General features: G+C 48.6%; 2 protein-coding genes across 4 annotated transcripts in view; one reads left to right on the top strand and one right to left on the bottom strand.

Annotated features, from left to right (window-relative positions):
- Nucleotides 1-10,086, top strand: part of MRPS5 (mitochondrial ribosomal protein S5) — a 21,111-nt gene extending 11,025 nt beyond the window's left edge. For all 3 annotated transcript variants that reach the window (XM_044261644.1, XM_044261646.1, XM_044261645.1), the window contains exons 8-12: nucleotides 2,560-2,606; nucleotides 3,065-3,122; nucleotides 3,631-3,693; nucleotides 6,867-7,003; nucleotides 9,710-10,086. In XM_044261644.1, the coding sequence (XP_044117579.1) occupies nucleotides 2,560-2,606; nucleotides 3,065-3,122; nucleotides 3,631-3,693; nucleotides 6,867-7,003; nucleotides 9,710-9,934 (530 nt within the window). In that variant the 3' untranslated portion in view covers nucleotides 9,935-10,086. The remainder of the gene's footprint in view (nucleotides 1-2,559; nucleotides 2,607-3,064; nucleotides 3,123-3,630; nucleotides 3,694-6,866; nucleotides 7,004-9,709) is intronic.
- Nucleotides 10,087-35,060: 24,974 nt separating this feature from the next.
- Nucleotides 35,061-59,555, bottom strand: MAL (mal, T cell differentiation protein). Its single transcript, XM_044262511.1, has 4 exons — nucleotides 59,463-59,555; nucleotides 41,229-41,396; nucleotides 39,682-39,807; nucleotides 35,061-35,639 (listed from the first exon to the last, which is right to left on the bottom strand). Exons 1-4 carry the CDS (start codon nucleotides 59,553-59,555, stop codon nucleotides 35,565-35,567), a joined length of 462 nt encoding a protein of 153 aa, XP_044118446.1. The 3' UTR covers nucleotides 35,061-35,564.
- Between the last annotated feature and the right edge of the window lie 11,248 nt (nucleotides 59,556-70,803).

Below are 70,803 nucleotides of genomic sequence, written 5' to 3'. Positions count from 1 at the left end.
GAGCTCTGCTCAGTGGCGAGTCTGCTTCCTCCTCTCTGTCTGCCTGCTTCTCGGCCTACTTGTAATTTCTGTCTGTCAAATAGATAAATAAATAATCTTTAAAAAAAAAAAAAAGAAAAAAGAAACTGTTGTGTTATGTATAATAGTGAAACATTAGGGGGGAAAAGCCACTAAATGTTTAACAAAAGGGCATAGTTACAAAAAGAGCATAGCCACACATTGTAATCTTCTGTAGCCATTAAAGAGTAATGGAGAATTACTTATAAAATTATGCTAAGTAAAAATAAGCAACTGAAAAAACTTCACAGAAGATTGTATAATATAATCCCCCTAAAGTTAATAATGTTTAGTCCATAGGTTTGTGCATCATTTAAACTTTCTTCTTTATACTTTTTGGTAAAATTTCCCCAGTGAATACCTGGTTTTAAAGTGTATACATGGGTATGTTAGGAAAGAAAACTGGAAAACTGTCTATTTAAACCCATACTGACAGTGTCATAACAAGTCATCTATGCAATACTATGTTGCCAAAAGAAACCACTCTTAACAGTTACTTTTATTTCTTCCAGAAGTTCTGTATTCATGTATCACCATTTACCTTTTTTAAAAAAAAATATTTATTTATTTATTTATTTGACAGATCACAAGTAGGGAGAGAGGCAGGCAGAGAGAGAGAGAAGAGGAGGCAGGCTCCCTGCTGAGCAGAGAGCCCGATGTGGGGCTCGATCCCAGGACCCTGGGATCATGACCTGAGACGAAGGCAGAGGCTTTAACCCACTGAGCCACCCAGGCGCCCCTACCTTTTTTTTTTTTTTTTTTTTAAAGATTTTATTTATTTATTTGACAGAGAGAGACACAGTGAGAGAGGAAGAAGCAGGCTTTCCGCTGGGCAAGGAGCCCAATGAGGGGCTCGGTCCCAGGACCCTGGGATCATAACCTGTGCTGAAGGCAGACGCTTAACGACTGAGCCACCCAGGGGCCCCACCATTTACCTTTTAAAACGTTTTTTTAAAATTACCTTTAAAAAACATTTACAGAGTATATCCATAATTTTGTACCTTGCTTTCCTTGCTTAATATTATACCCAGAGGTCTTCCTCTAGGAGCATAAACAGATTCCCTCTCATTCTTTGTACTGACTGCATAGTGTTCTATTGGGTGAAGAAACATAATTATTGTAACCTTTTCCCTTTTGGTGAATGTCCGTGTTATTTCCATTTTTCACCGCTTAGAAAAACCAGTGAGCTTCTTGTATATGTAATTTGTTGTACTTTTCCCAGTATATCAACAAGGGACGCTTCTTGCAGTGAAATTGCTGCCTCAAAGTTAGATGTGTTCTAAATGTTGATAAGTATTGCCGGATTGCCCTCCCAAAAGGTTGCGTAAAGCAGTATTGCTTTATATTACTTTTGTATATATAATTTAAAAATAAAATACATTCTTCAAAGTAAATAATTAATGTAATAGCAAATAATGGCAGCATTTCTGTTAAATTGTGATAAATCTCATTTTATTTTATTTTTATTTATTTATTTACTTGACAGAGATCACAAGCAAGTAGAGAAGCAGGTTGGGGGGGTAGAGGGAAGCAGGCTCCCTGCTGAGCAGAGCGCCCAATGCGGGGCTCGATCCCAGGACCCTGAGATCATGACCTGAGCTGAAGGCAGAGGCTTTAACCCACCGAGCCACCCAGGCGCTCCTAAATCTCATTTTATAGGGCTAAGCATTCACAGACTTAGAATTATTGATTTTATTTCCTGGTTAATTGAAAATCTGAATTGCATATGAAAGTTCTAGTGGGGTACCTAGATGACTCAGTCGTGAAGCACCTGCCTTCAGCTCAGGTCATGATTGCAGGATCCTGGGATCGAGTCCTGCATTGGGCTTCTTGCTCAGCAGGGAGTCTGTTTCTCCCTCTCCCTCTGCCTGCCCCTCTGCCTACTTGTGCTGTCTCTCCGACAAATAAACAAAACAACTTCTTAAAAATACACAGCTTACTTTGAAAAAAAAAAAAAGTTCCAGTGACATTGTCCTTCTACTCTATAGCCAATGTATGTTTTTCCCCAACAATTTTGGTTATTTTAATCTATTTTTAAAAATCTTCAAAGCTATCTTATTAATTTAGAGCATGGTTAGTTTTTTAAATTGTATTTAGTTTTATCTAGACATTTATAAAAGGTAGTGTTATATACCCAACCTTGGATTTTATAATTTCAAATGTGATCTTTCCAGATTGCCCCAAAACAGAAAAGCGAATCTCTGTAACTTCATGTTTTTGCTTTAAGTTTCATTTATTTAAGTAATCTCTACAATCCCAGTGTGGGGCTCGAACTCATAACCCTGAGAAGGAAGAGTCGCATGCTCTACTGACTGAGCCTGCCAGGTGCCCATCTGTAGCTTCATGTTTTATCATTTGTTTTGGATAACGGGTTTTCTGTGGACAGAAGACAAATGCAGTGGTGTGCAGTATTTTAGGTACTGACACTTGAAATGTGGTGAAAGACATTGTGTGCCAAATTTATGCCCTTTTTTATATTTTTCCTTTTTTTTTTTTATAAAGGTTTTGCTGTTGGGAAGGCCACTGAGCGGGCGGATGCTTTCAGAAAAGTATGTACATTTTTCTTTTGTTGATAGTAAAAGATCAGTGTGCTAGGCACTATTAGAACTACAAAAAAAAAAAAAAAAAGAAATTAAGAACCCTCTCCCGAGGCTTCCCGTCATCAGTTACTGGTCTCCTCAAAGGCAGCCGTGACAGCACCTGTTTTCTTTTGCATTGGTTTTGGCAGACTTGTGACTGCAAGACAGCTGAAGGTTGCAACTCCGACAGGATGTTCAATAATACTAAGGAATTACTGTTAATGTTTTTTCACGTGTGATAGTGATATTGTCACAAATTCTTAAAATTAAATCCTCAGCTTCTCGAAGTATATAATGAAATTTTTGTGTGAGCGTGAAATTTTCTGTAATAAAACATTTTCTGGAAGGTTTTTTTTTTTTTTAAATCTCTAAGGAAATGTAAATTCCATCAATAGATTTAAGAAAATGATTTTCCTTCTTCCTTTCAGGCAAAGAACAGGGCAGTTCACTATCTGCATTATATAGAACGATACGAAGACCACACGAGTGAGTGCTGATCTTCTCTCATAATACTTACAGGGTTACACTTGTTTCCTTAAGTGTGGAAGTTTAGCTCTATGGCTGTCTTTGTGTTTCTCTGCTGGTTATTGTGTCCTGGTACAAATAATTATGTAAAATACAGAAACGAGTTTTCTCCCCTGAGAAGGTTAGTAATGAGTGAAGTCAGAGTTTTGTTTTTTTTTTTTAAAGATTTTATTTATTTATTTGACAGAGATCACAAGTAGGCAGAGAGAGAGAGAGAGGAGGAAGCAGGCTCCCTGCCGAGCAGAGAGCCCGAAGCGGGACTCGATCCCAGCACTCTGAGATCTTGACCTGAGCTGAAGGCAGAGGATTAACCCACTGAGCCACCCAGGCACCCGAAATCAGAGTTTTGTCACTCATCCTTGGCCAGTGTGTGCCAGCCGCTTAGGGTAGTAGCAGTTGCCCTGTGTTATTTGTAAGGGCTTTAAAGCTGTATGCCTAATCCTTTTATGTTTATGTTTTCATCCTCCAGTATTCCACGATATTTCTTTAAGATTTAAGAGGACGCATATCAAGATGAAGAAACAACCTAGAGGTAACCAAAAACACTCTTACAGTTTGTTAGAGATAAAGCAGAGAAATGATCCCAGATCCGTCCTGTCTTCTGTTTTTGATCCCCTTTTGAAACTCCCTTTTTTTTTTTTTTAAAGATTTTATTTATTTATTTGACAGAGAGAAATCACAAGTAGTCGGAGAGGCAGGCAGAGAGAGAGAGAGGGAAGCAGGCTCCCTGCTGAGCAGAGAGCCCGATGCGGGACTCGATCCCAGGACCCTGAGACCACAACCTGAGCCAAAGGCAGCGGCTTAACCCACTGAGCCACGCAGGCGCCCCTTGAAACTCCCTTTTGAGCTCCTTTTTGAAAACACCAAAAGGAAAGGCCTACATTAGATCTAAGCAGGCCGAGGTTCTCAGGGACATAAAAGTAGTCAACCTACTCAGGCTCACATGAACACAGGCATGTTCCAGGGGAATTCTAGGTGGGAAGAGCATGTTCTGAATGGGAAAGAGCAACCGAGTGAGTCATTGGGTTTGGATGAGTTGGAACATGAGTTCCTCTTCGAGAATAATTGATGGTATTAGTTGGAGGACTCTTACATCTTCTTTGGTTCTGGTCATTTGCTCACATCATCAAGTATCGGTTGAACTGGGTGCTATGCTAAGCTCTGGGGATGCCAAGGTGGACCTTCCTGTCCTTTGGAAGGGCAGGCAGGCAGAGTTCAGGGTCACGGAGCTGGGGCAGTCATGCCCAGTGGACTCTGGGTGTAGAATTCTTGAGCACTTGGATTTGTATTTAACCTGTGGTTCTACAGTTAAAATGATACTCTAGATATATCTTAAAAAGTTTGGGTCAGAAAAAGATAAAACATCTAAATTTTTCATGTCAAAGCTTCTAGTATGTGGAAATAAATCAGGAAGAAAAAATATCACAGTACTAACTGTGCACAAGACAACTTGCCTTCTGCTTTAAAATCATAATCATTTGTTTGCCCAGTAAAAACCTTTATTTTATTATTAGAAAAAGTATTGAGTCAAACACTTTTTTTTTTTTTTTAAAGATTTTATTTATTTATTTGAGAGAGAGACAGTGAGAAAGAGCATGAGCGAGGAGAAGGTCAGAGAGTGAAGCAGACTCCCCATGGAGCTGGGAGCCTGATGTGGGACTCGATCCCGGGACTCCAGGATCACGCCCTGAGCCGAAGGCAGTTGTCCAACCAACTGCGCCACCCAGGCGTCCCGAGTCAAACACTTTGACATCAACGTTTCGACTTGCACTATTCCTGTGGTAGCTGGGACCCCAAGTGGCTGTCGAGCCCTTGAAATGTGGCTACTGGGATCTGCTGCCAAGTGTACATCAGACAGATTTTAAAGGCTCATTATGAAAAAAAAGAACGTAAAATAACTGAAAGTTACTATTGACATGTTAAAATGATAGTGTTTGGGGATGTAGGTTAATCGAAGATTTAAAAAATATATATTTTTTAAATTTATTTGACAGAGATCACAAGTAGGCAGAGAGGCAGGTGGGCAGAGAGAGGGTGGGGGGGAAGCAGGCTCCCTGCTGAGCAGAGCGCCCTATGTGGGGCTCAATCCCAGGACCCTGAGATCATGACCTGAGCCAATGGCAGAGGCTTAACCCACTGAGTCACCCAGGTGCCCCTAGGTTAATCAAAGATTTAACTAAAATTAATTTTACCTCCTTCTTTTAAATACATTGATGAGAAAATTTTAAAATTCCATAGATGGCTTGCATTTATGGCTTATGTCCTATTTCTGTTGAAGAGTGTTAGTATAGATAAATTTATATCTGAAAGATTTTTGAAGGATGGCTGAATTGATTGCTAAAGTTGTTTTTTTAAATCTTCCCTGTCTCCTGAAGCTGTGTTTTTCAGGTTTCTATATAGTTGAACCTGTTCCCTGTGCATTGGGGTTAATTTTTTTTTTTAAAGATTTTATCTATTTATTTGACAGAGACAGCAAGAGAGGGAACATGGCGGGTAGGGGGAGGAGAGGGAGAGGGAGAGGGAGAAGCAGGCTTTCCAATGAGCAGGGAGCCCTATGCAGGTTTCAGTCTCAGGACCCTGGGATCATGACCTGAGCAGAAGGCAGACGCTTAACTGACTGTGTATGTAACACCACAAAGAAGGGCAAACCACCTGTTGTTGCCTGTCTTAGCTATCCTCTGAGGTCTCTAGTTTTCACGTGATCTGGCATAGCTCTGGGATCCACATTGAACTGACTGTTGCAAGTAGAAAGCACGGTTCTGTGTTAGGTCCTTATATCCAAATAGTTTTTACATACATATATTGAATTACCATTACAAGTTGGAAATTAGAAAGCCAGGAACACAGAGTAGATCCTCTGTCTTAAAGCAGGGATGTATGTGCTGGTTTCCATGTCTTGGCTAATCAAAATGTTAGAGTCTAAACTTGGGGTATCTTTCCCTCCCTGCTACCTGCATTTGCTGGGTACTGATCTAGACTCGGGGGATACAGTAGAAATAAACACTATTTTAGTCCTCACAGAGCCCACATTCTACTGAGAGGAAACATCAGATAAGCAAGTTCCACGAAGTGCCTGAAAACAGCAATTAAGATGCTGTGTTTTGGGGGGAGGGGGAGAGGGTGTGTTACCAAAGCCAAGAGAGGCGTTTTTCCAGGAAGAGGAAGTAGATCTCAGTGCAACTGAGCAATTGAGGAGGGTGAAAACAGATGTGTTCCTCTGTTCTTAGCCAACTCAGGCATGGGGGGGGTTAAGAACTTAATGTTTATATTCTTTTTTTTTTTTTAGATTTTATTTATTTATTTGACAGACAGAGATCACAAGTAGGCAGAGAGGCAGACAGAGAGAGAGAGGAGGAAGCAGGCTCTCTGCTGAGCAGAGAGCCCGATGCGGGGCTCGATCCCAGAATCCTAGGATCATGACCTGAGCCGAAGGCAGAGGCTTTAACCCACTGAGCCACCCAGGTGCCCCTAATGTTTATATTCTTAATCTTTATAACATCCCTGGTATTTTTGCCCACGTGCTTAAGAGATTTATATATATTATTTCTTTAGTCTTTATAACATCTCATTTAAATCAGTGCCATTATGGAATTAAGTTTTCCAGAGAAGTGATGAAGCCAGAATGTGAAGCAGGGCCTCCCAAACTCAGAGCCCAAAGCTTTGTGAAAGGCATCAAGGTGACTGATGGTGTTTTTCCTTTTCTAGGCTATGGGCTCCGCTGCCATCGGGCCATCATCACCATCTGCCGGCTCATTGGCATCAAAGACATGTATGCCAAGGTCTCTGGGTCTGTCAACATGCTCAACCTCACACGGGGCCTCTTCCATGGGCTCTCCCGCCAGGTAACCCTTCCCTGGGCTCTGAAACAGAATTTCTTCTTCGTGTTTCAGTTGTGGGCATTTGGACCGTGATGTCCTGGGAACCTCTTGGAGTTGCTGTCCCATTACTGCCTGAGGGCTTGGGCATTCTTTGCTCCCTGTGGCTGCATCTGTTTAATTAATCCAATTGGAGAGTGAGTTCATGAAAATCACCCTTTTAAAAAATACCTCGTGGCTATTTTAAAGTTTGAAATGAAATATTTATAGAAGCCAGTAATTATAGTCTGTGTTTTATTGTGAAAAGAATTTGTGCTTGTTCTACAATTCTAACAGTATAGAAATGTAACGAAGAGAGAGAAAGTCTGTTTCCTGATTTAGTCCTTTCAGTTGGGACTAGAGTGAAGCCGGTCCACTCAAGAGTGCTGTCTTCCGGAGAAGCACAAGCGGTTTTCACGTTAGCTGCATGGGTCATTCAGACGGACATCTGAGTCAGAAGGAGCTATGAACTTAACATGCCAAGTTATTTCTCTGAAGAGATGAGAGCCCTGTGCTACCACCTAGCCTGCCTCCCTCAGCCTGGGCGAGGCGCACAATCGCTCTGCTCCCCATTTGGTCTCGTACCTGCTCCAGGGGATGGCCTGTCCTTTGAAGGGATGGATAGACCTTAGCAGCTGGGTGAGCAGAAAAGACAACCAGGTTCAAGAGATTCAACTTTGATAGTCTTCCTGATACTTAGGAAGTGTGATAGCTCGTTTTGAATAACGTGGTCTTTGGAATAATTATACATATCCCTGTGTAAAATAGGAAAATTAATTGGAAGAAAAGCTTTGGTTAAAAGATCCTTTTTGAACAGCTGTGTGTGTGTGTTGGTACTATCAAAAATAGGCTTCAAAAGCACTTCTAAATTCAGACTTCACATTAGAGGTTTGTTTGATATAACTAAGGTATTGGTTTTAGATAGATTATATTTATGATCAGGGACCTGCTCTTTTATGTAATTTTTTTGTTTCTTTTTAAAGACTTTATTTATTTGAGAGAGAGTGTGTGCACGAGTGGGGGGAGTGGCAGAGACAGAGGGAGAGAAAGTCTCCCTGCTGAGCAGAGAGCCCGATGTGGGGGCTCGATCCCAGAACCCGGGGTCACGACGTGAGCTGAAGGCAGATGCTTAACAGACTGAGCCACCCAGGCGCCTCTGTAATATTTTTGTTTTATGTTAGTACTTTGAATTTTCTGATACGATCACCATGTATCATCTCTTCTAAAATGCCATCAACTATAAAATGTTGCATTATTTAGGGTGCCTTGGTTGCCCAGTCAGTTAAGTGACTGAATGTTGATTTTGGCTCAGGTCAAGATCTCAGGGTCATGAGATCGAGCCCCACATTGCTCTGTGCTGAGGGTAGAGGCTGCTTGGGATCTCTCCAATCTCCCCATACGCACATGCACTCTCTCAAAAATAATAAAAATAATACATAAATAAAATGTTGCATTATTTTATGTGCCACTCAAAAAGAGAAAGAATGTCACCAGTTTAAGCAATATGCCATTGATTGTAAGACCCACTAATTTAAATTATTTTGTTTCTATGAAATAGCTCATGTTTCTAATTTCAAACTTATATAGAATTAGAACAGTATAGGATGGCCATAGAGTCTGGAAAATGAGGTTGGACATATCAGGCATTTTAATGTGCTGTCAGTAAGCCATCTACTAAATTTATTTGCCTTTTTCCGGACTTCTGTGGCTGCTGTCTGTAATGAGTCCACATGGCCTTCTCACCCAATGTCAGCAGTTAGTAGCTGTGGCCACCTTTGCTCTCGGTACCTCCCCCATTTGAACCAGGTCTCAGACATCACCTTGTAGCATTTGTAAATATTTCAGTATGTATTTCTAAAAGATAAAGATTGAGAAATACCCTACACTGCTGTTATACCTAAAACTTCACAGCATCTTCACTTACCTGGGTGGTGTTCATAGTAATGTATCCATTTGTTTAATTTTGTTAAAAAGTTTTTTGCATAATTTGTTAGTTTACAGAAAAGGTGTATACATTATGGGTTCTTGCCATGTCTTTTAGGTCACTTCTAGCCTGTACGTTTCCCTCTTTTTCTTTCCTTGCCTTTTTTTTTTTTTGGTCCTATAGGTTCCCAATCTGCTGCTAAATACTTGTGGGTTCTTTTAACACTTTTTTTTTTTTTAAAGATTTTATTTATTTATCAGAGAGAGGGAGAGAGAGCAAGCACAGGCAGACAGAATGGCAGGCAGAGGCAGAGGGAGAAGCAGGCTCCCTGCAGAGCAAGGAGCCCGATGTGGGACTCGATCCCAGGACGGTGGGATCATGACTTGAGCCGAAGGCAGCTGCTTAACCAACTGAGCCACCCAGGCGTCCCTACTTGTGGGTTCTTAATGTCGTCTCTCCCTGCGTGTCCTATAAAACAGTGGCTAGAACTAGGGTCTTGATGAGATTCAAGTTCAGTTTTGGGCATGGCACAACACATCATTGCGGGGTTTAGAAGCCAAGAGACCAGAGGCCACGGTCCTTCCTCCATTCCAGTGGGGAGTGGGGAGATGATGCCATCCACTCTAGATCCCATCGTTTAGCTGCAAGGTACATTACCCAGAATCCTCTGAAATGTCAAGTCCCCAAGTGGTCTGTGGACATTCCTGTTCTTTCAGTTATAGATACATCTCATAGACCTAACCTGGCATTCTCCATTTGGTCTTGCCCAGGAAACCCATCAACAGCTGGCCGATAAGAAGAGTCTCCACGTCGTAGAATTCCGGGAGGAGTGTGGCCCTCTGCCCATCGTGGTGGCCTCCCCACAGGGAGCCCTGAGAAAGGATCCTGAGCCGGAAGATGAGGTTCCAGACACCAAACTGGACTGGCAAGAAGTGCGGGCCACACAGGGAATGAAGCGCTCAGTGTGGTCGAATTTAAAGAGAGCCGCTACCTGAGCTTCCTTCCCTCTGGCATCGTACAGCTGCAGCAGCTGGTACTGTCCAGCACCTAGAGGAGGCTCAGCCGCTCACATTTTGGAATGTCACTTTCCTTTTAAAGGACAGGCCCACCTTCTTTATTGACAAATAATAAATAACTATAGCTTTAACTTATTGAGCATGTGATATCTACCAAGAACTGCAAAAGAACAGTACATACATAGTATCAAGGCTACTTTATTTATTTATTTTTTAAGATTGTATTTATTTGATAGAGCACAAGCAGGCACAGCGGCAGGCAGAAGGAGAGGGAGAAGCCGAATTCCTGCTGAGCTAGGAGCCCAATGTGGGGCTCAATCTCAGGACCCTGGGATCATGATTTGAGCCAAAGGCAGACTGAATCCAGTGAGTCAACCCAATGACTTGACTACAGTCACTCAGCTTGAAACTAGAGGAAAATGGGCAAACCATGTTGTTTTTGACTCTAGAAATTCTCTTTTTAAAATTACTTTGTATGCTTTTTTAGTGATTGCGCTAGGTATTACATTATGCATATGTGACTCATCACCTGTCTACTGGGCTGATATTTTACCCGTTTGAAGTATAGAAACCTTACCTCCCTTTAAGTCCCTTACCTTCCCTAGTGTCTGTGTTTCAGAATTTCCTCTACCTACATTTAGGACCCTGTTAGATATTATACTTTTTGCTTCAACCATCAAACATAATATGGAAAACTCAAGACGAAAACAGAAGCCTATTTTATTTACCCATATTTTAAAATTTTATTGATTTATTTTTTTCATTTTCATTTTTTTTTTTTTCTAAGTAGTGTCCACACTGGGCACGGATCCCTACGCAAGCCCTGAACTCACAACCCTAAGATCAGAACCTGAGCTTTCGAGAGTCAGATTCTTAACTGACTGAACCACGCAGGTACCCCTATTTATTTATTTATTTATTTATTTTAGGTAAACTCTGCCCCCAATGTGGGGCTTGAACTCAAGACCCTGAGATCAAGAGCCAGTCGGACAGCTCTACTCATATTTTTATTCTTTCAGTTCTTCTTTCCTGACCTTCCAGGAGTCTCTGTTAGCATTCTGAGTAGGGAAACACCCCGTTCTCCTGCATATCCCCTTTATTGCTGAACTCACAGCACTTGTGGGTTTTCTTCTCCCTAGGCAGTTCGCGTGTCCTGCGATCTAACACAATTCTGACACTGTTGACCTGAAGGTGGGGTCCGATCCCGCCAGTTGAAGGCTCAGTCCCACAAGACCTCCCTCACCCTATGTTAGATTCCAGTCACAGGTGGGTTGTCCCCCGTGCTTCTGAGTTCCCCCAGCACCCTCGCTGGGTTTGGTGAATTTGCTAGAGCAGCTCACAGTTTACTTCCTGTATACAAGTTTATCATAAAAGGATACGATAAAAGATCCAAAGGAACATCCAGATGGAGAAGAGCCTCGGGCAAGGTGCATGGGAAAGGATGTACCAGTCTCAGCACCTCCGTGTGTTCACCAACCCAGAAGCCCCCAGGACCCTGTAGTGCTGGGAGTTTTATGGTGGCTTTACCACACGGGCATGAGGGATCATTAACCCCATTTCCAGCCCCTCTCCCCTCTCTGGAGAATGGGAGGTAGGGCTGAAAATTCTAAGCTAATCACAGCTTGGTCTGTCTGGTGACCAGACCCCATCCAGGAGCCCATCAAGAGTCACCTCATTAGAACAAAAGACCCTGTCATCACCTAGGAAATTCCAAGGGTTCGAGGAACTGTCAGGAACTTGGGTCAAAGACCAATTATTAGAATAAAAGATTTGGTCAATGCTCTTATGACTTAAGAAATGACAGTGGTTTTAAGATCTCTGTGCCAGGAACTGGGGCCAAATATGTATTTGTATATGTATATACAGACTATGTATGTATATACATACACAGATATGTATATATAGAGAGCAATTTATTTTATTTTCTATTTTCTATATATATAATATATATATGTTTTCTATAATAAATAAATAAGCAAATAAGTAAGTAAATCGATTATCTCATACATTTCCTTCCTGCTTCAAGAACTTCCTCTAGCTAACAAATTCTCTCAGTTTTCCTCCAGTGAGAATGTCTTTATTTTTCATTCCTTAAGACTAGTTTCGCCAGCTAGAGAATACAGGTTTATTACCATACTCAAGCTTGTCCGTGTCCCCAGTGCACAGTAAGCCAATGTCTGACTGGGACACTGGTTTTGAAACAAAGAAAACTTTATTATCAGAAGGGCAGCCCAACAAGAAGGCAGGGGATCATTCCCAAAGCTGCCTTGCCTTCTTGAGTCTAGGGACAGCCTGCGTGCGGGCGAGGAGTGTAGGGGGTTTCTTAGAACCTTGAGTGGCGGGATTGGGGCCTTGAAACAGTGGAGGTGAGCATTCTTCTGGACAGTGAGGCACTCTTTGGGGCCTGGCACGTCAGCCATGTCAATAGACCAATGTTACCATCCAGTCCTCATCAGTGTGTGAACGGGATAGAGGTGGACAAGGTAAAGTGAATTAGGTAGGGAACAAAATGAGGAGCTAAGTTAATAATGCAGCTACTACAGCCATAGTTCTACTTCCGCTTTCAGAGTAGGTCCCAGAGCCAGGCGTCAGGCTCAGACTGACAGTGCCTTTCACTGCTCAACAAATAGGCCACTTCTTCTGGCCTCCTTGGTGTCTGATGACAGTTTGCTTTCCTTTGAATGGTTTCCCTTTACAGACAAGGTGCTGTTTTTCTCTCTCTGCTTTCAAGAACCTTTCTTTGTCTAGTGTTTTGTAGTCTGATTACAATATGTCTTGGGATAGATTTCTTTCCATTTATTTTGGGGGGGGGTTGCTCACCTTGAATCTATAGGTGTATCTGTCTTTTGCCAAACTTGGACATTTTTCTCCTAAAATTTCTTCTTAATTTCCTCTTAATGGTTTAGTAGTTTTTAGTTTATTCACAGAGTTGTACGACCATTACCATAATCGATTTTAAGAGCTTTTTAAGAACAAGGCACTCTGAACCCATTAGCAGTACCTTCCCAGGACCCCCTTTCTCCAGCCTGTGGTAACCACTGATCTCCTGTCTATGGATTTGCTTATTCTGGACATTTCACACATGCAATCCCACAATACATGGTCTTTTGTAACTGATGTTTTTGAATGAGTGTCATGTTTTCAAGATTCATTCATATACATCTGTCAATACTTCATTTGGTTTTATTGCCAAAAAATACTTCATTGCGTAGATAAACCACATTTTTATTTATACATTCATCAGTTGATTGAGGTGTGTTTCTACCTTTTAGCTCTTACAAATAATGCTGCTATGAACTTTTAAAAAAAGATTTTTTAAGTAGGTTCTATACCCGACATGGGGCTGGAACCTACAACCGTGAGATCAAGAGTTACACGCTCTTCTGACTGAGGCCAGCCAGGTGTCCCTGCTATGAACATTTTTGTGCCAGTTTTTGTGTAGACCAGTTTTTGATTGGGGGTATATACCTAGGAGTGGACTTGCTGGGTCATACCATGATTCTATGCTTAACTCTTTGAGGAACTGCTAACCTGTTTTCCACGGTGGCTGCACCACTTCGCATTCCCACTGGTGACGAACAAGGGTTTCTCTACATCTTTGCCAATATTTGTTCCGTCTTTTGATGATAGTTACCCTAGTAGGAATGAAGTGGCATCTTGTCGTGGTTTTTTTTTTTTTTATGTAATTCTTTTTTTTTTTTAAAGATTTTATTTATTTATTTGACAGAGAGAAAGAGATCATAAGTAGGCAGAGAGGCAGGCGGGTGGGGGGGGCAGGCTCCCCGCTGAGCAGAGAGCCTGATGTGGGCCTCGATCCTAGGACCTGAGATCATGACCTGAGCCGAAGGCAGAGGCTTAACCCACTGAACCACCCAGGTGCCCCTCATTGTGGTTTTGATTTGCATTTCCCTATTGGCTAAGGATGTTGAGCATCTTTTCGTGGCTTTTTGGCCATTGTCTATATTCTTTGGAGCAATGTCTAATCAGATCCTTTGTGCATTTAAAAAATCAGGTATTTGCGTTTTTATTGAATGGAATAGTTCTTTATAGAATCTAGATACAAGCCCTCTATCAGATATATGACTTGCAAAAGTTTTCTCCCGTTCTGTGGGTTGTATTATTATTTTCTTATTTCTTGGGCTTTTTTCCCCCCAACTTTACCCACTCACCCACATCCTACTGGGACACTGATGACAGAAGTGTGAGATCTTTTGCTGTAGCCCCACATGTCTCTCCGGCTCTGTTTAGTTTTTGTAGTCTGCTCACTCTCTGTTGTTCAGATTGGGTAATTTCTATTGTTTAAGTGTAAACCAATAATAGTAGGAGAGGGGTGAGAAGGGTGGGAGGGATGACAAAGGGGCATAAAGAAAGTTTTGGGGCTAATATATTCATTATTTTGGTTATGATGATTTCATAGCGATTTCATGTGCTTATGTCAAAGTTTTGGTAAGTTTAAACGTGTGCAGTTTGTTGTTTAAACCTGAGACTGTTAAAGACTTACACTTAAAACCAGCAGGGGGCAGGGAGCACTCCTGCAAATAGCCTCTGTTCCATTTATCCAATGCCGCAGTACCTACTACAACATAAAAATTGATGATTCTAGTAGAAATGCAACTCTACTCTCTCAAAGAAATATTTTGTAGTTAGGAATGCTTGCTTACTTCATAGATAAATCATTCCAATTTGCAGTGCTAGAGGTGGGATCCCCAAGGGACAGGGACTATAAATGTCTACTAGCATTTATAGTATATCTATTAGCAACGAGATTCAGTTTAATCTTTCAGATTTGGGCTACAAACACTGTCTTGAATGAATCACATTTGCTCTCCTTCCTCTCATGAGGATAGTCAAACTTCTTTCAGCTGCAGATCACTGCATTCAAACTAAGGTTCACAAACCCAAAGCGTAAGTCAGGGGTGGGGGGCCGCTGCAGGGAGCTTGTGGGATCTGGGGACTGTAGTGCAGAGTCCGCCAAGCTGCTGTGTGACATCAGTCACGCTGCTTAACCACTTTACGCTCCTCCAGCGCGCAGTCTCAGCTTTCTGAAAATGAGGAATGACATGAATGTTGCTTATAAAATCGACACTGCCTGCCGGGGCAGCCCAGGACCCATATCAGAGGGAGGGGAGCATGTGAGGCAGGGCCATGGAGGAGAGTGGTGGCTGATGGGCTACAAGAGACAAGTGGCAGACTTGGGAGGGGAGCCGTCTAGTTTGGGCACTCTTGGACCTGGGTAAGGTGGGCCTGGCTCCTCTCACCAGTCCAACCCCGCAGCTTCTAAGGGTTCATCTTTTTAGGAAAAAGCAACACTTGCTGGCAAATGAGACCTGGACACAGGGCAGAAGGTGCCTCACTTGGAGCATACTTGGGACCAATGACTGTCCTTCTGCCATAACCTCTACCAGGCAGGTGCACTCCTGCCTTTTTCTTAGCATGAAGTCAGCCATCCCAGACCCTCAGACATTTGTTCTGTACTTTGGTGTTGAGATCCTCATCCTTACAGAGAATACTGTTTGGCATGCGTTTATGCATTTATCGTTGGCTGTGGTCACTCCTCGGGAAGAAAGCTACATTCTGCCTCCTGGGTGTCCATGGAGGGCCCGCATCACACAGCAGAGCTGTATTATTTTTGTCTCATTCTGCCCCTGGAGATCAGCTCAATTCATGTCTAGTAAATATCAACCAGGAGATTCTCTCTTTAAGGACATTGTGATACAACTAAAAAATCAGGGTAAGATTTTCATCTTACAAATGCGGCTGCTGGTGCAAAAGTATGGATCCTAGTTCCATGGGGACTCAACATCAGTCAAAACTGATGTTAAACTCTCTTCAAAGTATGTCATCCTTAGGGCCCAGGACAGAGGACCAGCATAGATTTTCTCTGCCTCCTGAGGCCAGGCCTAGGAGGAGTCTCTTGGGGCAGATGCCAGAGGTCACATCAAGGGTAGGGGGGACTGTCACCAGCATGGCCAAGGGCATTAATCCAGGGCGAACACAAGCCAATGAGTCAGTCTCTGTGGCTCTCAGGAAATCTCTTGATAACTTTTTTTTTTTTTTTTAAGTGGTCTCGACACCCAGCATGGAGCTCAGTGAGGGGCTTGAACTCATGACTCAGAGATCAAGACCTGAGCTGAGATCCAGTCAGATGTTTAACCAACTGAGCCACCCAGGTGCCCCCATACCTCAATCTTTTAAACGGGGAGTTTAAGGGGCAGGTGGCTCAGTGGGTTAAGCCTCTGCCTTCGGCTCAGGTCATGATCTCAGGGTCCTGGGATCGAGCCCCGCATCGGGCTCTCTGCTCAGCAGGGAGCCTGCTTCCCCCCTCTCTCTTTGCTTGCCTCTCTGCCCTCTTGTGATCTCTGTCTGTTGAATAAATAAATAAAATCTTTAAAAAAGGGGGGGAGAGTTTGGCTCCACTCAGGCCCTTTGCTAATGCTAGGTTCACAGCAGTCTTTAGAGGAGACCCCACAGTTGTACTCCTTCCTATGTCCCCTTGGTAAGCACCAATCTTGCCATGTTGCAGTCTCTTCCTGTCTAGATGCTGCTCTGCCCTTTCCAGAGGCCCCACAGACATTGTGGTGGCAACACCCTTTGGGGTTCTGGCCATCTCCTGGGGAGAAAGTCTTCCCCTCCAACTGCCAACTGTCCTTACCTACTCCCCCAGGGGGACGTTATACTCCCCACATCTGTAGGCTGTAACTAGGCCTCCAGTAGTCCTTGGTCTCCACTTCCAGGGTTGATGCCTTCCCAGAGCCATCCAGGAAGCCTTCAGACTGGCAGCCCCCAGCCCAAAGCCGGTAGGTAGCCTTTAACAGGGAGAAACCACTCCCACCACTGGACCCACCCATCCAGCCCCTCTTTCCCTGTATTGAAATAAAACTTGGAGGAATTCCTGTCTCCCCCGCCCCCGCCCTTAAGGTCTTATTTATTTATTTGAGAGCACCAGTGAGCACAAGGGCAGGAGGGGCAGAGGGAGAGGGAGAAGCTGACTGCCCACTGAGCAGGGATCCTGCTGCAGGGGCTCCATCCCAGGACCCCTGAGATTATGACCTGAGCGGAAGGCAGATGCCCAACCAACTGAGCCACCCAGGCGCCCAGGAGTTCCTTATTATTACGTTGTGTGGGAGGAAGACAGCTGCTTCAAAGCACTAGACCCTGGACAGGAAAGGATTTTGCTGGGGCGGGGTGGGGGGTGGGTACAGGGTAGGGGGTATAGGCACTGAGAACAAACGGCACCGCTTCTAACAATGGAAGCAAGAGCAAAGTTCTAAGCATTCTGTCATCAAAGTTTTAGCAAAACAGGATTACAAGTTTCTCTGCTATGGGCAAGTAGAGCATTTCTATGAAACCCTCCCTGAGCCAAAGTGGCATAATTTGAAGACGCAATTACCATTAGTTTATATGAGAAAAGCTTTTGAGCATTCCCAGACCCCAAAAATAACCTCTCGGGGGCTTTTTTGATATCTTAGGACGTATCTTGCTAATGTACGCACAAAAGAAATTGAGATAAAGTACAGATTTAAAGCTCTGGCGGCTGGAGGCTGAGGCTGAGGTGTAGTTCCTGGGGAAGGCGCTGGGCGGCGCTACTCCCGCTCTGGGCCTTCGCTGCCTCTGGAATGGCTCGCTGAAAAATAAACACTGGACGGCTATTTTTGCCTTTTCTCATAAGAGCAAAATCCAACTTGGAGTTCTTACAGTTGGCAAAAATAGGTACGGAAGTAGGTTGTTCATTAAAGTGAAGTAGCCTAATGCAAACTTCCAAACAGCAGGTACACCTGGCTTGGTTGGCAAGAGTAAGAACAAAAGGACCCTTGAGAAGGTAGGATTGGTTATTTCTCAGAAACTGCATTTACTCAGGACCAATAGAATTTCCCATCTGGAGTGAACAGGGTTTGGGGAAAATGCGAGGCCGGGGGGGTTTCAAGATAATTCAGGAAAATGCAGTCTTTTACAACACACACACACACACACACACACACACACACACCCCTCAGATGTCTTGTGTGTTCTCAAGGCTGTACTATTGTCAGGGCTTTTGAGCTCTTGAGGTTCACAGGAGCAAAGTCTGGTGTCCCCTCAAGTAGGGAGTCATGGGGGAGTTTTGTGACCATCTGATTTAAGCGTGTGAGTCAGTCACCAGATTTATAGTTTTCACACCTTGAGGTTGGTTAGGAAATGAGAGCTTATACATGGTGTCTTCATGGCCCTTAGAGAAGATTTGAGACCATTAATACATCGACTTCTCCCACTCAAAGTTAGGAGGACTGAGAAATCCCACGAGGATCTAAGAATCAGCTCGAAGTGGGGGAGGAGAGGGGGCACGCGTGCCCTTGGATGGCAGCCATAGTGCCCTCCCCCCTCATCCCCAGTACAGTTCTGTCGTCAAATGACCCACTCCATCCCTGGGTCCTGAGTCTCCTTTATAACGGAGCCCTCACTGTCACAGACTGGGATGACTCAAGTCCTGGATAGCACCCGGGCAGCTGGTCACCCGAGTGGACGGGGTGGGGCGGTGTGGGGGAGTGACACTCTGCCCAGTGGACAGGGCAGCAACCTCCCAGCTGCTGTTAACTCAAAGGACGCTGCTGGCTCCAGAGGGGCTCTCCCTAGGACTTCCCAGCCTTTCTATGGATGAAGATCCCTACTTAAAATTTAAAAATCAACAGATAAAGCACAGATAGGCCCCCTACTGGAGACACGGATAATAGTAGGTGCACTTCTAAGTAACCGTAAATAATAATAAATAAATAATCATAATAAATAATAAACTGTAAAAAAATGTAAAACTTATAAAAGGCTGCTCTGAGTTCAGCAGTGTTTTTAAATGATGTTGTAGGGGCACCTGGGTGGCTCAGTGGCTTAAAGCCTCTGCCTTCTGCTCGGGTCATGATATCAGGGTCCTGGGATCGAGCCCCGCATCGGGCTCTCTGCTCAGCGGGGAGCCTGCTTCCCTTCCTCTCTCTCTCTCTCTGCCTGCCTATCTGCCTACTTGTGATCTCTGTCAAATAAATAAAATCTTTAAAATAAAATAAATGATGTTGTATTGTAGGTATCACAAACACATCGACACATACTTGAAAAGGAACTTTAAAGAGTATATAGGTGTTTGTACCACAGATAGATACTCACAATCCTCAGGATTATCAGGCCAGGGACCACAGGTTTATGAATCAGAGTCCCCCATTTCCCAGAGAGAGCTGGATTCAGCAGTATGCGTGCACGCGTACACACACACAGGCACCCACACAGGCACACACTCCTGCTTCACTTTGACTAGATCAGGCTAGAAGGTCTATGGTATCCATGTGATCTAAGACCCTACAGGAATCCCTAGATCTCAGTGGTGATGAGGCTGAGGCCGGGACCTTCCGGTATCTTCCTGGTCAGTGGTTCTCAAACCTGGCTGTCCTTAAGAACCCTCTAAACCACTTCTTTAAAAAAAAAGGCTCCTGGGGCACCTGGGTGGTGAAGTCGGTTATCCATGTGGCTCTTGGTTTTGGCTCAGGTTGTGATCTTGGTGTTATGAGATCGAGTCTCATGTCGGGCTCCATGCTCAGAGTGACTCCACTTGGGATTCTTTCCCTCTCCTTCTGCCCACCCCCATTCTCTCTTCCTTTCTCTCAAATAAATAAATAAATCATTAAAAAAAAAATACAGATGCCTGTTTCCATCCTTGGGCAACTGGATGAGAATCTCCAGGGCTTGGGGCCTGTCCTGTATTTTTTTTTTTTTAAAGATTTAATTTATTTATTTGACAGAGAGAGATCACAGTAGGTAGAGAGGTAGGCAGAGAGAGGGGAAGGGAAGCAGGTCCCTGCCGAGCAGAGAGCCCGATGCGGGGCTCGATCCCAGGACCCTGAGATCATGATCTGAGCTGAAGGCAGCGGCTTAACCCACTGAGCCACCCAGGTGCCCTGTCCTATATTTTTTTTAAAGCTCCCCAAGTTCATGCTGTGTGTGGAAAAAAAAAACTGGGTTCATCCCACACATTCATCCCCAAACCAAAATCCCCAATAAATTATGGTGCATTTAAAGAACATTACACCATTACTGTGTTGAGCCTTGATGAAACTGGCAATTAATTCCCTTTCTGGGAGACTCTTTACTTTTGATTCCTTTGATCTTAGAGAGATGAACTTTCAAGACACCAAGAGGTGGAGACTAGCAAAAATGTTGCTCACCCCCAGCCTTCTTTCTATCAAGGGTAAAATTTCTCCTAAGTCTGCATGTTCTGGACTCTGGAGGTGGTGGCTCACTTGTCCTACAGGTGGACACAGAGGGGGTTTGGCTGTCATCCATACCCAGGCACTGAGGGCATGAGCAGGTGGGTGCGGAGGTGTTCTAAATGGTTGCTTATATCCCTAAAAGCCAAAAATCACAGGTCTGGATCGTAGCCTAGCTTGACTCCATCCTCCTTCAGGACCGGAAGTGTCCAACTCTTCACTAAACAATAAGCAAACCCAATCTCCAGAGACTGATCAGACAAGGCAAGTGTGTAGACAGACCTACATGATGTTGCTACCTGAGACTATCTTCTAGTAAGGGGACTAACAGATACTAGTGAAACTTGCCTGAGAACATGGGCCCTGGTTTATTTTCTCTGTCCACTCCCCTCAGAAGGAGAAATCATTACACAGTGGGGTTAAGGTGTTGAGAAGGCTGCCAGAACAATGGCTCTGGGGTTAATTCAACAATAGTCCACTGGTGTAATTTAGTAGAATAACAGCTTAAAAGAAAAAAGCCTTGTGATGTCTCTAACAGAGACCAAAGAAAACTGATCAAAGTCATACCCACTCTTGATAATATCTCTTGGCAAACTTCAAGTAGAAGGGAACACCCTTAACGTGATAAGTGGTCCTGACCAGAGTAAACCTGGAATTTAATGGTGAAAACTCAGAAACATTCCTTCCATTCAAAGAGGGAATGTGACATGCATGCCTGTCCCTCTATCATTCGGTTCTGTCCTGGAAGCTGACCCAGCATAGCAAAACAAGAGAAAGGACAGGAAGGGACAAAGCAGTCTTCATTTACAGGGGACGTGATTGTCTACCTATATTATCCAAGAGGATCAATGGATAGACTCTTAGAGAGAATACAAGTGAGGCTCAAGGTGGCCTGATACAGGTGACCCCATAGGAAATCATCAGAAGACCAGTGCCTCAGGATGGCCAGTTAGAAAAAGTAACATCAAAGTAATTTCAAAGAGGTTCCAACCATGATAGCAACACAACTATAAAAAAAACAGGAACACACATAACAGAAAATTTGCAAGATTTTTAAGAAGCCAGCAAATCTCTACTGAAGTACATAAACGTCTTGATCAAATAGAGATGTGATGTTCATGGATGAGAAGACTTGGTGGACAGTTGTGTACATGGATCTGGAACTTGGGGGAGAGGCAGATGATAAATGGACTTGGGAGTCATTGGCGTGGATCTGAATGATTTCTCCGAGGAAGAATATGGACATGGGGGGGAAGAGAAGATGGCTCCAGTTGGAGTGTTGAAGGTCACTAAGCCAGAGAAATAGGTGGGAAACCAAAAGACCAGTGACCTCCCAGTGAGGTCTCTGAAGCCTAGGAAGGAAGAGGTGTCAAGCAGGGGAACCTAGTGATATCAAATGCTGGTGAGAAGTTGGGAAAGATAAAGGTTGGTTGAGGCTCATTGTACCTGGTAAGGTGGAGTTAATTGAGCTAGGAAGGAGCAGCTTTCTGTGGAGCGGTGGGATCAGAAACCAGATTGCAGTGGATTGAAAATAAAAATGGGTGCCTGCAAGGCTCAGTCGGTTAAGCACCCGACTCTTGGTTTTGGCTCAGGTGGTGATCTCAGGATTGTGAGATGGAGCCCTGTGTGGGGCTTCCCACTCCGCAGGGAGTCTGCTTCCTCTCTCTCTTTTGCTCTCTCTGTTCCTCTCCCCTCATGCTCTCTCTCAAATAAATAAATAAATATTTTAAAAAAGAAAATAAAATCAAGTTCTTTATGGGGTTGATATGGCAGATGAAACATGCATACCTGCTTTAGTGCTTTCTTGAAACTATACTCAAATAATAGTATAGGTTGTTTTTGAAAAGCAAAACTTATAGGACAGGACTAATGAGAGAAAAGAAAGTTTAGAAGCTGGAAACCAGATAAACTGTAATTTGCTTTTCAGACTAAACCCCGCCCCACCAAATCCTGAGGAGGCAGTAGGGAAAGCCTAGAACCAACCCAATTTGTAACACTAAATCCTCAAAAGGTTTAGAAACTGTTGATACCATGGAACTCTAGAGGCTGGACTGAAGAAGAAGTCAAATAAGAATGTTCCCTCCCTCCTCCTTTGGACTCCCACAGGGCAGGCCTCTGGCCTATCCCCTTCTAGCTGGAGAGTGGAAAAGCCTGCTCTAGGGGACTGTAACCAGGCAAGAAGACAGACTAACAGATAGTGATATTAGAGATTCCTTTACTAAATAGTCCATCCAGATCACCCTATAGTGACACTCCAGAACAGCCGACTTTTGTACGCAGAACTGCTAAGCAGCTTTTAGACCCCATTTTAAATATAAGCTGTCACTCAAATGAAACTGTAGATTAACTCAAACAAACATTTAAAGAATAAAACAATGCTAATTCTACACAAACTCAGAAAATGGGAAAGGAGGGACAATTTCCCAACTCATTCTATGGGGCCAGCATCCCCCTAATGCAAAAACCAGACAAATACATTACAAAGCAAGAAAACTAAAGACAATAACCCTTATGAACAAGGACATGAAAATATTTGGTAAAACATTACGAAGTTGAATCCAGTAACATGTATTGTTATATAAAAAAGTTAAAAATATACCATGACCATGTGGAGTTCATCCTTGGAATACAAAGTTGGTTTAACATTCAAAAACAAAGTGATGTAATCCACCATATTAACAGAATGAGGAAAACCCGTATGATTATCTCAACAGATACAGAAAAAACCTTTGACAAAATCTGGCAAAATTCAACAACTTTCATGAGAAAGCCTCTCAGAGAATTAGGAAAAGAAAGAAAGGTCTTCAAACTGCTAAAGACCATCTGTGAAAAACCCGCCACAAATGTCATATTTAATGGTGAAACACAGAATGTTCTCTCTCTCAGATTGGAAACAAAACAAAAATGCCCACTCTTACCACATCTATTCAACATTGTACTATAAGTCCTAGCTGTTGTAATGAGATAAGAAAAAGAAATAAAAGGCATCCAGATTGAAAAGGAAAAAGTAAAATTGTCTTTATTTGCAGATGATATGATTGTATATATATAAAATCCTAAGGAATCTATGAAGAACTTCTAGAACTAATAAGTGGTTAGCAGGATCATATAAGATCAATACATAAAAATAAAATATATTTTTATATATAGCACCAAATATTTTAATATTAAAACTTATATCATTTGCAATAGCATTAAAAAGGAAGAAAATGAATAACAATACATGCAAGATATGTATCTGGAAAACAAAACATCCCGGAGAGTAATTAAAGAGATTAAATCAATAGAAAGATCACACTTAGAGTAGAAGACTTGATACTGTTAAGGTGTCAGTCCTCTCCAAATTGAGCTGTAGATTCAATGAAATTCCAATTGTAGACCCATCAGTCCTTTTTGTTGAACTGGACAAAGAATTTATATGAAGATGCGAAGGGTATAGAAGAGTCAAACAATTTTGAAAAAAGAAGACAAAAGGAGGCTTACAATACCTGATTTCAAGACTTATTATGAAGGTACAAAAACTGTGGTACTGGTAAAAGGATAGACACGTAGATCAATGGCATATCAAAGAGAATCCAGAAATAGACCTACACATAGAGGGTTAACTAATTTCTGATAGAACCTCCAAGGTAATCCAATGAACAAAAGGGTAGTCTTGTCAACATGAAGCAATGGAATCCTTGGATATTCACGTGGGGAAAAAATACATCTCAACCTTACCTTAGGCTAAATACAAACATAACCTCAAAATGGATCATAAACCTAAATAATAAAGTTAGTTCAATAAAACTTCTAGAAGGTGATGTAGGAAAAAGTCTTCAAGACCTTGGATTGCGCAAAGATTGATGTATCTGAGAAACACAAAAATCACAAATCATAAAAAGAAACATTGATAAGCCAGTATTCAGGAAAATAAGATCTGCTTTTCAAAAGACAGTCCAGGAGCAAATAGTCACACTACTTCCATCTGACAAAGGTCTTGTATCCAACTTGGGTCATGTATTCCTCTGAATATTTGTAGCTGCATCTCGTTAAATGTGGATTCCATACCACAATTCATCTACTCATTAACACTTACTTGTGACCCCCAATTCAATACTTGTGGCACTTTTACAGCGACTTGTGGCAACAAAAATTTTGAGTTTCTGGATGTGCACATTCCGGCTGGGGTTGACAAGCCAATCTCTGCTTTGTGTTTCAGCCCTATAACCAAATTGTCCCTTCTGTGTTCTGTGTCATGCCATGTGTCTTGCAGTTCTGTGTGTTTTGTTAGTGATTTTGCTTTTTTAAATGGTGTCCAACCATAGTGCTGGCTGGTACAAACAAGCTGTGATGTGTCCTATGGAGAAAATACATGTTAGAGCTCTGTTTTTCTTCCCCTTCCTTCCTTCCTTCCTTCCTACTTTCCTTCCTTCCTTCCAAAGATTTTATTTATTTATTTGACAGAGAGGGAACACATGCAGGGAGAGTGGGAGAGGAAGAAGCAGGCTTCCCGCTGGGCAGGGAGCCTGATGAGGGGCTCAATCCCAGGACCTTGGGATCATGACCTGAGCTGAAGGCAAACGCGTAATCCACTGAGCCACCGAGGTGCCCACCTTTCTCCCTCCTCCTTTTCTTTTCTTCTTTCTTTCTTTCTTTCTTTCTTTCTGATTCATTTATTTATTTTAGAGAGAGAGCAAGTGTCAGAGAGCATGGCAGGAGGGGTGGTGGGGAGAGACAAGGGGAGAGGGAAAGAGAGCCTCACGCAGACTACCCTCAGGGTGTGGCCCAGCCTGGAGTTAGATCCTGAGATCACAACCTGAGCTGAAACCAAGAGTTGGATGCTTAATAGACTGTGCCATCCAGGCTCCCCTGTGTTAGATAATTTTCAGGAATAAATTAAAATGCTGTTGGCCATGAGTTCAATGTTAACGAATTGACAAAACAGGTAAAATAAGGTGCCTGAAACAGAAACACACATAAAACAAGTTTATGTATTTGTCAGATGATGAAAATGTTGTGACCAGAGACTCGTAGGACCTAATGCTGTATTTACTCCAGGAGGGTATTTGCTAGGTCAGTGTTTGTGGTGACTTTATAGCCCGTAACGACTGCAAGTGAGAATCAAGTATGTATCTGATACACATACACAGAGCCCAATAGGAAATGTGAAAAAGATTTCAACACACACGTCACAAAAGAAGATATACAATGGCCAATAGGCATGTGAAATGTTGTCTAACATCAGTAGTTATTAGGAAAATACATATTAAAATCTCACCCACCAGAATAACTAAGATTTTAAAAGACTAAGAATATCAAATATTGGTAGGAGGAAGAAGTGGGACTCATGCATTTCTGTGCGAGAGCAAAATGGTACCACCATTTTGAAAAACAAAATGGTTTTTCTATAAACCTAAATATTCACTGACCACAAGACCCAGCTATCCAACAACTAGGTTTTTACCAAGAATAAAGAAAACATGTTCACACAAAGACAAAGCTTTATTCATAATATCTCAAGCTGGACCAGCCCGAATGTCCATTGACAGATGAATGGATAAACAAATTATGACATATTCATACAATGGAATACTAGAAACAAATCACCATAAAAAAGAACAAATTGCTTAAAACTTGATAACATGGATGAGTTTCATAGATTTCATGATGAGCAAAAGAAGCTAGGTATAAAAGAGTATATTCGCTAAGATTCTATTTATATCAAACTCTAGAAATGACAAATCCATCCAGAGAGACAGAAAGCAGATGAGTGGTTGCCTGGGGCCAAGCGGTGGGAGTGGTAGGATATTGATTGAAAGGGACACAAGGGAACTTTTCTATGTGATGAAAATGTTCTATATTTTGATCAAGATAATCGTTACATAGGTGTGCATGTTGGCCAAACTTATCAAAATATATATGTAACATGGGTACATTTTATTATATCCAAATCATTCCTCAGTAAAGTTGGTGAAATAATTTCACCTGTCCTCTCCGAATGCACAAGGGGGCACCTCCTTCACCAGTCTGGCTGTGAAGCCAAGAGGAGGCTTGGTGGACAGGTTTTGTTTGGTTTGGTTTCCCTTGGACTGTTATTACTTTCTTGTATTTTAGTTTTGCTTCTTTGTTGATCTGATTTTGCTTCCTGTTGGTGTTGGCGGTGTCTGGGAAGAGGTAAGTGTGCGATCGATTGAGCTGTGGGCAGTGATGGAAACCCCAGCAGGGAGCCGAGCAGCCATGGAAGGTTAAGGGGGGGCAGTTCTGGGAGGAGGTGTGGGGTCCGGGAGTGCAAGAGAGACTGGCCTTAGCCAGGTGCAGGAGTATGGGAGTAGGTTTGTAGACTAGGAGGGATGGGGCAGGAAGAAGGAGCCCAGGAAGGAAAAGGCAATGGGGGAAGTTCCTCTGACGGTTTTCTTCTTTTTCCTCCTTTTAAATTTTTGGAATTAGATGAGGTCTTTCATGGTGCTGGGAACGAGTGATAAATCGGGGCTTGAGGAAAGATGTTTCACGTTGTTTCGGGCTATGGATGGGCCTTTGTTGCTGGTGGAGGTCCTGCTGAGGTTGGAGACAGGCACACCAGCTCAGAGAGTCACACAGAGTGTTCCCAGCACTCTGTGAGGACAGAAGACACAGAGCCATTTCTCTTTGAGCAGGGAGGAAGGCAGGCTCTCTGACACCCACCTTCTGGGCAGGTGGCAAGAGAGTGATCTGGCAGGTGACTTTGGTCCTGGTGCTGAAGTAGAGAGCTGGAGGGAACGAAGGCCGCAAAGAAATCAGAACGCGAAATCCACATCTGCCATGTGGTCACATCCATGAAAGAAAGGGATCCTTTTACTCAGCCTCATCCCGTGTGCCTCTCCCGGCCACCTGACTGCTCATGGACCCTGCCCGCTTCTACAGCTGCACGTGCTCTTTCTCACAGCTGTCCAGGAAATCACTTATCTGGGTCTCAAGAGGACCGAGCTTGCTTAGGCAAACTGGAGTCTGCTTACTGCCCTCAAGACTGGTTGGGTCGTTGTCCCACTCCAGCAGGAAGAACATTCTCATTGGTAGAAAAGATTGGGGATGTGCAAGCATGGGATTGTGTGTCCGAAACATCACCACCAAAGCCTTCCTCTCAGAATTGCAAAGGGTCTCTTGCTAAAATGCAAGTATCTTCTGGACCCCTTTGAGCTCCAAAAATGAACAGGGCCAGCTGAGAAACTGTGTCCAACCGGGCCCAGGGGTTGGGGGCCGGGGACAGTGGGTGAGACAAGCTCTGGATGGAAGCAGGGGGACATCGGGGATCTTCAGTCCATGCGACGCTTCTACAGGGCTGGCTCCCTCTCTGCCTGGGCTCCGGGTGGGGCTGCCTGGGTTCAAGGCTGGGCTAGGGCTGGGCATTCCTCAGATGGTCCTTATTCAGCATCAGAGAGCCTGCTTCTTCATTGGCATGGAGAAATGATCATAGCATCTACTTAGCAGGATTGTTGTGAGGGGACAGCAAAGAACATGTGGGGAAGTCTGAGCTTCAGTCCTACCATGCCCTCCAGCCACTGGGGACCCCACTATGTAGTTCAGGAGGGAACAGAGCTGAGTAGGAGGAAGGGCAGGCAGCCCATGATGACCACCGGGCTGCTTTCTCTGTCTCTCCATCGCTCCTCTCCCCCACCTTCCTGCCGAGTGAGACCAGAAACCCCTACCCCTTCCATGACAGTGGGGGGCTGCCCCAGAGCATGGAAGAAAGCCTGTGGCCCCCCTCCCCCCCACCCGAGAGAGTCAGCATCATTTGCCTGTTAGCAGCAGGGGCTGGCCACTGCCTGCTTCAGGGAAGTGGCGTGAAGGGCAGGGCAACCCTGTCAGAGCAGCGGGCTGTGGGGGCCTGCTCCCTGGGCATGCGGCCTTGGTGTGCATTCTAGGTATTATTTACACCAAGCAGGGCCTAGGCCAAGACTGGGAGCCCCAGCCCTGCTGTTAGATGTGAGAGGTCCGTGGAAATACACTGTCCACCTGCACGTCCCCCACCGGCTGTCACTTCCTGGCCTGGATGTGGGGCATGGAGAGTCCCGCAAGGCCAGTTCACTTCCCACTTCCTCTGCTTCTTTCCATCCTGGGGGCTTGCATAGAGGCTGTCGGTCCTTCTGGTCTCATTCTATCCTGTTGGGGGGCAGTGGGTACAGGTTTCTGCAGGGAAACCTGCCAGGTTGTCTGTCCAGGAAGTGGTGGGGGTGCTTGCCGCTTAAGGAGCAGAGGCTGAGGTGTGGAAAGTCAAGATACCCAGGAGCGGGAGCTGGCTGGATAGGGGGACAGTGCCCTGAGGGCTGTGGCATGTCAGCCAGGCAGGGCTCGGGAGGGGGGATGACATCATGGCCACCATCATCACCATTGTCACTGTCACTGACATTCACAGTACAATTCACAGGGATCTGGGTGCTTTGTGTGTGAGGTTTGGGGACAGCTGCACCCTTCTCTCAAGCCATTGCTGGATGCGTGTCCTGTGTGATGCTCTCAATATGGCCATCGGTTCTAACCCCTGAAACTGAAGGCCACAGGGTCTCCCAGTGGACCACCGAGCCCTGGTATTTATCCCCATGCTCCCAGGAATGACTCTTATCCCCACCCCCTTGCCGTGCCACCAGCACAGTCGGCTCACTGAGCTCTGCTCTGTTCACCACGGTGCAGGTGAACGAGGCAGAAAACAGTGGGGGTCTTAAAAGAGCATTCCTCGAGGAATGCCCTCGAGGTCCATCCATGTTGTCAAAAACGGCAGGACTTCCTTCTTTTTTATGGCTGAATAATATTCCTTTTTATATCACATTTTTAACCCATTTGTCCGGAGGCGGATACCTAGGTTGTTTCCATGTCTTGGCTGTTGGAAATAGTGCCGCTATGAACACGCGGGTGCCTCTATCTGTTGGGGATAGGGACTTCCTTCTACTAAGAGAAATGAGTCAGAGAAAGACAAATACTGTGGGATGTCACTGTGTGTGAACTCTGAAACAACCCACAACAAGCGCATAGAAACAGATGAGATTAGTTGGTTGTAAGACATGGGGCGTAGGGGGCGGGAGAATTGGGTGATGGGGGTCAAAAAGCAAAAACTTGCAGTTACAGCGTGAATAACTTCGGGGACGTGATGTATAACATGATGACGGCAGCTAACGAAGTTCTGTATATTTAAAAGTGGCTTACAGAATAAGCCTTAAAAGACGTCAGCACAAGGAAAAAAATTTTGTAACAGCATGAGATAATGGATATTAGTTAACTTTCTGTGGTAAGCATTTCACAATATGTATGTGTGTTAAATCCTCATGCTGCACACTTCAGACTTGTACAATGTTATATGATGATTATCTTTTTTAAAAGAAGATTTTTATTGATTTGACAGAGAAAGAACAAACAGGGGAGCAGCAGAGGGAGAAGCAGGCTCCCCACTGAGCAGGGAGCCCATGTGGGACTTGATCCCAGGACCCCGGGACCACAACCTGAGTTGAAGGCAGATGCCCAACCAACTGAGCCACCCAGGTGCCCCTATGACAATCACATCTTAATAAAACCAGGGGAAAGAGGAGGGCAGAAGGGGCAGGAAGACAAGGGGGTGGTTAGCACAGGCGGGGACCTGGGGGCCTGAGGCTGAGTGCCAGCTCCAGCGCTAACTTGCTGGGTGCTGGCTGGGTCTGTTGGCCTTTTGGGTCTCCTGTTCTTCATCTGCACCTTCTGTGATCCCTCCCAGCACTGCTGTCCCGCTTGTCCCCAGGGGATGGGGGCTTCAGGCTGCTCACACCTGGCTACTCAAGCCCAGGAAACTGAGAGGAGCCAAGGGTCTGGTTGGATGACTCTGACCCTCTCTGGCTCTCATGGTGCATTTCACGTAGTGGTCAGAAGGGCTCTGGAGGAAATGGCCGCCTTCCAAGGGACTGAAGTTTGGTTTGCTAAATGGGGCTTTTTTTTTTTTTTTTTTTTTCGGAGAGAGAGAGAGAGAGAGCGAGTGGGTGAGCATGGGTTGGGGGAAGGTCAGAGGGAGAGAATCCCAAGCAGTCTCCACCCTCATCGTGGAACCCTGTGTGGGATCGATCTCACAACCCTGAAATCACGACCTGAGCCGAAATCAAGATTTGGACACTTAACCGACTGAGCCCCTCGGGCTATTTTAAATGGGATTATTTTAAACTATATCATAGCCAATTCAACATTCAGTTCTGTGGGGAAGAGCAAAATATCCAAGTTTCTGGTGTCAGGAATTTAATGAATAAAGACAAAGCCAATGACCATCATCTGCCCAGGTTATCGGCACCATGCTCTAACCAACTGAGCTAACCGGCCAGCAGCTCTCTGTCCAGGTTAGAAACTTCGGGATCATTCTAGACCTTTCACTTCATTCCCGTAATGGCAAGAGCAGCTGGCACTTCCTCAGGCAAGGGAGCTGAGGTTGAGAGAGAGGCCATACACTTGGGCGAGCTCAGGGATCCATGCCCTTGGCCACTCCCTTCTACTGGCTCTTGGTCCACCACAGTCTGGTCAAGTCCATCCCACCTGTCCCCAGCCCAGCCCCACCCACCGCTGCTGTCCAGACCCACAGCCATCTCTCACCTGGACAGCTGCCACCGTCCAACAGGTGTTCTGTCCCCGGTGCTCCTTGAGTAAAAGCCAAGCTGTAGCCTCACCTTCAGGGGCACCTCAGACCCTCATTACCTCCTGAGACCTCTCCTTCCCCACTCTCTCCGGGTTCGATCCCCACCCTGGCTCTGCCCAGGAAGGCCCTCCCAGCCATCTTTGCCCAACAAAGTCCCCCCTCATCTCAGACATTCCTTCCAGGCGGGCTGGGCTTCTGGCCAAGTTTTGCCCACACTCCTTGTGTGTGGGTTGGAACCTTCTTATCTCATCTGTCCGTGTTGTGGGTGTGAAGAATGTGCTTGGCATGTCTGTGCTCCCTGCTCCCAGAGTGACAGAGACTCTATCATGGTGAGGTGTGCCATATGACGGGTATCTTTGGGGCTTTGAAGCTAGACGCCCTGGAACTGGAATCACATTGACCTGCTGTGTGACCGTGGGTAAGTTGCTTCCCCTCTCTGTGCCTCAGATTCCTCCTCTAAATGGCATCCATCTCATAGGGTTGTCATGGGGATTATGTGAAGAGGTCAGCATGTCATGAAGCACTGGTGTCATTGGCGAGTCTTCTCCCCCTTCCTGTCCCCAGGTGTCTGTCCTAGGGAGCTTTCGTGGACCATGCATGGGCCAAGAGAAGGCCTGGAAGCTGAACACGCTAGTGTATCAAATCCCCAAGCCTGGCACAGTGACTGTCCCCGGGGTACCTGAGAGGGAGCCCTGGCGTCCTCCTCCAGCACCGCACCATGGTTGCTGTGGCCGAGCGTGAGAGAGACAGAACAAAGGCCTTGAATCACGAATCATGCGAAGACTGGGCAACATCACTTTAAATCTGTTTTTCCAAATCCTGTTATTTTAAATGCCCCAGGCAGATGCCCATGTGTGCAGGGACTCTGAGCCGGGCCAGAGGCTCTTTGTCCCTTGAAAGGCCCCATTGTGACCCGTGAACCGGCCCTGAGTGATTCCCAGGACAACAGGCCCTTGTGTGGGCCCCGAAGGCCGCTTGCTCGCTCAGGCCCTCGGCTGGCAGCACGAGCCCTTTGCCGTCTCTGTAAGGTCAGCCTAGGGAGGCCTGCCATCCCCCATGCGGCGGCTGCCAGGGTTCTGATACGAAGCGCTTTGTAGAGTTTGCTTCTTAATGTTAACAAACCCCAACTCCCACCAGCTGTCCTCTCTGGGAGAAGGGCAGATCCAGTGGGGACCACTGGGAACAGAATGGGGTTCAGGGATTGGTTCACAGAGGAGGACCATCTGCGGGTAAGGCCGCAGTCAGACCACCCTGCCCCGCACGGGGAAGGCCGTCAGGGGAAGGCCCCCAGAGCCCCGACAAAGCAAGGGGGCCACGGCCACTGCAGTCACAGGCAGGAGTCTCCCTAAGGTAAAGCCGTTGGATTTACGCCGCGGCTGTCTGTCGCCCCGTGCCCTCCCTCGATGCAGGCACTCACCATGTGTTTATGGTGATTGTGGTTTGTTCTGTCCTGCAAGCTTTGGCTCTTGGTCCCATCCCAGGTTCCAGCTTCTTAATCCTCTCTCAGATCCGTTCAGGGATTCTGCTCTTTGTTCCATGACCTTAAAACCATCCAGTTATTCGCCTTCTTAGCAAAGGATCTGCTGGACTGGGTGGGCCTTTGTCTCTCTCGAGGCTGCAAAGCGGACCTTGGTACCTGCCTGGGCGGGCACTATCGTGGCTTTGCAGCTTAGAGCCGCCAGCCCCTTTTAGTACAGCCCCACTTGGCCCCTACAGACCCTTCCAGCAATCTGGGCTGTCCCAAATGCTGGCCTCACCCCCTCAGAAGACCCCTGCCTGCTGGTATCTGGGATACTACAAGGGCTTGTCTCACTATTGCTTCCTGAGAGGCAGGGGGACAGACTGGCATGAAGACAGGTCTGGGCAGCCTCGGCCTGGAAGCATGAGGAGCCAGCCAGAAAACCAGCCCCAGTTCTTGCCAGCTGAGTGAGCCTGATTCCCCCTCTGCAAAAAAAGAGAGTATTCACTATCTCCTGTGTCCACTGCAGGGATGACAGGAGGCTACACATGTGCATGGAAGGGGCTTACCCAGTGCCAGGCCCAAGGCAAGAGCTCCAAAAATGGAAGGCAAATGGCCGCACAGGTACACAGGTGGGTCCTCTGGGGGGTCATACTGGGGTGTTGGTGCTACCTAACCCTTGGTCCATCAGGGACACGAAGCAAGCAATATCTAAGGAACATAGATTCCCTTGGGCTGGAACCAAGATAGGCCCCAGAGAAGAACCCCTCCTGTTCAAGACCCAGAGGCAAAGGGGTGAGGCATGCCAGCCACAAGAATCTTTGGGGGGCAGATAGCATCCCACACCATCAACGGTCCCAGCAGAGCAGGTGTTCAGTCAATGTCCATTCTGTGGGGTCTGAGGACAACTTGGCTCTTGCCCAGTAGTGCTCCCTACCCAGGCATTGCGGGTTCCCAGAGGGTCAGTGCCCTTAGCAGGAAGGCCTGCCCAAGAGTCAGCCTTTACCCTACAAACATGTCCTAAACATCAGGGTGTAGAAGAGTTGAGCAATGACATGCCCGAGCAAGGGCACTAGACTAGGTTCGGGCGCGAGCGGCGGGCGGCAGGGAGGACGGTCTGGGCAAATGGGAAAAGCAAGACCAGAGACCAAGAGAGGGTGTTTTTCGGAGGCTGGCATTCCATTAGCATCCAATGAGAAGAGATGCAAGTCAAATGCCAGATGAAATTGCAAATTAAAAAAAAAAAAAAGAACTCAGTGTAGGAGGAATGAGGAAGTCCTCTCAGAGAGTCACCTGCAAAGAAAGCCTTGGCTGAATAGGGATTTTATGCATTTTATCATTAGACCAGTTTGCAAATGAAAATGAGAAAAGAGAAAGCGTCAATCAAGATTCCTTTAAAGAGAATATTAAAATTCTTAAACACTGAGGAACCTTTGGGAAATTCAAGCAAGCCTTTGGTTTCTCTTTTTTGTTGGGGGCCAGAAATGCTCCTTCATCGGCACCCTGTTTCTGGGTCGCCAGCAGGCAAGCAGGCAGTTTTGTTGGGGGGTGAAAATGCCACTTGTCTCAATCAACTCTTGATTGCAAATTTTGTTAAACACATGACAAACTTCCTATCATTTCTTCATGATTTTTAATGTGTACTTTTTCAGGATAAAGCCTCAATCAAACTTTTTGCTCCCAATTTACTATGAAATTTTTACTTCAATTTTATTTTAAGTGGATTCACTGAAAGTGGCCTTTTTTTCCAGTACAATGACCCTGGGATCACAGGGATAACCTGAAAATACCACAGAGACCCCATTTAGTCAAGGCATCCCTAAGTTGGAAGGGGAGTAAAATGTCCACTTGCTAAACCTCTGCCTGAGGCTTGAATCTTCATTCTATGTGGCTGCTAGCAAGAGGCTGTCCAGCCTCCGCCTGTAGACCTCCATAGCTGGGGGTGCAACTGGTTTTTTGAGACACCAGGTTTGTGCCCAGCTGTGGGATATCATTAAATTCTCTGAGCAAAGGGACAAAGCAGCATTTTAAAATGGAAGCCAGGCTTTTGGGATTCCTAACTAAGTGCCCTCCTTCCTAACTGCCCCCTCTCCTTTCAATCCAGACATCCCGCACCTGAAACACGGCACTCACCACTTGTCCTCTTACTTCCTTTCCCTCAGTAGTCTCATCCGCTTGCTCTCCTTGGGAGTGGCCCAAGGAAATTCTAGAAAACATTTTATTACCCTCATCCCTTTTGGCAACAGCGCACAAAGCACACTGCCCAGAGAATTTCTGATCAGCTTCATGAGGAGTGAGAAGGAACTTTTTGCACCCTGTTCTCTTTTGGCTTAAGGACTTGTGGTTTGTTTGTTTTAAGTAGACACCACACCCAGCATTGAGCCCAGTGTGGGGCTTGAACTCATGACCCTGAGATCAAGACCTGAGCAGTGATCAAAAGTGGGATGCTCAACTGACTGAGCCACCCAGGTGTCCCCTGGCTTCAGGACTTTCTAGTGGAGCACAGACCCCTTTGTCTTAGGGGGTCTGTGTTCCACCAGAAAGAAGGGGTTCCCCCGGGCTGGTACTTGATGTGTTTCCAGAGAGGACAGAGCCATCGGACAAGCATGGTTGCTGGGGGCGTGGGGTGCGGATACCCAGTGACGGGCTCTCTGGTAGGGTGTATGCAGCTGTCCTCTGAACTGTTATTGATGTTGCCTCTCCAGATTCTGTGTAAGCCCAAGGATTCCTCGGAAAGACAATGGAAATGACGGAGTCCCTGATAACGGGGAAATTAAAAACAAAACCCCCCAAAGACCCTACAAAGGTACTGAGCATAAAGGTACTGCATGACGTTTTCCAAAGTTTTATCATCTTCCACCGTGGACATCTGCAGACACTTGCTCGGTGAGCTCTACCCCTTGCTCGGTGAGATCTACCCCCCAGGACAGGCAGGCTATCCGTGAAAACTTGGAAACAGGCCCCAGGATGGGTCCTCAAAAGAGCTCGTGGAAAATTCCAGCAGACAGTTCTCAAGATCCGGTCCAGGGCTTAGCAGGGCATCTTGGTTTCGTGGTCATGGTCCTCATTTCCCACCCCCGCGGCCCCCTTTCACAAACAGAAAACAGCTCTAGAAAGATAGCTCAGTTACTGGAGGTTAAATGCCCAAGCCCCCCAACCCTGACATGAAGGTATAGGGGAGAGTCAACGTAACACCCACAAGAGACAGAGTGTTGCTTTTTGTTTGGTTTCTTTTTCCCACCCTCGGGAGTATTTCTGCATTCTAAAATGTTACACTGGAAGGCGGGCTGGTCAGTGAACACCGTCTGAGTTTTCAGCAAAAGTTCTGCGGCTTTAAGAAGACTTCCATCTGATGAGAGAAAACACTGCATGGACCACGTACAGGAGAGTGACCACGTATGAAAACACCTAGAACCAAGAGAAACAACAATTAATGGGGGTGCACGGGGAGAGGGCAGCGCATGGGCTGTCCATACTGAGCTGACCACTGGCACGGCGCTCCGGGATGATGGCCCAAAAGGGTACGGGCCGCCCATCACTCCCGCAGACATCCTTTCCTGCTGAGCCCAGATGAGGCCCCAGAACGCGCTCAGCACAGAGCTCCAGGTAACCCACCGGTCCACAGGACTTGGTGTGCAAGGTCAAGTATCTGTCATCACACAAGTCATCGTGCTGGTGCGACCCAGCTAGAAATGGAGGCCCTCAGAGACCCCTCAAATGATACCACTCTCCATGGAAAACGTCCTCCCCCTGCACCAGTAAGGGCAGGATCTGCCAGTGGTGATCCGCTGGCCTTGGCTAAGAGAATATGAACACGTGGGTTTGCTGGCTCTGGTTAAGGGCTCGATGTTTTCTGGTCATCCTCAGACACCCACCAGAATTTTCTTCTAGGATCTTAATTTCATAAGCATGGGCAACGGTGTCAGGCTCGCAGGAAATGAGGGATTGGGATGGGGAGAAGGGATTGGGGCTTTGGCAAAAAGCAGGGGGAGCTTAATGAGAAAGGTGTTGGAAAGATCCAGTCAGGGTTTTGACGATGGGAACAAAGGCCCTGGAAATGGGGCAAATGATCCCTTTGTCCCTGTCAAGGCCCAGCCTTGTGTTCACGCGGGCACCGTCTATTCCTATCACCTGCTCTGGGTGGCTGGCCTCTCTGAAGGCTTGCCAGCCCCCAAGTCAAATATCTGCACCTGGATTTGTGACCTTGGGTGTGGGGTCAAAAGTTGCCAACCCACGCACGACGTTAGGGCAGCTACGGTTCCGTGGCTCTTGGAAATGCCCATAAACACCAGCGGTCCTCATGCCGGCTCTCTCCCTGCCTCCACACATGGGCGAACCCTGCACCCTCATTGGCCAGAGGCAATGACTAAGCCGAGTTACTTAATAACAAATTTAAGAGAACTCATCTGGAAACAGCATCTAAAAGGAGCAGTTCTACGTGACCAAGCATTTGACTGAGCAGCACCCCAGCCCTCAAAACACCTCTCCCTGTCAGATGGGAGCACTTTATTGTCTGGGGAATTCCAGACCCAATGAGAACCTTTGGCAGGAACCCCCCTCAGATGTTCCCCGCAGTAGCAGGAAACAGACACTTATTTTCCAAGTGGGGTCAAGCAATGGCACCCTGGGGACCCTGAGAGCCGGGAACATGGATGCATGTAGCATATACTTGGGCCTTCAGAAACCCCTCTCCCTAAATGGCTGTTATTCCAGATTTCTGCAGAAATTTCCAGCTGTCCTCTCAATTCCCACCAATCCCAGAGATCCCTCTGGCATAGACTCTCTGAAGGAGAGAGAGGGAGGGAGGAGCATGGCTTTTGAGGCAGCCGCAGCTAAGTAACAGAGAGGGGAGAGGCAGGCCAGATGCTTCCAAACGCCAGGAATGTGTGGGAGAAGGTCTTGAGCTACCTCCCCATTCCTGGGCTTGCTACCCCCTGGATGTAGGAAAGGCACGCTATGGTTGGGCAGGGTCGTCCCTGCAAGCAGATATAGCTGACGTTTCCAATAGAGAGACGTGACTTTACATCAAACCAGGCTCCTACATGACCTATAACCCAGGGCACTGGCCTGCAGGCAGTGTTTTCATTCTGGATTCTGGCCCATGTACATCTCTGGTCCATGAACATCCATGCCCATGTACATCTCATTCACCTAACATAAACGGGGGGACATGATCAATTGTGGCGTGGATAAGTAGATGTTGGTGTAGTTGTCAGCAGAATGATAGACAGCAATGAGAATAAACACTCTGCATCTCCACCCAAAAATGTGGATGAGGCTCACGAACCCAAGGCTGAGAGCAAGAAGCCAGACATAAGAGAGTGCACAGTGCATGACTCCATTTCCAAGTTCAAAAGCCTGCACAACTGAACTAGGCAGCTAGAAATCAAAAGACCGGTGTCCTTCATTTGGGTGCACAGTGATAGCGGCAGGACAGAGGGACCCTGGGAGCCATTTGTTATGTTCTGTTTCTCAATTTGGATGCTTGTTGCACAGAGGAGTTCACTTCATGGAAGTTTACCCACCTGTACACTGGCAACCCATGCCCTTCTCTGGATGTATGTTGCATTTTGGTAAGGAGAAAAAGAGAAAAGCTGGAGCACAGGAGATGACAGGAGTTCTCAACTAGAGATCTGTCCCCCGGGCCGAGCAGTCATTCACCCTAACTGGCTTGTTCCCTGCTGGCCGCATTCCACGTGCATTTCACGATGGTCACCTGCAATAATTTTACGGCACTTGTTGTCTAACACCGTGCTGCTGATGTCCGTTCGGAGAGAAGGCTTCCGGGGTTGGGATGGGGCGAGGTGGCTCCCAACAGAGTCATTGGAAGGACGACAGAGGAGGCGAGATTACCAGCCTCCCGAGGGAAGGGAGAACAACCAAGGTGAGGCCTGGCCATGTTCCTATTTAGAAACCAGCTATCTTGGGAGCTGATCCAAATGGGGAGCCATTCCCACATTGTGGGACATTTGAGGGGATACCAGGGACCAAAAGTGGTCATATTTATGGAACTGGAGAGTAGGCTGGGGACTTAAGGGGAATGTGTGTCTTTGGGGTGGGGGATGGGCCCATAGGGACCTGCAGGCAAGGCTTTCAGGAACTTTCCTCCAGACCCCTCCCTCTGGGAGCAGGAAGAACACTCCCCCCAAACCCTTTCCAAGAGCCCAACCATGCCCCTCCCTGTGCGTTTTCTCTCAGCCTCTGCTCTACTCTTTCCAAAAAGTGGGGACAGCCCTGTTTTGTCTCCTGGAGATCTTGTGATTGATCATCACATTTGACCTCAGGATTTGTAGAACTCACAGGTCGACCTTTAAAGACCTGAGGAGTGCTAGTTCCTGAACCTCTTTCATATTTTTTAAGTGGCTAGAGATACATCCGCTATTTCGAGTTCCCATCTTGGTGGGAGCCCTCACATGCAGCCTGGAAGAAGGTCTTAGGAATCAAAACCTTCTCCTACTCTCTGTCTGATTCATTCCATTAAAAAGGGAATCCGGGTTATGCCCTTGAAGTGCACCAGTGGGTGTGGGCCCAAAGTTGGAGAACGCTTCCTTCAGAGTCCAGAGGCCCTCATGTGCCATGCGCCTTGACCACACGCAGCGGGCACCCCCATTTGTTATGCCGACGGCGTGAAGGAAGCTCCCAGAGGCCCCCATTGTTCACTGTGAGGGCTCGGAGAAAGGGATTTAACGTCTCTGTGGTTCTGAGGGAGTCGGACAGATGAGCACGTTGAGGTACCGGCTCAAGGAAATGGCGGGGGCGTGAGCTCCGGCCCCTCCTGCTCCAGCAGGTTCTCAGAGCCGCTGGGCAGGAAGCATCGTCACGAAGAGCTGAATGGCCTAACCGCAGCAGCAAACACCCACAGGTCTGGACACGCTGGGCCCAGAAGAGCTTTTGTACAACCCCAGCCCTGAAGCCCGCGGCTTGGTGAGACCTTGGCCACTTGATTTGACATCCTGTGGCCTCAGTGCTTCCCTGGCCTGACTGTGTGCTTGAAGGGAAGACCACTCAGGGAGAGCCGGGGGCACGCACGTGGCCAGATTCACTGCTCCAAACAGGTGCTAAGAGTAGGGGTGACAGAACACCAGCTCTGGACACCAGCAACTCCTGACCCTCTTGGAGCAAGCTATCTATGTCCTGCTTCCACATCTGCGAAATGGGTATAATAAGGGCACCTACATCCTAGTGCTATGGGGAGAGTTAAACAAGATCCTTCATGGAGAGTTCAGACAGTGCCTGACACTCGCGGTCGTTTCCCTTTTGCAAAGCCCACCCAGGCGCAGACCAGAGGGCTAAGGGAGGCTGGGGCACGTCAGCTCCCTTCTCCAGGGCTTTGTTTCTTCAGGAGTCAGTGAAGCAGAAAGAGAGGGAGGGTCCATAACAGGGTTCTGCTGACCCTCTGTCATTGGGCTGGGGGAGCTGGGCCCAGGGGCAAGTTGCCCGGGGGACTCACCACAGCGGAGATGTTCTCGTGGTACTGTTTGTAGGTGTAGCCCTCCTGCATCCCGATGGTGGCCAGAGCTTCCAGGACGGAGGCGCTGAGGTAAAACAGGGCAGCGAGACAGTGGTAGGCTGCATCCTACAGGGTCAGAGAGGGCCGTGAGGGGTCGGAGTGGGGGGCAGCTGTGGTCTTAGCCAGGTCTGTCTACCCCCACTCCTTGCTCTCCTGGCATGGCTCAGGTCCTGCCTTCATCTTCTGCTGCTTCCTTTGGGAAAGAAGGGCCTTCCTGCTCCGCTCCCTGTCCTGTCCACCTGTCACCCCACCCCAGCCCCCTCCTCACAGAGCGTGGGTAACCAACACTGCCCAGTGGGTTCTAGCTCATGGTGGGGGGGCCACAGTCAGGACTTCAGGGGAGAAGGCATGCTGCTTTCCCTTGACGTGGGATTGAGGAAGAGCTGGGGGTCAGGAAAGGCAGCCTGAGATCTAACCCCCAGGTGGTCACAGTCCCAGTTCAGATGTGGCCTCAACGACCAGGGCAAGGGGAGATGGGCCCAGGCCATTTCCACTATGGTTTTGTCTTGGTAGTGTTCAATTTTTCTTGGGTAGTCAAACTCCAGGTTTAAAAGCCAAAAAGGACTAGAACAGGGTTTTAAGCAGCTGTAATTTGGAGGTAATTTCGAAAGTCTAAGTAGGGGGTGCCTGGGTGGCTCATTTGGTTAAGTGTCTGCCTTCGGCTCAGGTCATGATCTCTGGGATTAAGCCCTGGGTTGGGCTCCCTGCTCAGTGGGGAGTCTGCTTCTCCTTCTCCCTCTGCCACCCCCCCTGCTTGTGCCCTCTCACTCTCTAATAAATAAAATCTTAAAAAAAAAAAAAAACCGCAAAAACAAAACTTAAAAAAAAGAGAAAGAAATTCTAAGTAGGAGGCCTTTTGAGAGCAGAGGCCTTGCCAAATGGCCCTGCCCTCTTCTGCCATAGATAAAAGGCAGGTGTCCCATGTGTAAGTTTTACCTGCTTCAAGGGCCTGAAGGCAGAATTCAGGCAGAATTCAGACCATAGGCCATGCCTCTGCCACCTCCAAGTCCTTCTCTGGGGACCCTGCTTTAGAAGATCATCACTGGGCACTGGCCAGGAAGCCTGGCCTCCCACTGGGCAGTTAAGGCCAGCCCCCAGGTCCCTGCCCCTTCCTAAGATGGAAACCAGCTCTCCTGGGTGTTGGGAGACAACAGCAGGCACCTGGCAGGTGCAGGCAGATGGGGAGGGGGGCTGGGCTGCTGGTTGTCCATGAAAAAGGCAGTCATGCAGGAGAAAGCCGAGCAGGCCCAATGGGAATCAGACAGCGACAATCGACCTTTGCTTTCACCTTCTCCTGACCTCCTTGCTGTGGGGAGCCCTGGGCTGCTGGGGAGAGGTCAGAGCCGAAGGCCTGGCCAGCTTAGCCTGGGAACGGGGCTAGGAGTCATCAACCGGATAGCCTCCCCCAGCCCTAGAAAAGCCAGCCTGCCAGTGGAGAGGGTCCAATACCCACCCGCCCACCTCAAACATTCCGGGCTGTGACTCACCAGGGTGACCCAGGAAGTCTCCCCGCCGTGGGCACCAATTATGTACAGGACAAGGAGGGTTGTGGTGGCCAGGAAGCAGAACACAGACACAAACATCACCCAGCCCTGGATCAGAGGGATGGGCACCAGGGATGAGGCGACCAGGATCCACACCAGGCCCCCGAAGACCTGCAGAGGGAGGGAGGGCAGGGGTGAGCATCAGAGCAGGAGAGCCTGCACCCATGAAGGGCCAGACCCACAGTCATGCTGGGGCATTGGGGGCAGAAAAACAGGAAGGAGGCAGAGAATGGCGGTGGGCATTTTCCTCCCCCAAAACCACTCTTTCTGCCTGCATTGCGGGTCTCAGTCCAATGCCTCCTTGCTTGCCTTTGTTCACATTTTAAATGCAATTTTGATTTTTTATTTAACAAAAACGTGTATCACACACTTATATGCCAGGCACCATCCTAAGCACTTCGAAAATATTAACTCAGTTAATTCAACAACCCTACAGGCGATGTCCATTTGTCAGATGGGGACACTGAGGCACGTGGACACTGTCATCCCGAGAAAGGACTTATCTCCTCCAGTATTATCATTATTCTGAGGTTTTATCCTAGATTAAATCCTAATATTTTGACATTAAAATATCTTTCCTGTTATAAAAAGTTAGTGACTAGCAGATTTTTTTGGTCTTTACTTGGCAAAATAATTGACCACACTATGTCATAAGCATATATATATTTTTTAATTTCACCCTTAAATCCCCAAGCCCAGGAAGTGCTCTGACTAGTGGGGTCCGGGCTGGAGTAGAGAGGTCAGCCCGCCTCCTTGGGTGGCCTAGGACTGGTGTGAGAGAAGGATTTCCCTGTTGGTATCTGAAGCCTCAGGGAGCCCCATGTTTTCAAAGAGGAGCACAGGATAGCACAGGAGTCATACCACGCCCCTGAGGCCACAGTCCTGGCTCCCCCAGGACTACAGCACACACACCAAAGCTGGGATTATCTTCTCTTCCCCTGTCCCTCTTCATCAGGTAAGGACTGTGCTTGGAAAGACTGGGACACAGGTGGAGAGGGTTCTGTGGCCAAAGGTCTCCAAGGTCCTTCAGAGCATCTGGGGGTTGAGGACAGGATGCCCTCCCAGCCTTATGTCCCGTGGAGTGAACTCAAGTAGTAGCTGGGCCCCCTCTCCTGTATCTGCTGTCTACCTGCTGGGCAAGGGCCCCCCCATCTTCACAGGTGCTCCCTGAGCCTCTCAGCTGAGAAGCATCAGGACGGAAACACATTTGAGTAGAAAAACCAGAGCGATGAAGAAACTGGGGTTATCAAAACAAAGCTGGGCCTGATGACTCAGATATGGGCATCTCTGACAGGAACACTTCCTCTGCTGTTGAATCTGAGGGTCCGGGAAGGCATCGGCGGAGGCAGTGGGACATATTTTACAACTTGCTCTCATTGGAGCAAACACTTCAATAAAAACCCTTAGACCATCGTAGCATATGAGCTGTGTGTATGTGCCTTTCATCCATAGCTGTCTATAAGATCACAGAGATGACTTCGCCTTTTCCATAATGGGCCCTGGCAAAGGGATGTGAACGTGCTGGTGGCTGAGAACTTGGCCAAGCATGGCCTGGAGAAGCGGGAGAACAGGCATGCCTACATGGAGGGCAGAAGAAAGGGACTGGGGGATGTTCCTCCCTGGAGCGTCCTTTACTGGGCGCCAGAAGACCGTCCAAGGAGGACCGATATCAGGTTCCCTCATATGCTCTCAGGGAGCCCTGCCCTTCCTTCTCCTTCTCAGTTCCCAGCACAAAATCGGTGTCCTTGGTTAGTTACAAAACGGTACTATCCCTGACCACATGATGGAGGGGGTGAGGTCCCTCTTGTTCATGGCAGACTCCCTGATGTGAGACACCTGTCCACCTGTATGAGTTAGTTAACCAGCCTTCAGGGGCTCACGTCAGACGGGTATGGGTAAATGGGAATGACTTATGGGTTGAGTGTGGATGGAGAGTCCTGTGTGAGGGAATCCTGTGAGGGACACTGTGGGCCAGAGGTGCCTGCAGGCAGCCAGTAGACATGGCACTGATGAACGCTGAATGCCACACTACAAAAAGCAATTCTCTTTTTCACTCTTTTCTAAGGCAAGAGAGGCTCAGGGTTGAGCCAGGGGTCTGGAGCTCCCTTAGAGCAGGGGCTCCTGGAATGGGCTGGCAAAGGTGAACTAAGCAATGATGCTGTTTTTATTTTTAAGATAGTGATATAGTTATTTTGGATAAAATTAACTAAAAACCATATGGGGTAAGTTAATGCACTGATGGTACCAGTCAATGGCAAAATCTGGGAAGATGGCTCTCAGGATGCCATACAGACTCCTGTGACTTTCTCTCCAACTGCTAGTTTTTTCCCTCTGTGGCTTGGCCAGGAATCAAAGGCAGGAAAAAGAAAGTGGAGCCAGAGTGAAGCCATGGCCCAGAGTGCCTGCCATAGAGTCCAGAGCATGAGCTAGCTTGATGTGGCCCCAGTTCTGATGCTGTACTTCTGGTACCTCTGCAGAGGGGAGCATTAAGGTTTATCCGGGCACTTGTCCCGCCTTGGGTGTGTGTTTTTACCAGCCTGATGACTCTGTGTTCCAGCTCCCTGGAAAATGAATTCTCTCTCTCTCTGACTCTTGGAGCCCATGGTAAGAATACTTGTCCACAGAAGCGAAGCCCACCCTGGGCTCAGTCCCAGTCACCTGCCCCCAGGCAGATCTCAGGACCCTATCCTGCCTTTGGGTGTATGACCTTGCAAAGGTCCTTTTAACAATTATGCTTTTTATTTCTTTGCATGGTTGGTTTAGAGAGGCAAGTTTCATAGTAAGATGGTGGGAAGCAATTTTCCCTCTCTCGCATGCAGCTTTAATGAGACATAATTCATGTATGAGACAACTCGCCTATTTAAATTGTAAAATTCAAAGATTAAAGATTATTTACAGATATGTGCCATCATCATCTCCAGACCAACTTTAGGACCTTTTCATTACCTCAAAAGAAACCCCGTACCTTTAGCTATCACTTTCTTCCCTCTCTCCCATCCCTAAGTGACTGCTAACCCTCCTACTTCCTGTCTCTGTAAGATTTCCCTGTTCTGAACTTTCACATTGAGTTGAAACACATGACAAAAGATGGGCTTTTATGACTGGCTTCTTTCCTTTAGCATAATGCCTTTCAAAGTGAGAAATTCTCTCTCAAGGGGACTTTCACAAAATATCTCTACCATCACAGCACACCCCACTGGCCCATTCTGACCCCACTCATCCAGGGGACACTGAGTGAACGTGTCTCTGGACTTTTTTTTTTGGGGGGGGGAGCCTCCAAGCTGTGAATAGATGCCAGAGCGATGGGTTCCCAGGAATGTTCCTGAAGGAAGCATGCCACCAGCCCAGTCTCTCCCTGGAATGGAATGTATTTTAAGTTACCCATCATGGGAAGGCCATGTCCTCAGCACAAATGAAATGATTAAAACCCGGGGGGTTTTGCTCCCAAAAGACTGGCAGAGGCCTGTCCTCTACACCCCCCATGGCCCTGCCCACTGGGTCCCCAGAGTAGGACCGCCTGGGAGGGGTGCTGAGATGGAGACAGAACCCCGAGGACAGGAGGGGTAAGTGACAAACACAGCTGAACCACGGCATCTACTCTCAGCTAGAGGTCTGTGAGCCTCGCCCTGGAAACAGGCACCGCGGTTGTGAGAAGCCTGGGGCCATGCCTGATGCCGGCCCCGGAAGCCGCCCCAGCTGTACCAGCTGCGCATGCGCGAAGGTTCCCGCTCTTCCCGGCGGGCTCCCGCGGCCCAGCCACCACGCAGCGTCTGTGCCACCAGCAGTGGCTTGGGAGCCCTGGCGGAGTGTGTGTGGGGGTGCTTTCCCCACAAACCGCTGGACCAGGCTGTCGCGGGAGTCAGGCTCTTGGGCCTCGGCCTCCTTGTCGGCAAATGGAAGTTCGTGCCACATTGCAGGCTGGCGTGCCCTGGCTGACGCTCTGGGTGTGAGAGTGAGGCCTCGGGTGCTGTGCCCAGCACCATCCCCGACTGGGATAAGATGGCATTCACCTGCGGGGCCCACAGCCCTTGGGGACAGATGCAGACACAGCCGGTTTACAAGGCAGGATGATAACCAGCCCTGAGGGGACAAAGCAGCCTGGACTGGGGCAGGGCCCCAATCAAGTCTTGAAGGGGAAGTTGGACTAACTGGTTTACCAGGCTGAAAGTCAAGGAGTGGGTTTCCAGGGGGAGAAAGGAGTACATGATGATATTACAATGTAATGTAATGTAATGTAATGTAATGTAATGTAATGTAATATACAGGCAAAGTCCAGAAGATGCTGAAGCCACAGTGAGGGCTTCAGAAGGCCTGGGAGCTGGGCATAAGGCATGCAGTGAGGGGGAGGGGTGCTGAAGCTGGGGCTTAAATGGGAGGACACTCGTGACAGAACTGATCTCTGAGTCAGCATGAAGGCCTTTAAGGCCCTGCTCCACAGAAAACTGGGGTTCAGTGTGAATCATGGGACAAAGCCAGTGCCTGTCCCACTCCACCTACTAAGTGTGCAGAGAGCAAACAGAACAAGCACAGCACCCACACCCGCCGAGATAAGGCATCTTGGGCAGGGAGCAGTCCACCCCATCCTGACCTCAGGACCCCACTGGCCAAATATTTGTCAAGAGAAGGGGGTAGGTGAGGGTTCAAGCATTTCCCTTTGTAAAGAAAACTCCAAACAGTTCCCAAGACCACCCCCCCAACCTCCACAGCAAGTGCCCCGAGGCAATCATTTGGAAACATTAGTCATCCCCATGGAGGCACGACCCCACTTGCCCTTCATCTCTGTCAACGGGCCGCAACTTCCCACTGCCCCCTGCCTACACCAGGTCACTGTCCTCCATAACAGACATGGTACAGCTGGCTAGGGTCCGTTGCCGGAAACAGTCGCTAAGTTGCATGGCCTGAGAATCATCTGTACTGAGCTCTCTCTGTGGGGCCCAGAACCCCAAGCTGGAAAACGGTGGTAGGTCTGGGCTGACACTGTAGTTTGCAGCCCTTACCCTATGCTAGAATTGTTTGGAACACCAATGTCTGCGATCTGACTCAAGTGGAGAGAAGGAGCGTTAGACTAGCACGTGGAACAGACATCCCAGGCTCTTTGCCAAAAGCCTTAGAACACGTTTCCATAACACAAGCCCTTGGATTATGTCCTGGTAATTCCTGTCAAACAGAGTAAGAACTGGCTCCTGTCTCTGATGCCCTGCTTGGCGGTCCAGCGATGCCTGCTGAGGCAAACTCTCCAGGTCCTGACTGGGCTCTCCGTGCAAAGCTCCCTCTCTTTTCCCCTCCTCAAGCTTCTATCCCTGTCTTGCCTTGAACGTGAGGTTAGCTCGTCCTTGGCTGTCCTCCAGATCCTGGGATGTAGCCTCTGTGTCTGTGAATGGGAATAAGCTGGTGATCTAAGGCCTCTACACCTGGTGTTTCAGGACTGGAAACCACCCATCTTTAATTCAGGCTGGTTTGGGATGCCAAGCAGAGTTGAGGTTCCTAAGAACCAGGGGTAATAAGCAAAACCAGACGAAAAAATTCCAAAGACTTCAAAGAGTTTATATTTGTGCCTGCCCACTCAAATGATTTTTGTAAAAAAAAAAAAAAAAAAAAAAATTCTCAGGGGATAGTCTTTGGGGGAGCTCTCATGTAAACTTAGAGAAGGTTCTCAATTTTTCTTTCTGAATTAATCCACAGGAGGCAGGCTTAGCATGGCAAAGGATATAGACTTTGGAGCCTAAAGCACCAGGTTTCAGTCTCAGCTCTGCCACTTTCTAGCTAGGTGGCTGGTTGTTCTTGGTACATTACTTAACCTCTCTGTTCCCTATTTGTGAAACAGCAATAACAACAGTGCCCACCCCATGGGCTGGGGGTGAAATGGGGTTATGTCTGCAGAGTGCCTGACACAAAGTGAGCGCCTGAGTGTTCGCTGTCTCAGCTGTCATAGGATGGGGTGAAGTCTCATCTGTAAATGTGTGAAAGTAAATACCAGCAGGTCTGGGATCTCCACACGCACAGATATCCACAGATATCCCCATACTGGGGCCTAGAATTTAAAAATAATTTCAAAAGGGGTTCCCGGGTGGCTCAGTGGGTTGAGCCTCTGCCTTGGGCTCAGGTCATGATCCCAGAGTCCTGGGATCGAGCCCCACATCCGGCTCTCTGTTCAGCAGGGAGCCTGCTTTCCCCTCTCGCTCTGCCTGCCTCTCTGCCTATTTGTGATCTCTGCCTGTCAAATAAATAAATAAAATCTTTTAAAAAAATAATGATTTCAAAAACATCAAAAAGGAGAAAAACAACTGATCTCCCAGAAATCAAAAGTTGAGAAAAATGTGTCTGCTTCTGTGGAAGGAAACACAAAGGATGTTAAAAAAGGAGAGAGCCTATCTTCAAACAATGAGCTTTGGTTGCAAAAGGGGGAAAAGGAATCCTCCAGCACATTCTTAAGATTTGTATGGTGTTTCCATAGCTTGCGTCGGGCTGAAAGAGCTCTGCGTCCACAATCGCCCAGTGTCTTTCCTGCGCGGTTGGGATAACTGAGGACAATGCAGGAGAATCGCTCAGATTCTCTGGATATTTTCCTGGGACTCCATTTTACTCTGTTAGGGTCTTCACAGGCAGATCCTTTCCCAGTCACCAGTCAAGGTGTGAACTAAAGAGGATTTCCCATGCAGGGCTTGGCGCCTTGGAGTCCAGCATCAGAATTCCCAGCGGCTCTGAGGGCATGGTGTGGGTTTCCTGAAGGCACATGTGAACAGGAGTCTGTAATCTGAACTCTCGAGAAGAAAAGGAAACTGGTTACAGAACGTAGACGGTGACCCAATACTACACCATCCTGCCACTTGGGTGAGGGTCCACCAGTCATCTCCCTAGGAAGGAAAAGGGGAGATGGTAACCCCAGATGAGCCAGGTCCTGGCTGCTGTGAGCTCTGAGCCCTCCGGTGCTCTCAGGAGGCCACCAGGAACAGTAACCTCAATTTGTGTTGAGGGAAATGACCATACTGACTGGACTATGTGTGTGTGTGCGTGCGCGCGTGTGCACATGCATGAGTGCACATGGGCCTGAGCAAGCGTGTGGGTGTGTGTGTAGAGGCTGGTTATGGACGTGCTATCACGGAGAAGGGAAATGCAGCAAGCTGAAGTCAAGAAGACGTAAGCAGTGGGTGGTAGGAGAAGGCGTAGAGCGAGCTCAGAGGGAAAGCCCGAGACCAGACCCCCAAACGTGGAAGCCTTCTCCAAACATCCTCTAGCTCTTCTCTTCAGGTCTGAGACAGAGGCTGGGGACTCTTCCTGTTCTGAGGGGTAGTGATGGCAGAAGTAGCCATGTGGGGCTTCTGCCAAGGTCCCTGGCTCTTGTGTGAGCCCCACCTCTCTGGTGTGGAGGAGCTCAGTCCCCCATAAGTCAAAGGAGAGGCTTCCTTCACTTGCTCCCTTGCTCACCCCCTCCCTCCCTGATTCTGTTATCCGTGCATTTAGCAGATGCCGACAGTGCCCTTGACCATGGCCAGCACTGAGGCAGGTACACCCACCAGGGCAGACATATGGAGTCCCTCTCTCCCTTCCAGCCCTGCTGCCAGGCTCCACCAAGGGCAGAGTCAGCCCCTGGTAAAAGTGTCAGGGCCCTGGGGAAGGCGAACCACTAACCACCTCTGCCCAGGACAGGGCAAAGCCCAGCAATTTGCATAGACCCTCTAGGGAGGTGTCTGGTGGGGGGAGAGGTCAGAATATTCTTCGTGTGTGGAGAGTCTGACCGCAAGGCCACTCTTAAGAAAAACACCAAGAGTGGTGTTGAGGCCACCTGACTCAGTTTACCTATGCAAGTTGCTCCGTCCTCCCCAACCCTTCATCAACAAATTCATCCTTCCATTATGCCATTATCCCTCCCAAGGCAGGGTTAGATAGTATCCTTTTTTCTGGAGGTAAGACCAGGACTCAGGTTGTAACAGACTCAGACTCAACTGAGTCTGGTTGTAAAGAGGGAGTTAGAGACTTGAGATTCAAAGGGATAGGGGCTGAGTTCAGGTCCACGATGGACATTAACAGGGTGAGTATGGACTGAGAGGAGGGTCCTGTCCAGTCCCTCGATCCCACTTCCCTCAAGTCCCAGGGAAATCTCTTCCACAATATGCACTAGACCTCGGCTTTAAGCTCCGGACACTGATCACTCCCTCCCGCTGCAGAGGATGGTCACCCACTCATGAATGAATGAAAAGTTCTTTCGGGTCCACAGAGCCAAGGGCTTTCAGACCAGCATGTCCTCATCTGGATGGAAAAGTTTCCTGACCACACCTATACCCACGGGCTTTACACGGCAGGATAAACAGAAACCAGGCGGCTCCGAGAAGAATACCAGTAAGCCACTTGTAAAGAGGGCAAATCCGGGGAAATGTGAGACCCGATGGGTGTGGCCACAGTGCCTGAAAAACAAGAGGTACTAATGGGAGTCACCACGAGGATAATAAGGTGGTGAGCAAACAGACAAAACAGGTGTGTACCCTCTGCCATGAGAAGGAACTGCCCATATAGGGCTGGGGGCTTCCTTCCAGGGTCCTGGGGGTTCTTTCTTGGGAGTTGCTGGTGACTCTCAGCTTCATATTCCATCTGCCCTTGGAGTCAGGGACTCCTCTATTGGTTCATATTAACCAGGAGGGAGATGAGAAGTTAGTCCCCGTCCTACCAATGCATGCTAAGACAAATGTTTTAGAGGGCATGGTCTGTGCTGGGAACACGGACAATCTTAAGGTCTGGGCAGGAGACAGAGCCAAGCAAGGGCTTGCTGTACAGGTGCCAAGCGCCAGGAAAGGGGTGCTCTCAGGGTGGGCTTCCCAGTGGAGGTGTTGAGGAAATCTGGGCCCGAAGGATAGAGGGCTTAGTCCCACCATGCCACCTGCACTAAAGGAATGCCTCCAGTGGAAACCAGTGGAAGACTATGGGCTGGTTCTGGAAAGCATCCTAAGACACAAAAGTGAGGTGGGACCCTTCCTGTCAGGTCCCGCTCTATAACCATGTTTGGCTTATCACCAGCCACAGGGCAGGATGGAAGCTGGAAGAGGTGGGGGTACTCGTTTGTGCAAGAGACCGCCCTCTTACTGAACCAATGCTCTCCCAGATGGCGATACACTGACACTGAAGACAAATCATCTTCGTCAGGCGTAATCCCAGGCCCACTAGCGAGTGGTCCCTTCCCCTTGGGCAGGTGCAGCAGTTTGCAGGACGCTGAGAATTTACAAAGCCCTCCCCACCCATCCTGGCACCGAGCTGGCAGGGTGGTGCGTGAGAGAGGTCTAAGACATCCTCTGGTCCGGAGGCAGAAGGCAGGACAGGAGTGCCACAGCCTCCCTTCCCCCTGGCCACCCCAGCAGGCTGGCCGGGATAGCCCGCAACAGAGGCGGCCCTGGGAAGGCCCTACAGAGGGTGGCATCTGTGTGTAATTGACAATCTCAGAGACAAGTCAAGTGTGCCCTCAACAGCCCCACCCACTCCCAAATCTCACTCGCCCCCAGCCTGCCTGAGAAGGGCATCTAAGGCCAAAGGCGGATCGGGATGGGTCTTCCGCCCCCATCCTGCGGTCGCCCCCTTTTCGCAGGGATTGGCCTGCTGATCTCAGAGCAGGTGTGTGAGTCATTAATAAATTAATAACAGGTGTACTTAAGAGCTACTGAACGGTAACTACGTGCATCGTGTCGTTAAGAGCTTTCTGCATAAGACACTCATTCACGTATTCCGCACAGCAATCCGTGTGGCAGGTGCTGTTAACCCCATTTTACTGATGCAGGAACTGAGGCACAGTCGCCTGCTCATATCCCTGCAGCCGCTGAGGACCAGCTCTCACAGGCTGGCTGGGGAGCCTGAGTCAGCTCCCCCGTGCGTGAGGCAGTTACCCAAGGCAGCTCACAAACGGTTCACCGTGAAGTCTCTCTCTGTCTAGGGTCACTTTAGCAATGGCCTTGAGAACAGCAATGTGGAGTAACAGGAGACTAGTCCCTTGACCTTCACCGGGCTCCCAGCCGCCCTGGGTCTGGAGAGAACTGCAAGGGAGGTGGCTTCCGGAGCGGGCTTCCCTTCCCCCGCCCCTCTGCTTGTTCAATAGGCTCTGTTCTTTCAGAGGAAGAGAATACCAAGGTTTTGTGTTTAGCACCAGAAAACAAGCAAAAGATCAGAACACTGAAGGATGGCACTCCCTCTTCTGTAAGGCACAGGCCTGCGGTTCTCATCCCAGGGTCCATCGGCAGGACACTTGTCGTGAGCTTCACCCTGCCCCCCACCCCTCCTAACAGGTGTAAGGATCCCAGCATCACTTTCGTTCCTTCCCTGTTGGCTTGGTTCCTGGACTGTCCCCTCATTTAGAGCCTGCACCCTTGGGTTTCTGAGGGCCTTCTTCAAACTTGGATCCAGGAGTTTTGGTGGGGAGGAGGGTACTCCTCTTGCCCTCTCCCCGCTCCTCCTCTTCCCGCCCCCTCCCCTCTCAGCCCAACTGCAGTTCTACCAGGAATCTGGGGCTATGGGGCTCCGGTGTGGAATTTCAGGGCAGCTGGGACTGGCAGTGCCTCTTCCCGCTGCCGCACATATCCATGTGTGATGACTGGTGACACGGCTTTTCTTTTCGTTCCTACGTGTTTTTCTGGGGCCTTAGGGAGTTGTTTTGCTCCAGTGTGGGGAGAACATTAGCTGTTAATGAGGTGGGAGTGGTAGAAGAGTCTGGAGCTGAGCATGGCAAAAAATGAATGCCAGTCCAATACCCTGGGAAATAACGATGCTGCTGAGGGCCCAGCAGGAGCTAGCCAGGAGCTAGAATTTTCCACTAGAATGTAGAAGGCAGGTCAGGGCGCGATGAGGCAGAGAGTACCAGGAACCTGCCCCAGGCTCCCAGAAACCGTCTGAAGCCCGTGAGGAGTGAGCCCGCACTTGCCCATGGCATTCGAGCTTTTGGAAGAAGGCATGCCACTCACTCACCATCCTCACGCCCATCAGCCCCAGAAGAGAACATCTGGGGTGAAGGATCTTAGCGTCTTAGTGTCTGCCCCTGGGGGCCTTTGATTCAAAACGCTATGTCCAGGGACTGATATTTGAGAGTCCAAAAGGAAGCCCCAGACATGCTTGTGTGGGGGCTGGAGGCCAGGGCTTAACCATGAATCCATGAGAACTCAGCCCCTAGCCCTGTCCCGTCCCACCTCAAGGCAGGGCCCAAGTTGCCCAGTCCCCACCCCGAGAATGGGCCTTTCCCTGAGAATGGGCCTAATCCCCGAGACCAGCCACACCGTTCCAAAGCCTGCGCAGAACTGGCCTAGGCTGTCCACACGGTGCCCTCCCCCACCCCCTATGGGGCGTGGCAGGCGTAGGTGCAAACAGTCAGCCTCTGGTCCTGACCCAAGCTGTGTGACCTGAGTGTGAGTGCTCCGCGTCCCGGTAGTGGCCTCTGGAATCCTCCTCCTCTCTCCTGAACGCGCCCCTCTGACAGAGAGCATGCCTCATTCCCCTGAGGTATTAGCCCATCTGTGTCAAGCCAGGGAGTGACCTATGGGAAGCTTAAAAGCAACTTTTTCCATGTAGCCTGTGATGACATACAGGTGACCGTGCGGGAGCTGAGCCCCATCATCGCACTCCGCAGTTTCCAGAGAACAGCTCCAAGTCACTGACTCCGATCAAAGCAGTCCTCTCTGGTTCTTGAAAAACCAGAAAAGTCATTTCTCGGCTCCAAGAACAAACCCCTACGTATCACTCTTCCCCTCCCTTTAGAGAGGAGGAAAGGAGAAGGGCAAGGCAGGGTCCTTACCCGCTTCAAAACAGCTACAGAGAGGGGCCCCAAACGCAACACAAAGACACAGGGTCAGGAGTCAGTGGGCACAGCCAGTGAAGGCCAAGCTCAGCCACTGCCCAGCAGGGCCAACTCCCACACCCTGCCGTCTACAGAAGAGGTCCCTGGCTGCGGGCATCAGGGCAATTTCCCCAGGAGCACAGGGGGTGTCTGCTTTGAACCCAGGAGAACCTTTAGGGCATCTGATTCCCTCCCCCGTCCTCTCACTGAGAACTGTCTCTACCACCTTGCCCCCGGTGGAAACGTGGAGGTGGTGAGCTGCTCTACCAGGGGCCACTCCAAACCTCGCTGAGTCAACGGCTCAGCAAATGCAGATTCTTGGGCCCAGGCTTGTCTCAGGGGCTCAGATCCCTCTGGGTGTGTTTTTGACAAGCAGACCCAGGGGCCGGGAACTCCCCCAGTTGGGGAGAGAAGGTGCAGCGGGCAAAAGTTCATTGTGGGTGTTTGGGTTAAGGCAGAAACAGGGACAGGACTTGCTGCCATTCCAGGAAGTGCCACCCTGGAGACCGAGTGACCGGGGCAAACTACACCTCCCACCTCCCTGCCTCAGTCTCCTCCCAGCTCGGAAAAAGGAGGTTCCTATGAGTCCCCATGCTGTCTTCTCAGTGTAACCAGAGGGCGGACCACCCACCAGAAAACTGCTGTATCATTCCCTACTTCTCCCCCCCACTCAATGTGGCTCTGTAGGGTGGCTGTCCCCCGGGCGGGGAAAATCTAGGGCAGGTCTCAGGACTCGCCCGGTCACTCTCAAATAATAAAAGTCCCCAGACATTTGGGGTCAGAGAAACAGTGTCCTGGGAGTAACTACCGTGTCCAGTTCACTGTGAGAATCGGAACTGCAAACCCACTCCATGCGGAACCCCCACTCCACTTTCACCCCGAAAAGTGCCCCTTAGGAGCCTTGGCTCTCACCCCCCCTTCTCTGCCTTCCCCGGGTCTCTCTTTATTCCCAGTCATTCTGTCAGTGGCTTTTCCTCCTTGCCAGGGTGCAGAGGAGGGAGCTAACGGTTTCCGTAACCCATTTTTTCAGGCATTTCCTTCACAAGTTCTGAAGGTGGGACGGGGCGGGGATGGGGGGATGATCGATCATCGGTCCCCGGCACTTTTTGAGAGAAGTTTCCTCTGGCCCTGGCCAGGGCTGAGACAAAAAGCTTCCTATGTCAACATCTTGTTCTGTGAACGGGTTGGGGGGGGGCAAGTGTCACAGAGCCCCTGGCTTAGAAGGGAAGAGGAGGAAAGGGAAGCAGAGACTGTGGTCCCCCAAAGGAGAAGTCCTCCTTGGGCGGGGACAGGGGGGCAGGCCAGAAGCAAAACCCCAGCTTGAGTTTTTAGGAGAGAGGACATTCCACTGCAAGCCTTCCCCTTTGGGGTGCCCCTGTGACCGCACTGCTTTCAACAAGAATGTGGCCTGTGTGGCTCACACCATCTGATTGGCTCAGCCTTCCACTTCCTGCCATGGCCCTGCAGCTTTCAGAGGTCTGGTATAGGGGTGCTGGGCCAGGGTGAAGTTGCCAGACAACCCCTCCACAACTCTCCCCCTGAGCCACCACCCTTCCCTGCCCCTGCAGGCAGTTTCCTGGCCTTGGCAGGGGAGGGGAGCTCCACCCTGTTGGCCTTGGACACTGGCATCTGTGACTCCCAGGCTACTGGGAGGTCAGGCATGGGAGTATCAACTGTGAGTAATCAGCTCAATGGACTACAGATTTAAAACATACCAAGCATTTCACACTCATTGGGTTAGCAGAAAATGGCAAATTCTAATGCAATCACGTATGGCAAGAATGAGGGACAATGAGGACTTTCATACACTGCTGCGGGGAGCTGGAAAGGTCCAGGTTTTGCTTGAAACGTATACACTTTGGGAACCTTCTTATATTTAAAGAATACAACGTAAGGCAGGATCTTAGAAGGGGCCTGAGCTTAATTATGCGCCATCAGCTTCCAGGTAACATGGCTTCTGGAACATGTCCGTTGGAAACATCCTTTCTTACCCTGATGGGGTAACAGCTGGGAAAAGGAAGAAGTGAATTCCCTATGAACCAGGAAGTCACATCCTCCCTGGGTGTTCTGGGAAGAACTTCCCCACATTGAACTAACAGGGCACATTCAAGAATGTTCTTGGCGATGCTAGAAGAACACAACAAACTGAAATTAGCCAACGTGTCCATTAAGAGAAGAACAGGTAAGCAGCATCAACCCGTGGGATGTTACTATTTTCGTGAAGTGACACCATATAAAACAATGCTACGCACAGTCCACCCTGAGTGAGGCAGGCAGTCTAGGTTAAAATCAGCTCTGCTTGGGAGTCATGAACAAGACGTACAGCCCAGGGATTGTCCCGAGAACGGAGGGAAGAGAAGACGATCGCGGAAGAGCCAGTGGGTTTAGATGCCATCTGAAAAGCTTTATTTCCCAAATACTAAAAGTCAGTCAGGCCAAATATTAAGACTTGACAAAGCATAGTGATAATCATGTGGGCGCCTTTTCTGTAATATGAAGTATTTCTTGATTTTTATTCTTTAAAATACTTAAGGGAAGTCTCCATAACATAAAACGAGCCATCTTAAATTGACCTGTTCAATGGTGTTTAACACGTTCACCACCTCTAACTCCAAAACATTTTTGCCACACCAAAAGGAAGCCCCGTTCCCATGAAGCAGTGGTTCCCCTATTCTCCCTCTCATCTCAGTCCGTGGACAACCATAGGTTTGGGTTCGGTCTCTATGGATCTACCTATTCTGAATGTTTTACATAAATGGAATCATATAATTCATGACCTCTGGTGGCTGGCTTCCTGTACTTGGCACAATGTTTTCAGAGTTTATCAACTCTGCAGTACATACCAGAACTTCCTTCATTCCTTTCTGTGACTACAGAATATCCTGCTGTATGGACACATCAGAGTCTGTCTATCCATCCACTGAACTGGGGTCGTTTCCACCTGCTGGTTATTGTGAACAGTGCCGCTAGGAACACGCAGATACATGTACTCATTCAGGTCCCTGCTTTTAATTATCTTGGTTAAAAATCTAGCCATGGAATTGCTGGGTCATATGGTAATTTCTTTTTTCAGAAGCCATCAAACTGTTTTCCAGAAGCAGAACACCAGCAGTGTATGAGGGTTCTAATTTCACCCTGACCAAAACTTGGTATTTTCTGTTTTCTTTTTTTTAATAATAATCACCATAATTTCAGGTGAAACTACCCCACTGTGGTTTTTATTCTATGTTCCTTATGATGAATGATGCTGAACCTCTTCCCATGTGCTTATGGGCCATTTCTACAGCTCCTCTGGAAAAATGCCTATTCAAGTTTGTTGCACATTTTCTAACTGGGTTGCGTGTCTTTTTGTTGTTCAGTTGTAATAGTCCATAATTAAAAGATTTTATTTATTTATTTGACAGACAGATATCACAAGTAGGCAGAGAAGCAGGCAGACAGAGAAAGGGGGAAGCAGTGCTCCCCGCTGAGCAGAGAATCTGATTCGGGTCTTGATCCCAAGACCCTGGGATCATGACCTGAGCTGAAAGGAGAGGCTTTAACCCATTGAGCCACCCAGGCGCCCCAGTAGTCCATAATTAAAAAAACAAAAAAACAAAAACAACCTTCCCAGAGTCCTTTAACTCACTACTCTTTCACACATGTAGACACATACAGCTTCCTCTCTACAATGTTACAACGCAGGCAAAGGAAATTTAAAGGGCCAGTGTCTGCTTTCTTTTCTGCTCTCTCAGACACCCCATGGGCAAATCCCCACCCTGGAGAGGAAGAAAGAGATTCAGAGACACACTGGGCCACCTAAGGCCTCCTGGAAAGTTGGGAGGAAGGAAAGGAGGTGGGGAAGCAGGGCTGAAATTAAGCAGAAAAAAAATCACTCCTTTTTAAAAATTTTTATTTATTTATTTTATTTTAAAAGTTTTATTTATTTATTTGACAGACAGAGATCACAGGTAGGCAAAGAGGCAGGCAGAGAGAGAGGAAGGGAAGCAGGCTCCCTGCCGAGCGGAGAGCCCGATGTGGGGCTCGATCCCAGGACCCTGGGATCACGACCTGAGCCAAAGGCGGAGGCTTTAAACCACTGAGCCACACAGGTGCCCTCTTTTTTTTTTTTTTTTAAGATTTTTAAAATTCATTTCAGAGAGAGAGAGTGCACGTGCCAGAGGATGAGCAGGGGGAGCATTAGAGGGAGACCGAGAGAGAAAGAATCTCAGGCTGATTCCCTGCTGAGCACAGAGCCCAGTGAGGGTGAGGGCGGGGCTTAATCCCAGGACATAGAGATCAGGACCTGAGCCAAAACCAAGAGTCAGGTGCTTAACCAACTGGGCCACCCAGGTGCCATTAAGGAGAAAAAAAAAAATCACTTCTAACACAGTTGAGGGGTTGATTTCTTATCAAGAGAAAATGATTTCTTATAGAAGAGAGAATGATTTCTTACAGAAGCCCCTACCATCTCAGGTCACAAAACTGCCCTGGGAGGTGTAAATTTCCACTAATTCATGGTTCTGAGATTTCGCACACCCAACCTTCCCCTTTCACTTACTGGGATGTGGGGGTGGTATCCTCCCATCCCCACCCAGCAGACGGCTCTGCTTGGCTGGGCTGTTCCTACCCTCAGGGGCCCTCCTTCCCCTAAACTGTGATACCAAGAGGAGGCAGAGGGTACTGGGAGATTGTCCCTTCTGGAAAGCCCCGCTCTCACAATCACTGCCACCTGCAACCCACCTGCTGCCCTTGAGCCCATTCTTGTCAGGGAAAGAGGAGAAGACCACAGTCTTCCGCGTGGAGCTCAAGTAACACATTTTCCTGATTCTTGTTTTAATGCTCCTCAAACAGCTACAAAGGTAGAATAAGCCACTCATAAGGGCAATTTAAGAGGCACTAAGACCTTCTGTTGGTTAAAAATCTCTCTTGCCCCACCACACCTCACCATTAGCCATCATCTCTTTCGGTTATGAAACTCCGCCTTTGTAAATGCAGTAGCCTCTGAAGGAACCACCCATGACTGACTCCCAAGTCAGAGGGTCTATATGCTCTTTTCAGAAATCCAGCCTTGGGCAAGCACCGGCTATCTGCCTTATGGTTCAGACAAGCTATATAGGAAAAGAATGTTCTAGTGAATGCAAACCCCTCCCCTCTGGTCTTGGGTGTCCCTATCCACAAAAGATGGGGCTGGCCTTAGTGGTGTCCAGGGTTTTCTAGATTAGATTAGTGGTGTCAAGGGTTTCTTCTAGATGTCACTTCCTTGATTCTGGCTAGCTCCAGGATTTGAAATCATTCTGAATAAATCCCTGTTTGGATCAACTCAACTGACACAACTTCAGTAATAGGGTGTCCTCAGGCCACCTCAGCCCCCTTAGCCCTTTCCACCAAACCCTCCACGGAGAGTAGAACCTGTTCCCTTTGCTGTTCACACCCTCCCGCCTCCCATTAGACAATAAGAAGCTGAGATCCGGTTTTTAAACAGTTAGGTTTGGACAATTTCTTTTCCAACCAACCCTTCGGGCAGGCACTTCGGCAGTGGGGTGCAGGGAAGGAGTCTGGGTGGCCGCCACGCAGCACACCCACAGAGTAACTACACCAGACCCTTACCTTCCAGGTAAGGGTCTGTGGCTCCTGCTGAGTTTCGGCGGTCTGAAGCGTCGCTACAGTTATCCCCTTACTAGGAGCCTGGCGTGGGAAGCGCTCTTGGGCCACCAGCGGTGGCGGCGGAGGCAGCGCCGCTCCGGCTCCAGCTCCAGTAGGGACCCGTGGGTTTCCTGCCGCTCAAGGTCAGCCAAGCGCAGGGCCGCTCAGGCCAGCCCCTCTCCATTACGCCCACCCGCAGCACAGGGCAAAATGACCGTAGCCAGCAAATGACGGCCTGTTCTATTATTTCCAGATCAAAGTTGTGGCAAGTATCCTCACTCGCCAGAAACTTTCAAAGGCCAGAAGAGAATGATTCTGATTCAGCAAATCCCAGAACACCAACCCAATCTCCAGGCGTCGGTTGGCGATACGTACTCAGGTTTCTTTTGATTTTTGTTTTTGTTTTTTTTTTTTTTAAACGAAATCCTAACCCTGGGAGAAGCTGGGCACTTGTACAAGGACGTTGCTCTCCAACAAGGGCAGCGCACCGCAAGTGGACCCAGGCCTGCTTCGAACATTTGACCCATGTTGCGAATTTGGCTTTTCCACCTAGGTCCTGGAGACTGCTTACGCCAATTGCCCTTGTCTAGAGGGGGCCAAACGACCGGGGTGGGTGTGGGAGGAGAGAGGCTTTCCTCACTCCTGCCCTGCTTCCCCGATGCTCTGGGGACCTCTGTGCCGCTTGCGGACCCGGCCGGCACCACCCATCCCGACCCTTCCCTGGCACCCGCGCCGACGCGCCAGCCACTCACAAACTCGAAGATGAAGAGCAGGTCCGGGAAACTGGTAAAGACCGCGAAGCCGCTGGGCAGGGTGCTGCCCCCCGACGCCGCTGCGGGGGCCATGCCGGCGTGCTGGCGTCGGCCTCGGGACTGGACGCGCGCGGCTCCGGCTCTGCGCTGACCGCTGGCTTGCTCTGCGGAGCCCAGTGGCCCGGGCGCCCCCGCGCGCGGGTTAAGAGTAGGGGAGCCCGGGACCGAGGAGGGAGGAGCCGCGGTCCCCGCCCGCCCTGTCCCCGCCCAAGTCCTAGAAGCTCGCCGCCAGGGATCGGGCGGGAGCGCAGCGGGTGCGGTCCTGACCCACCCGGAGGGCGCGCTGCGGGCTGGTCGCGCTGCGGGCGGGAGACGGACTCCGGCGTCCCACCTCCGGCGCCACCTCCCACCTGCAGCAGGACAAAGCCACTTGGGCGAGGGGCTTCGCACGCTTCGCACGCTTTGCACGTGATCACCATCCCTTAAGAATGATAACCATCAATCACTAGGCTCCCCAAACTCCCCATCATGACACCCCTAGGGTCCCCATTGCTTTGAGTGTTCCTAAGTTGGGTCTCCTTCATCTTTCCACTGGGTGCGTTGATCCGCCTTGATCCGCGCTCAGGGTCCAGGGGGGACGAGTTCTGAGTTCTGCCCTCGGTGGCAGGCTAGGGGGTCTGCAGGGGTGGCGCTGAGACCAGCTCTGGCCACCGACTCCTTCTCCCCGCGCCTTCCGAGCCCAGCGCGCGGTCCGCTCCACTATGCATTGGAGCTGCGAATCCGTCTGAGGGTAGCAGTTTGCTGCCAGCCATGTGATCCCCCCCACCCACCCCAGGAGGCCTGCTGGTGGCTGTGCTGGGGCAAGTCAGCTTCGAATTCAAGGGCGGGGAGGGGCACATTCAGAGCAGATTTATCTCCTCTTAGAGGGGTATTCTGGGGCCTCTGAGAGTAGAATGACTCTCCCCTATGTCCTCTGATTGCCTGGATTTGGTTTTGGTTTTGTTTGTTTCCAGACCACGGTTTCTTTATTCTTTTCTGCCTTTATTTTAAAACATGTCTCAGACTCCAGTAGTTGCCACTTATTCTTAGATACAATTACAGTACTGAGTTTTCCTCTACAAATCCTAAAGCCTAAAATCTGCTGGCAGTTCAGGACATGCCCCCAACTCAGACTCCCCAGTGCTGCTACTGCTTGCCCCCCACCCAAAGATTTTATTTATTTGACACAGTAAGAGAGCACAAGCAGGGGGAACAGCAGAGGGAGAGGGAGAAGCAGGTTCCCCGTTGGGCAGGGAGCCCAATGTGGGATTCCATCGAAGGACCCTGGGGTCATGACCTGGGAGGAGGGCAGAGGCTTAAGGGACTGAGCCACCCAGGCGCCCCCCCCCCAGTGCTTCTATTATCTCCACCCACAGGAAGCAGCAGAGCATAGGGCTCCCCTCTCTCCAGGGGGACCCTCAGTCTTTCTCTTCTACACTGCTCTTTTTCTCCTACTCCCTAGGACAAGAAGTAAATTCCTGGACACATTTTCTGAAGCAAAAATCCATGCCCATTGATGTAGGAAACAAAGGCAAAAGAAAGCCTAAATTTCCTTGTCTATAGCCCTCTGACAGGTCCTTGAAATGGGCAGAGTGACCTTCCTCTAGGAACTCGGCTGCCTCAATGTTAATGCTTTGTTGGGGACAAGAGGCAATCTTACCCCGGCCCCCCGGCCCGATTCCTGTAAGTCTACTTTAACATATAGAAATTGCTTTGGAAAATTTCCTTTATCTACACCCCTCAAGATACATGTTGGCAGTCATCCTCCAAGCACATGGCCCACTGATAGACATCTGAAGAGCCTCATGACTGTTTTTTACCAAATAGTAATGATATTTTCCTAACAATAGTGAGCCCCCTCAGATCCTGGAAACCTTGCTTCCAAAATACCTGGGAAGCTTGTGCTGTCCCTAGCCCCCTCCCAACTCGAAACTCTATAATCAGTTGCTCCTCACAAGCTCAGTGCATCTCTTTCTGCCCACGGGTCCTGTCCCTGTGCTTTAAGAAAACTACTGTCTTGAGCCGAAGATGTCTCACAATTCTTCTTGGCCATTGGCTTCAAACAGTAACATCTTTCCTACATCACCCATGAGCTGTCAATTTGGACCACTTAAGGAGAGGAACCAAGCAACTGAAATGAGAAAATCCCACCATGCCTCTATGAGCCTCCTTGGTGCTGCTGGCTTTGGTGGCCCAAGACCTAGGGTGCCATTGCGCCAAGGCCTCTTGGCCCCTCCCAGGTCCCCAGGGCAGCACCTTTCCTGGCCAAGTTCAAGGGATGGCTTATCCCTTGCTCTGTGAATACCTGTCTCACCTGTAGTCTTTGGCTTGATGTTCAATTTCCTGACCATACTCTACCTTCTGCAGGACACCCACCACATACATCCCTCATGTGCCTGTCTTCTTTCCTGCATATCACATCTTTGGTGCCTAGCTGAGACCCTCCCTATGGTAAATGCCCAAAGAATGTTTATCCAATGCCAAGATGGACCCAGCCTTGCCTGTGCTGACTGCCCAAGGAAGAAATTACATGACTGGATGTAAAGAGTATCAGTAAGTAGAGATGGGTCTGTCTTTATCTCACAGCAGAGCTTCTAGAAGGTTCTCTGAGCTACTAGTGATGCTTTAGTTGGTTCATATTTATAAGAAGCCTGGGACCATACTTTGGTTTCCAGCAGGATATGAAAAAACCTTAGCCAATAATAACTCCTTGCAATGTCCTTGGTCTTCCTAGCACCATAGTGAGTGTGAATGTGGGGGTCATTCTGGGTAGATCTGAGGCTTCTTTCAAAATAATAAAGTGGTCTAGGGCGGTTTCTACAAAGTGGACAATGACAATTGCTATGCCATCCTGAGGGCACGAGAGGTTACTTCCAGCTTTTATACTTAAGGGAAGGAATCGGGAGGGAGGAGAAGGATGATTTCAGGGAAGGATTCACAGGACAGAAGTTGCCAGTAAAGAACGTGATTTGCTTCTGAGGTCTGTAGAATGACTGCCATTTTATTGATGGGGTATGAAGGCCCAAAGAGGTTAAATAGCTGCTCAAGGCCACACAGCTGGTGAGTGGTGGAACTCAGCCTTGAACCTGAACGATGCTGTGTCTCCAAACCTGCAAGCATGTGATTAAAACAATGCTAAAGGTGGACAGTTGTCAGCCAAATGCCACGCTCCATGCAGCTACCCACATTGGTGGTCCTCCTGAGCGTGGCAGTGGGCACCTGTTCCCTCAGGGATCTCTGCCTGCCTGATAGGGCTCTGGACTTTTCCTCCCTAGAGTGGGTACACAAGGTTGGAGGCTGGATGAAGGCCCAAGTTCAGAGAGCTACCCTGGGCCAGCACTTATCTCAAGAGATTTTATTTTATTTTATTTATTTTATATTTGTTTTTAAAGATTTTATTTGTTTGACAGAGAGAGAGAGAGACAGCCAGAGAGACAGCCAGAGGAGCAGTGGGAGAGGAAGGAGGCTTCCCACTGAGCAGGGAGCCCAATGTGGGGCTTGATCCTAGGACCCTGGGATCATGACCTGAGCTGAAGGCCGTTGCTTAATGACTGAGCCACCCAGACGCTCTGTTATAGTCACCCCAGAGCCCCAGATTTCTACGCACAGCAGGAAGCACTGAGGGCACCTGCTGGGTGCATGGGTTAATGGCAGTCACAGCTGCCTTAGTCCCTGGAGGGCAGAGCCAAATTAGCATCACTGATGGCCTACTAAGTGCCTACCTCGGCTATAAGCACTTGGCCCATATGACCTCCATTTAACTACATCACCCACTGCACAGGCTCGGAGTAAAGAGGAAATGTGCCCAGACCACATAGAAGGCAACCAGGCCTCCTGATTTTAGAAGGCAGACTATCCGCACTGCCTCTGTGCCTGATGCATAAAGTCCACACATTTAAAAACAAGAGGCAGTGGTCGCCCATCCGAGAGCTGTCCTTTGATGGGTGATGGGCACCTGTGCCCTATTCCCTCCAGCGACCACGAACCACAGCATGTGTTCTTTCCCCTTGTTCCCAGCTTTTTCTAGATTCCTGTTTCCTAGTATCAGGGAGACTTGGCCACCCTCCACCCTGAGAAAGCCATCAGCAGGCTCTCAGATTCTGAGCACAAAGTAGGGGCTGGCACTGTCTCAGTGTCATGGACGCAGGGATGGAGGGTGGAGGGTCTTTAAAGAGGGAAGGCAGAGTCCTTGCTCCCGAGTAAGTTCCAACCAAAGGGACTTCATAACATTCAAAGTCAACAGACACAGGGACTGGGCCAGCGCTGGGCACTTTCCCTATCTCTGCAGGCTGACGGTGGAGGCACAGCGTTCGGTCCGGTTCCTTGGCAAGCAGGTGGGGGTGGGTGCAGTCTCCCGTTTCTGAGTGCCTCTTGGGTGCACTGATGGTGTAGCAGTAAAGCGAATAAAGGCCCCTGTGCTCAATCGTCCCATCAGTACCAGTTCAGTAAGAGCTGGGCAGCAGGGACATCATGGGAGCAGGCTGGCCATGGTCCTGCCTTTTTGAAGCTTTGGTGGCACAGGAGACAGGTCAGTCAGACACGGCCCAATACATGTGTATGGAAGTTTGTGCTGGAAGGAGAGTGCAGGGAGCCCCAGGAGCAGGGACCAATGCAGCCTGGCTTGGCCTCCAGGTCAGGGGAACTTGTGAAGGAGGAAGTGAGCAGTGGCTGCCCAGGGAGAGGGGAAGAGCCCTGCTTTCTCAAGGAGGAATGACATGTGCCCTGCCCCTGGCCCTCTCCTGGAATAGGCAGGTACCGCTTGGCACCCAGAGAGGGATGCAGCTATAAATGAGGGCATCCATAAACAGGTCCGAGGCACTCAGGTAGGATCAAGAGGGAGAGTGTCAACAGCTAGAGGAATCCAGGATAGAAGGAAGTCAGCACAGGTAGCAAGTTCTGGAAGAAGGCAGGATGGTTGTGGACAGGAGAGTGAGAAGAGGGCCCTTGCAGACAAGAGGAAAAAAGAGGGGCAGGCCAAGGGAGCAGCATGGATGAGCCTTGTAGGGCTGGAGGAGTCCTTTGATCTCTGTGGGGGCTCAGGGTGGCTCTTGGGGCAGAGCCGGAGAGGCCAAAGGCCAGCTGGGCTTAGGAGAAAAGAGGTAAAATTCAAAGGGCAGAAAGCATATATTGAGCTTAGTCCTTTCCCCTTGTTCAGCCTAGAGAGTCATCAGGCTCACTGTCTCTCCCTCTTAGTGGGGCTGCCCTCCGCCCCTTTACATGAGAGCTCAGCCCCCACCCAGAGCTGCACCAGGAATTTGGCCCAACTTGCCTGAAACCGCAAATGTCAGATGCACAGAGCAGGGCTGGGCCAGTGGCTCCTCGGAATGTCGTCTCAGTAGGTTTGGGACTGGCCTGCTCCCAGCCTAGCTCTTTCCTTCAAGGTTCCGCTTACAACACCCCTCAGATAGCCTTTGCCACACAATGTGTTTCTTAGACTCGGAAGCAGTTGTTGAGTAAATATTAGAATTTGGCAGGTGTGTCCCGGAGCAACCTTGTTGCCTGGGCCTTTCGCTCTCAAACTCACTGTAACCTGGGGCTTCCCCCGCAGGCCTCCCGGTGGGACCTCACCCCCACACGGATGACCAGGAACCTACCTTCTAGAGATGCCACTTGCCCTCCAGCCATTGAGAGAAAGAAGGAAACCTTTAAGCTCCCACTGGCCAGGTTGGTGGGCCCTGACTTGCTATCTCTCCTTAGCATTTCTGTTTTCTGTTGGAAAAAATAAAATACACTTACACATAGAAAACATAGAAAAAGAACATTGTATGAGTGCCCTCCCTTTTTAAAGATTTTAATTATTTATTTAGAGAGAAAGAGAAAGTTGCGGAGGGAGGGGCAGAGAGAGGAGAGAGAGAAACTCAAGCAGGCTCTGCACTGAGCATCCAGCCTGATGTAGGGCTCGACCTCACAACTCTGAGATCGTGACCTGAGCCAAACTGAAATCAAGAGTCAGAAGTTCAATGGACTGAGACACCCAGGCATCCCTGTACTAGGGCCCCTTGATTCTTCCAAATCAAGGCAACTCTTTTCATCTCTGCATATTATCTCCTAGAAGAAGAAACCTAATGGAACAACATTGGAAAATAGTAGAGGTTGGCTCTGAAGAAGCTGACTTGTTACCTCCTGGAGCTCTTACATCCACATACTGATTCATTCAGCTTCAAATGCATGTTCCCACCAAAACGCTCCAGTGTCTGAGCGCAGGTAACTAGGCTGGAAAGGGAGGCAGTGTGGGAGCCTTGGTGGTGGAAATGAGGTCAACATACTGTAAGCCATCAAGGCCTCTGCCAAGGCCAGCAGGAGTTTTCCTCTGGAGGAAGAGAGGGGGAATCCAGCAGGTGCCTATGTTTCTTTGGTCTTGGGAATCCTTGGTTAGTACCCACTGCTCAAAACAGAGCCAAAAGAAACAGGGGTCCAGGGACCAGTCGGGAGATCTCAAAATTGACCCAGGGACCCTGGAGATCTGGAATAGCATGAGATCAGAAAACACAATAAAACTGTAAAACCTCACCCAAATAGAATATGAAACTTGGTGCAGAAGAAGAATGGAATAGTCTTATGGAGAAGAGTAGGGACTTGCTAATTTATCTCTGGGTGCCCAGTGCTTAGCACAGTGCCTGGGGCAGAGGAGGGACTGTGAGTGTTTGGTAGACAGGGAGGAAGGGAGGCCAGAGGGCAGAGAAGGAAAGGGAGAGGGAAAATTAAGTCTGCAGGAAGGCTTCTGGAAAGCTGACGAACCCTCATGTTCCACTGATCTTTTTTGTTTATTCCCAACCTCTTCTAGTTTCCAGTGTTGTTCCATTGGGTTTCCTAAACTTGCCAGCCATGACACAAAGTGTGTCCTTTGGGTAAACTGATTCCTATCACATCAAACAGACCTGTTTTTCCTGCTCTGAACTGCCTTGGGTACCGGTCTATGACTCAGAGCAGGGATCCACTGCTTCCTCCCCTGGATGATAGAGGCGGAGTCCCCAGAGAGGTGCGTGTCAGATGTGTGCAAGAGAGGGCTTGGCTCATGAGGTGGACGGCAACCATAGCCTATGGGGTGGAGGGTCAGACTCTTCTCTGACCAGCCCAACTGGTCTGGAGAGCAGTTCTGACTGTGCAGAGCTGGCCATTGGGTCATGGGAAATGGCTCAGACCCCATCACTTCTGCATCACCTCTCTGACTCACCTCCTCACGAACTCATCACTTCCCAGACCCCATCAGGGTTGTGGGATCAAGCCCTGTGTGGGGCTTCATGCTCAGCTGAGTCTGCTTGTTCCTCTCCCGTTGTTCCTCCCCATTCACTCTCTCTCTCTCTCTCTCTTTCTCAGATAAATAAATAGATACAAAATTTTTTAAAAAATCAAAGAGACTGGGATCCCGGCATGACCAGTTACTCTGAGACACGACTTCTTCACCCCAGCCCCACTCTGGTCGGTTGCTCAGAGGGGACGACTGTGTGGGAAGGGACGATCCATTTGTCCATGTGGGAAAGGAGGCCTTGTGACCCCATCCACTCAGCACAGGACAAGTCACCTGGTCACCCAGACACGCGAGGTCTGGGTTCCTCCTGTAGGAGGCCACGCCAGTGCCAGAAAAGGGACAGTGGACATCTGTGTGCTGACTGAGAAAGATGGCCAGGGGAGTATTTTCTGGAGGTGAAAAGAGGAAACTGCAGAAAAATACATGAAGCAGCATCTGTGTCTTTTCTTTCAAAGAAACTTAAGTTTGTCAATGCGTAGATAAATAAGGAAGGACGGAAGCCACGCTTTTCACAGTGGTTCCCTCTGGGGGACAAACAGGTGGGCGAGGGAGAGGTGGGCCTGAGGGTAGGAGAGAGATGTCACTTTTTTCTTAAACAGTGGATGTAGCAAGCGAACTTGCCATTGGAAAACGCATCCCAGGAAGCCCATCCGGGCTCCAGCCTGCTGGCGTCTGGAGGTCTCTGTTCTGCTGCGTGGGGAACTCTTGTATGCGGCGGAGCTGGGGGCAGGATCTCAAAGCTCCCCACTTCCAGAAACGTCATTTTTCTTCTCTCTATACCCAAATGGCCCCAACCTCTTGCGGGCTAGAGGCTGGACAGAGTTATTTGCACACCTGAGGCTCAGGGGCAGGATGGTAGGCCTCCTGGTCCCTGGAGGGCCGTGGCTGACGAACACCCCGGCTCACTTGGGCTGCCTCAGGGCATCTGGTTGTGACAGCCCTCCCAGCTTGGGGTTTCCTTCCCACAAGAAGAAACTGAGCATTCAGGCACCTGACCGACTGAACTTTGACCTCTGGCTTTCTCTTCTGAGTATTGCCTCCCACAAAGGTGGCCCCAGCCAGGGTCAGGGCTGTGCCCCTCATTTTATCACAAATGCTGCCCCCCCAACGGTCCCATGTTGAATATACAACATACAAGGATAGACCTTGGAGCGCCCTCCCGTTCATAGACAGCGAACTTGAGACTTGGGTTTAGAGTTTCCCTTCTGTATTTACTCGCTGTACAACGCCAGACAGATCGCTTGATTTCTGTGCCTTGGTTTCCTTGTCTGTAAAATGGCTACAGCAATCCCTCCCTCACAGGATGATCTGTGGATCACACAAGATAATGTGCATCGAGTGCCCTCTCGACGCCTGCCGAGAGTGAGGTGAACTTTGAGATATCAAGCGGTGCTCACAAAATGCTGCTGGGATTTATCACTGATGTGTGTGCCTTTCACGTACCTTCACTCTTAGACATTTTCTGCCTGACCTAGATGCAGATTCCATTAGAGAACATTCTGGCTCTCTTGCTCACCCACCTGCCTCACTGCTTCATTTGCTCGTCACCGCCATAGCCAGAGGCTGTTTCTGTTCCTTATTCTTCAGTTAGGAGAAGTTTCTGTTCTACTCACCGCAGGAGCCACCAGCTGTGAATTCTGGTAACTCAGACCTGAGAGCCAACCCCGTCATTAGCAGGTGAGAACGAAACCAGGGGATGACAAGGTGTGAGTGTCGCTGCTGCTCAACGTTGAGCTTTTAAAGGAGTCCTGACAATGCTCAGGACAAACAACAAATTAGAAAAGGTCCCAGAAGTTTGAGCAACAAATAAAATCCCTCAGCCCAGTAGAAACCCAGCCCGTGGTTCTCCCTCATTGCTCCCACTCTGCTGTCCACCGAGGGAACAGAGGACACTGGGTACCAGTGGGAGGCGTCTTCTCCTGCCGCCCCTGATTTAAGTCACCCAGCCAGCCTGCACTGGACAGTTCACATTCTTGGGTCTGTGGGGGTGGATTGGGGACCGTCCAGCAGCCCCTTGTGTTCTGCCTAGTTCACTGGGGCCCAAGCAGCCGCCCAGCCCAGAAGGCTCCATTTTGCTTTCATGAAAAGCTCTCACCTCCCGCTTTATTTCACCTGCTCAGAGGGCCTGGGTCCTCTCCCTCCCCTTGCAATTGTGTCTGGCTAGCTTCTGAGTTCCGGCCCTGGGAGGCAGAGGACCAGTGTGATTACCTTCGTCTGCGCCTGCACCTGCCCCCACCCCTGCCCCCCACCTCTCCCCACTGAGCATGGAGCCCCACACAAGGCTCGATCTCACGACCCTGAGATCATGACCTGCGCTGAAATCAAGTCAGATGCTTAACCGACTGAGCCACCCAGGCGGCCCTGGAGATCACTCGTAGTTACAAAATAGGTTTACATCTTTCTTCTGGTGATACTGCGTGGAGTGTGTATTGCTACTTATATGAACAATAACCAAGCTCTCTTTTGTCAAGTATTTTCCTGTGCTCACTATTTTACATAGTTATAATTGTCCAACAATTCTGCTTTAAAAATTTTTTTTAATTGTGGTAAAATACACTTGGTATAAAAGTTACCATCTTGGGGCGCCTGGGTGGCTCAGTGGGTTAAGCCGCTGCCTTCAGCTCAGGTCATGATCTCAGGGTCCTGGGATCGAGTCCCGCATCGGGCTCTCTGCTCGACAGGGAGCCTGCTTCCTCCTCTCTCTCTCTCTGCCTGCCTCTCTGCCTACTTGTAATCTTTCTCTGTCAAATAAATAAATAAAATCTTAAAAAAAAAAAGTTACCACCTTAACCATTATTTATTTATTTAGATTTTATTTATTTATTTAACAGAGAGAGAGATCACAAGTAGGCAGAGAGGCTGGCAGAGAGGGGGAAGCAGGCTCCCGGCTGAGCAGAGAGCCCGATGTGGGTCTCGATCCCAGGACCCTGAGATCATGACCCGAGTCAAAGGCAGAGGCTTAACCCAATGAGCCACCCAGGCGCTCCCATCTTAACCATTTTTAAACCTTCATCTTCAGTGGTAATAAATACAATAACATCACTATGCAACCAGCACCAGAACCCATCCCTAGAACTCTCATCTTGTAAAACCAAAATTCTATACCCATTAAGCACCACCTGCCCATCCCTCCTTCCCCACCGCCCCGATGCCCCTGTCTGTATGATTCTGACTACTCTACTCATGTAAGTGGAATTATGCAATATCTGTCTTTCTGTGACTGGCTCATTCCACAGAGCATAAAGCCCTTAAGGTCCATCCACATCATTGCATGGGTCAGATTTCCCTTCCTACTTAAGGCTCAATACTATCCCATTGTGTGCCTCTACCTCATTCTGTTTCCATATTTATCCTCTGATGGACACTTGGGTTGCTCCCCTATTTTAGCTATTGTGAATGACACTGCTATGAACTTGGGTGTGCAAATGTATTGTTAAGACCTTGCTTCTCATTCTGGTAGATATATACCCAGAAAGGCAATTGCTGTCATTTTAATTTTAAATTTTTCGAGGAACCCACCATACTCTTTCCCATAGTGGCTCAACAATTTTACATGCCCACCTACAGGGTCTGAGGGTTCCAATTTCTCCACATCTTTGCCAACATTTGTTATGTTTTGGTCTTTTTTTGATAGCGACATCCTGATAGGTGTGAGGGGACATTGTATCTCCTGGTAGTTTTTTTTTTTTTTAAGATTTTATTTATTTATTTGACAGACAAGAGATCACATGTAGGCAGAGAGAGAGAGAGAGAGGAGGAAGCAGGCTCTCCGCTGAGCAGAGAGCCCGATGCGGGGCTTGATCCTAGGACCCTGAGATCATGACCTGAGCTGAAGGCAGAGGCTTTAACCCACTGAGCCACCCAGGTGCCCCACTCTCCTGGCAGTTTTGATTTGCATTTTCCTAATGATTAGTGATGTTGAGCATCTTCTCATGTGTTTATTGGCCACTTGTACATCTTTGGAGAGATGTCTGGTCAGGTCCTTCACCCATCTTTGTATTGGGTTGTTTGCTGAGTTTGTTAAACGCTGTTGGAGTTTTAGGAATTCTGTAT

The sequence above is a fragment of the Neovison vison genome, chromosome 8 (genome assembly GCF_020171115.1).
Source record: "Neovison vison isolate M4711 chromosome 8, ASM_NN_V1, whole genome shotgun sequence".
In the NCBI taxonomy this organism is placed as follows: domain Eukaryota; kingdom Metazoa; phylum Chordata; class Mammalia; order Carnivora; family Mustelidae; genus Neogale; species Neogale vison.
Note: the sequence above shows the minus strand (reverse complement) of the source record. Positions and strands in the feature narration are given on the sequence as shown.

Coding starts and splice junctions, on each gene's coding strand:
- MAL (XM_044262511.1), bottom strand. CDS start 59,555: ATGGCCCCCGCAGCGGCGTCGGGGGGCAGCACCCTGCCCAGCGGCTTC. Junction 39,808..41,228: donor AGACTTCCTGGGTCACCCTG/GTGAGTCACAGC, acceptor CTGACCCTGTAG/GATGCAGCCTACCACTGTCT. Junction 35,640..39,681: donor ACGAGAACATCTCCGCTGTG/GTGAGTCCCCCG, acceptor TCTTGGTTCTAG/GTGTTTTCATACGTGGTCAC.